At 36.5% G+C, this 72,089-nt stretch overlaps 1 long non-coding RNA gene and 1 pseudogene across 1 annotated transcript; both read left to right on the forward strand.

Moving 5' to 3' along the window:
- Window positions 1-18,945: 18,945 nt before the first annotated feature.
- Window positions 18,946-22,958, forward strand: LOC129492607 (MICOS complex subunit MIC26-like; annotated as a pseudogene).
- A 15,642-nt stretch (window positions 22,959-38,600) lies between these two features.
- Window positions 38,601-40,095, forward strand: LOC129493445 (uncharacterized). Its single transcript, XR_008661131.1, has 2 exons — window positions 38,601-38,701; window positions 39,860-40,095. It is a non-coding gene; the product is annotated as an uncharacterized lncRNA (long non-coding RNA).
- The last annotated feature ends 31,994 nt before the right edge of the window (window positions 40,096-72,089 follow it).

The raw sequence follows: 72,089 nt of genomic DNA on the forward strand, positions 1-72,089 counted from the left end.
GTTGGTGCACTGATGGAATTTGGCATACTCTCATTTACTGGGAGCCACTAAGAACAAAGGCAGTGGTTTGGACAAGCACCAAAGCTTGGAAGGCAAACAGAATATCTGTCTGGGCTGATTGGCGAGGTTCATCTTCTGTACAAGGCAGTCTGTGAGGAGGGGCAAAGATAGATATTTTATCTAATGTGTAGAAACCAAAGGAAGAATTAAGGAAACTAAAGAAATGGGAAAATATACTCCAAACCAAAGAACAAGATAAATCTCCAGAAACCAATCCTAATAAAATGGAGATATGTAATCTATCCAAGAAGAATCAAAATAACTGTCATAAAGGTGCTCACTAAAGTTGTAAGAGCAATGAATAAACAAACTGAGAATTTCAACAAAGAGATAGAAAAAAAGTATTTAAAGTACCAAGCAGAAAACAGAGCTGAAGACTATGATAACTTAATTAAAAATGCAGTAGAGGAGTTTAGCAGCATACTCAGTCAAGCAGAAGAGAGGATGAGTGAACTAAAAATCACCCAGTCAGAGAAGCAAAAAGGAAATAAAAATGAAGAATAAAGAGTAGAGAAAAATAAAGAATAAAGACAACTTAAGGGACTTACGGGACACTGTAAAGTAGACTAATATACACATTATGAGAGTTCTATAAAGAGAAGAGAAAGTAAAAGAAGCAGAAAGTTTAATCAAAGAGTTAATGGTAGAAAACTTTCCAAATCTGGAGATGGAAATAAACAGATCCAGGAAACCCAAAAGACAACAAATAAGATGAATCCAAAGAGACCCACACTGAGACACCTTATTATCAAACTGTCAAAAAAAAACACAAAAAGAATTTTGAAAGCAGCAACAGAAAAGTGACTAGTTTTATACAAGGGAGTATCGTTAGACTAGCATAGAATATTTCAGTAGAGAACTTGAAGATTAGATGGGAATCAGATGAAGTATTCAAAGTGTTGAAAGCACTTTAAGCAAGTAGTATTTATCCCTGCGATGCAGAGTTAGTTTAATATACACTAATCAATCAATATGATACATTATGTTAATAAAATAAAAGATGAAAACCATATTACAATCACAATGATATGGGAAAAAATGTTTGACAAAATTCAACATCCATTCATGATAAAAATTTTCAACTAAATAGGTGCAGAAAGAACTTATCTTAACACGCACACACAAAAGGCCATTTAGTGAAAAGTCTATATCTGGCATCACAATCAATGAAGTAAAACTAAAAGCTTTCTTTCCAAGATTCAGTAGAAGGCAAGAATGCCCACTCTTGTGACTTTTATTCAATATACTACTGGAAGTCCCAGCCAGAAAAATTAGATAAAAAAACTAATAATAATAGGCACCCAAATAATAAAGGAAGAACAAAAAGTCTGTGTTTGTAGACATCATGATTATATACATAGAAAACTCTAAAGACTCTATTTTAAAAACTGTTGAAATAAACAAATTCAGTAAAGTTGCAGGATATAAAATCAACATACAAAAATGAGTAGCATTTTTTTACATCAACAGTGAACTATTTAAAAGGAAATCAAGAAAACAATTACATTTACAATAACATCAAAAGTAACAAAATATTTGAGGAATACATTTAGCCAAGGAAGTGAAAGACTTGCATAATGAAAACTAAAACATTGATGAAATAAACTGAAAAATTAATTAATTAAAAGACATGCAGTATTTATGCAATAGAATTAATCTTGTTAAATGTCCACACTCACCAAAGTGATCTACAGATCCAATGCAATCTCTGTCAAAGTTCTAATGGTATTTTTCACAGAAATAGAAAAAAAGAATCTGTCCTGGAAAAACCTTCAAACCATGTTTTTCCTCTGCTCTCCTACCAACTTAACAACTGTCAACACAGAAAACTTCTGTGGTCTCAAAATATATGAGAATTTCTCCCCACCAGCAAACAATCAATCAATTCTGTGGTGGATACCAGCTGGGTATTCTCCAATTCAATTATGACACTATCTGCCTAGAGATACAGTGTCAGACCCCACAGGTTGAGGGCTAAGTTCCCAGACTCCCCATAATTCCTGCACTGCCCCATCCTGACACCAATAATCAAGTCTGGGCCTCTGGAACTTCTGACAGACTGGCTTCAAGTTGAGGTTCCCATAACTCCGTTTTTGTGTTCAATTAATTTGCTGGAGTGGCTCCTAGAACTCAGGGAAACACTTACTTATGTTAACCAGTTTATTACAAAGGATACAGATGAAGAGATGGGTAGGGCAAGGTATGGTGGAAGGGGCACGAAGCTTCCATGCCCTCCCTAAGCACGCCAGTTTCCAGGATCATTCACGTGTTCAGCTGTCCACAACCCTCTCAACCATGTCCTTTGGGTCTTTTATGGAGATGTCATTGGTTGACCATGATTGAAGCATGGACAACCATATCAAAATGTGATTGGACAAAAAGGGTACAATCTAAACCCAGCAAGGCCTGTCTGTACAGATTCTTCTTGGTCTCTCTGTTTAGCATCTCTTTTTCCAAAGTATGGGAGGAACACTTTCTGGAATAAGGGTCTTATGCCTCAAAATCAGGTTAGAGTCTTACCTTAGGCAGGTGAAAGGAGGGAAGGATAAGGTCAGAGAGACAGAGACAGAGAGATAGTCAGAGAGAGAGAGAGAGAGAGAGAGAGAGAGATTCTATTTCCTGAGGCCTGCTCCTAAGGCTTAAAGCACCCAAACATTATAACAAAATATTGTAACAAAGGCAATGGGTGTTATGAGCCAGGAAACATGGACAAAAAAACTGTATATATATTATATATATATATATATATAATCCCCTAATATCACACAGTATAAAATTCACATGGTCCACAAAAGACCACAGGTAGCCAAAGTAATCTTGAACAAGATTAACAAAGCTGGAGGCATCATGCTTTTTTATTTCAAACTATATTATAAAGTTATAGTGATTGAAATAGTATGTATTGGCATACTAACGGACACAAAGACCAGCAGAACAGAGAGCCCAGAAATAAATCCATGCATATTTGATAAATAAGCCTTTCACAAGGGCACCAAGAACGCATAATAAGGAAAAGACAACCTTTTCAATAAATGATGTTCAGAAAACTGGATCTCAACATGCAGAAGAATGATATTGGATTTTTACATCACACTATACGTAAAAAGCAACTCTCAATAGATCAAAGACTTAAATGTAAGACCTGAAACCATAAAACTCTTTAGAAGCTAACATAAGAGAAAACATAGAAAAAGATCCTTAAGAGAAACATCCTTTCACATAAATCTTGGCAATGATTTTTTTTGGATATGACACCAAAAACAGGCAACGAAAGCAAATATAAATAATTGGGACTATATCAAACTACAAATGTATACACAGCAAAGGAAATAATCAACAAAATGTGAAGGCAAGCTACAAATTGGGAAAAAATATTTGCAAAACATATATTTAATAAGGAGTTAATATCTAAAACATATAAGGAATTCATACAACTCAAAAACACAAAAACACACAACCTTATTTAAAAATAAGCAAAGGAGCTGAATATATGTTTCTCAAAAGAAGACATACATATGACCAAAAGGTATAAGAAAAAGTGCTCAACATCACTAATCATCAGGACATGTAAACCAAAATGACGAGATAACACATCACTTTTGTTAGTATGGCTATTATGAAAATGTCAAAATGTAAGTGTTGGTGAGGATGTAGAGAAAAAGGAATTCTTTTACACTGTTGGTGGGAATGTAAATTGGTACAGCCATTACAGGGCTTTTTTAAAAAATTAAAAATAGAACAAGCATATGATTCAGCAATGCCACTACTGAGTATATATCCAAAGGATATGAAATCATCTTCTTAAGCACAATGTCTGCAATCCTATGTTTATTGCAGCATTATTCACAATAGCCAAGATAGGGAATCAACTTAGGTGTCCATTGACAGATGAATGAATAAGTTGAGATCTATATATATGTTCACAGACAATTCAGTCTTAAAAAATAAGGAAATCTCATTATTTGCTACAACATACAGAACATTATATTGAGTGCAATAAGCCAAATACACAAAGATAAATACTGTATGATCTCACTTATATGTAAGAGAAGTATACATTTTAGCATGAAACTAAAGGGAAGTATATATTATAAACAACAATACTACAGACATCATTTTAAACATGTCTTTGGTAACTTTAAGACAAAACATCCTTTGGATTAGTTACTAGAAGTGTCATTGACCAAAAGTAGATGCTTCTAACTTTGATGTGTAGTGCTATCTACTTCTCCACAAAAATGTAAACAGAAAAAAATTAATTCCAAGTGTATCATGCATTGGTAGATTCTCACCTTTAAATTATACTTCTTGTGAGAATGAGAAATCACGCCATTAACTATTAGAAACAGGCTAGTCTTGATTTAAGACCCAAAGTGATTACAGACAACCAGGAAATTAGCTGTGATTTGGGTTCCTTTTTAAATCATTTTAACCAAGAATAAAGGAAAAGTATGCAATTAAAAATCACCATTCACTGACATAAATCTTATATTTAACCTTTAATATATTCCAGGCCCTCTGTACAAAATGATGTGCTTAACTTCAAGGAGATTATCCAACATGTTGGTGGACTGAATAGGTTGGTTGCAACTATGGCTACAATTATTCCCCTATCTGTATACAGGACCCTTTGCAATGTGACTCTATGGCTCCTCCCACCAAGAAGTAGACTTTATTTCCCACCTTGAATCCGTGCTGTCCATGTGACTTGTTTTGACAAGTAGAATGCAACATAGGTAACATTGTGCCCGTTCAGAGTCAGTGCATCAGCTCACTCTTGGAAACTTGTCTAGTCACTATAAATTGGCCTACCCTGCTGGATGACAAGAGGCATATGGCCCAGTTTTCCCCATCACTGCAGCCAAGGGCCAGCCAAGTCTCTAAAGCAGAGCCACAGATGCATGAGTAAACCCAGCCAAGACCAAAAGACCATCTAGCTGAGCCCAGCTCAAATTGCCAAACTACAAAAACAAAAGCTAATATATGGTTGCCGTTTTAAGCAATTAACTTTGGGAGTGGATTTTTTATACAAATAAAGTTAACTGATACATTGAGTATCTTTCTCATAAAATTTATTTAAGAGTAAAGAGAAGAGCTCCCAGAATTGGGAGAATAGGGACATATTTTTTCTATAAGATACAGCTTTTGGTCTGATCCTTGGAGGAACTAAAATTCAACCAATAATATTTACAAAGCAGTATTCCAAGCAAGTAGAACCATCCCATAGTTATCAACTCTGGGGGGGTATTAGAGGAATGTTTTATGGATACTGTTTAAAAGATGGAGAATATTACATCATAGGGTGAAAGTATTTGTAACATAGGATTATTGTAAAAATAAACATATCAAAATATGTTAAGCACCAGAACAGCGCCTAGTATGTAGTAAGTGTTAGCTATGTCTTATGCCTAGTGAAGAGTTTGATTTTTTGTTTACCTATCAGACTGTTTTGTGCTATATGTGCCCATGCACACATGGATATGTGTAGGAGGTAGCCAAAGCACAGAAGGTAGGGAAATAAATTTCTGGGAAAGGTGGAAGCATGAGCATAGAAGTGGCATATTTGGGCCATGCCTCTAAATAGTGGCTGTAGTTTTACAAAGAATTTTCAAACCACTTTTTGCTCACTGTCTACAGCAAACTGAATAATTCAGCACATATGTATTTGTGACTTTTACATTTCAGGCATTGTGTTAATTAACACTTGAATAATGTAGGATCAACTATAGGTAATATTAAATTTATGGATCCTGAAAGTCTTGCATCTTACCAAGAGTTCCTCTTTAAATTTCCTAAGAGGAAACTTAAGTAAAATATTCAGCCCAATTCTAGTTAAGTGTTCACTTTTGTGTATTAACATTGTCCCAATTTAAAATTATTCTATTTTTATCATTTTTAATACACCGAATTAGTGTGTTTATTTCAGATTCCTAATTTTTTTAAAATAGGGAGAGACATTAACATCTAGTGAAATAAATTCTTTGCCAAATTAGTCACTCCTAGGTTTTTTGCTTTGGAAGGTGAGTCACAAGGCTACATTTGAAAACAACTTTTTATAACACAAATTTATAGATAATAGACAGGAGAATAATGCAGATTTGTTTGCATTTATAAAGTTTGCCTCCACGCATTTCTTACGTCAGAGTTACTCCTTACTGCATCAATACATTGATGTTTTAAAATCTTCTTTTTGATTTTTGTTATAGATTTAAGAAAGGGTTTGTCATCCATGGCACTACTGACATCTTAGATTGGATGAGGGGAAGAGGCTTTGTATAGGATGTTTAGCATCATCTCTGAAATCTGGTATAGGAATTTTGCTTCATTCATTTATTTGTTTATTTAGAATATTGTTGAAATAGCATGGAATAATCCAAGAGTCTAAGTGACCTCTAATAATCACAGCTGGCAATGAGTAAATTCATGAAATTACAAAGTATAGCAATGACTTTCAAACTGTAAAACATAGAACCAAACTGTCTTTAGAATGATCAGTTTGTAACAAAACAGCAGGAAGTTTATTTCCCTTCTAAAGAAATAGATACATTTCATTAATTATCATGTTAAGAGAAAAAAAGTCCTATTTGTTTAGCAAACAATAGACAGAACTACATGTTTTTATCAAGGATTTTCTTCCTTTCCTTGCAAAATACTCATTCAACTCTGCTGAGTTTTTAATGTGCAGCATTTCATGTGCAATAAGACCATTATGTTAATATAACAGATGTCTTTCAAACTGTCAAACATTAATTACAATTAACTAGAGTGTTTTTAAAATAAGATTAAATTGTGACTTATTTTGAATTATGGTTCAACAAGCTAATGTTCTTTTCTCAAAGACTACATATTGACTGATCATGGTAAATAGTGATTGCAAGATAGTTTTTTTAAAGGCTATACTCAGAAAATAATGTGATATTTTGTGTGCTATCTTTGAAACACTTCACAGTCCTTTGAACAGAGTGGAATGGATGTTTACCGTGTTTAGAGTAAAAACAAGTCTGTATTAAGCAGAGGCTGAAAAAATGCCAATTTAAAAATTCTTATCAAGAAGCAAGGGTTCTAAAACCACTTAGCAATCTTTGATACGTTTGTAATCATTTATTTTTGGTAATATTTAGTGTCTGCAGAAAAGGAGACAGCAATCTTTAAGTTTTAGATTCTTCTAGCAAAGCCTCAAAATAGTAAGTAGATATTGATCTGGGTAGATCAATGTTTGTCTTGTAAATATTAAAATCCCTAAAATGCACTTGCATAATGCATGTCAATTTGACTTGTAAACTTTTGACTAATATTACTAATTTGTACTATAATTTAAACTGATATTGAACATAAACATATTAAATCTATATAATAAAACAGGTATTCCCTAACTTAGATATTATTTGATCCCTGCTGACCACATATAATCCATTACTATAAAATGGTAGGAGTTAAAATTATGCGGTACCCTTAAAACATCACTGACTCTAAAACCAAATTTAGTCTCAAATTCCTGTCATATCACTTACTATGGACGTGAACATAAGCAACTCATTTGACATCTACTTTCTAACTTTCTCACCTATAAAACAAGACAACTAGCCGGGCACAGTGGCTCATGCCTGTAATCCCAGCATTTTGGGAGACCGAGGTGGGTGGATCACGAGCTCAGGAGATCGAGATTGAGACCATCCTGGCTAACATGGTGAAACTCTGTCTCTAGTAAAAATACAAAAAAATTAGCCGGGCATGGTGGCAGGCGCCTGTAGTCCCAGTTACTGGGGAGGCTGAGGCAGGAGAATGGCGTTAACCTGGGAGGCGGAGCTTGCAGTGAGCAGAGATTGCACCACTGCACTCCAACCTGGGCAACAGCAGAGCGAGGCTCCATCTCAAAACAAACAAACAAACAAAAAAAAACAAGACAACTAAAGTAAATTCTACCTGACACTTTGTTGTTTCATTTTGTTGTGTATTTTTCTCAGCCCCATTCTGGTACTTGTTAAATGTTGGATGAATACCAGCTCCATTAAATTTCCATACGGGGAGTTCCAAAATTTGACATATGACATGTTTCAAAAATTCTTAATGTATTTCTGGTATTTGTAGTTGAGAGATCCAATCATTCTAATGAAAATAACATTTTCATTAGAAAACACCGTACATAAGAAATTCTGTGATAAACAGAGTAACAAGTTCCCAATGATGTCCATGTCCTAATCCCACAAATCTGTGAATATATTACCTTACATGACAAAATAAACTTTGCAGATGTGTTCATAGTTAAGGGCCTTTTATTTGGGACTTATTTTTCAAGCTATACAAATAATAAAATGAAAGTTATACCTCTGACATTAACTTCCAAAATGGATGAATCAGCCGTGTACCATTTCTCTATTAAAATAATTTCAGACTTCCTTTCTGCTAAAATCGTTTTGATGGAACATATCAGATTATTGTTTGTTCCTCTAAAAGTAGGGAACTAAAGCAACCAATCTCAACCTCTCTCAAAGTCATCAATTATACCTAAAAAGATTTTTTTCAAAATCCAATTCCAACACTTCTAATAAGTCTCGTAATAACTCCGGTTTCCTCTTAATACTTGTAGCATTAAGTATCGTATTGTATTGAATATTCTATAAAGCACTTACTGTTCATCCTGTAGTATTATACATTATCTGGTAGACTTTAAACTCCTCAACTGTTACATAAAATTTGTTGAAAAAACATATACATAGGTATAATTAGTATTTATTTATATATTTTAGAAAACATTTATTTAATCCCACTACATGCAGGCACTGTTCTTTTCAAAAAAGAGTAGAAATGCTTAACAATCAGAAGATCCTTGTAAAGAAAAATCTGTTTGTTTAAAAACATTATTATAATTTGATTAAAAATTTTAGCAAAGTTACACACCGTACTTAATGTATGAGTAAGACCTTCAGCAGGAAAGAAGATCCAGCCCAAGAAACCACATGTAGAGGGAACACACACATGTATGTGAACAGAGTTAAGGGATACAAAGCACCCAAAGACTAGCAACAGTAGTAATGCATTATCATCCCTAAGACACAAAGAGCAAGAAGATATTTATGTGACCAAAAAACATATTAAAAAAAGCTCAACATCACTGATCATTAGAGAAATACAAATCAAAACCACAATGAGATACCATCTCACACCAGGCTGAATGGCAATTATTAAAAAGTCAAGAAATAACAGATGCTGGTGAGGTTGGGGAGAAATAGGAATGCTTTTACATTGTTGGCTGGAATGTAAATTAGTCTGACCCCTGTGGAAGACAGTGTGGCAATTCCTCAAAGACCTAGAACCAAAAATACCATTTGACCCAGCAATCCCATTACTGGGTATATGCCCAAAGAAATATAAATCATTCTATTACAAAGATACATGTATGCATATGTTCCTTGCAGGACTATTCACAATAGCAAAGACATGAAATCGACCCACATGCCCCTCCACGATAGATTGGATAAAGAAAATGTGGTACATATACACCATGGAATACTATGCAGCCATAAAAAGGAACGAGATCATGTCCTTCTCAGGGACATGGATGGAGCTGGAAGCCATTATCTTTAGCAAACTAACACCAGAACAGAAAACCAAACACTGCATGTTCTCACTTATAAGTGGGAGCTCAACAATGAGGACACATAGACACAGGGAGGGCAACAACACACACACACTGAGGCCTGTCAGTCAGGGGATGGGGGAAGGGAGAGGATTCAGCATAAGTAGTTAATGCATGTGGGGTTTAACACCTAGGTGATGGGTTGATAGGTGCAGCAAACCACCATAGCACACATTTACCTATGTAATGAACCTGCACATCCTGTACATGTATCCCAGAATGTAAAATAAAATAAAATTTTAAAAAATAATAAAAACAGAAAAGACACTACAAAATGAGCAAGAAGAAATAGAGAATTGCTGGAGCACAATGTGAACTGGAGCCATGGAGGAAAGGCTGTGTAACAGGAAAGGGATCATCGAAGGACACAGCCATGCCAGGAACAAAGCTTAAAATAGGTAGAGCACAGGAAGGAATGGCCTCCTCTCCCAGTGACTCCTGCATCCCACAACTTGTGATTTTTTTCTGGGTACCATAGACTTAGCCCAAACAAATGACATAAAGCAAGAGTAGGGAAATGGGGGAAGCACTTGGAATCAGACTTCTGAGCATTGGGGCAGGAAAGAAAAGTCTGGACAATGAATCTGAGTACATAGAGGTAGGGTTGAGCAAAGGCAGAATAAGAAGCATATGTACTCAGTGTAGAAAAACAGGTATGCCAGTTATATTTGAATAGAAAGGAAGGGAGATCTACAGGGAGAAGGTTAACTGGAAAGACAGCAAAGGCATTCCAAGTAGAGACAATTGCACAAACATGTGAGTAGACCTTGGAATAACAAGAAAGTCGGTGTGCCTCCAAAGAGCAGGTATTGACTGGAGGAGTCTGGGAAAGTACCCGTAATCCATTTCATGTTACCTTTAGTGCCTGAGCCACAAATGTGAGCAGATATTCACTGACTAGTGTTGGGTGAATGAATGACCAAATGAATTAACTGAAGTTTCTTTATGCTGATTTTTATGCAAATCAAGAATGGCAGATGCAGTATTTCTATCATCATAACGTAGTTCTGATAGATGCTCTCTTGTGCAATATGTCCTGATAATTCAACTTCAGTGGATTCCAGTTGTTTTTCCCATAAGCTTTTTGTTGTTGTTTGTAATGAATAATGCACTTGGGCTTGAGATGTTGAGTAAAATTTCATACCAAGATATGTATATGCTTTTTTGTAATATTTTAAATTTCAAAGGAAATTGAAAATTAGTAGTAATTACTACTTTTTATTTAATTAAATTGAAATTCAGAAATATAGTACCACATAAGATAAAAATAGAACATAAAATATAATGTTAATGATTGTTAGAAATAAAAATTGAAAAAATGAGCATACAATCTCACAATATTTTTTTCACTTCAATATCTCTAAAGTCTGTTGGTACTAATGAATCATCTAATGTCTTTAAAGTTCATGAAAAAAATAAGACCTATAGGCTACATGAACTAAACCACCTTAGGAGAAACTGCTATTTATCAATACCCAATATAAACCTTATGTTTATCAGCTCAGGCAGATATCACTGTATTACATTATCATCACAACTTTTCTTGAATTTTTCTAATGCTCTTATCTCTAATGACAAAGGCATTGCATAGGCTATTTATTTAGATGTCATAATAATCCAGTGAAGTAGGAACGTTTATCCCCACTTTACAGATTAGAAAACTGCTTCAAAAAGTTTTAGTTTGTATAAAAACATATTAAACCATAGTGTCAGAGGTGTTAGAACCAGACTGACTCCCATTTTGAGTGGGTGCAGGGTAAAATGTGACTGAGACCTACTGGGCTGCATTCCCAGGATATTAGCATTCTTAGTCACAGGATAAGATACAGGTCACAAAGACCCCTCTGATAAAACAGGATGCAGTAAAGAAGGCTGCAGAAACCCCCCAAAACCAAGATGGCAACGAAAGTGACCTCCAGTCATCCTCACTACACACTAATTATTGCATATTATACCTAATTATAATGCATTGGTATGCCAAAAGACTCCCACCAGTGCCATGACAGTTTACAAATGCCATGGCTATGTCCAGAAGTTACCCTTATATGGTCTAAAAGGAAGGTGAATCCTTAGTTCTGGGAAATCCTCATTCCCTTTCCCAGAAAACTCATGAAATAACCCCTTGTTTAGCATATGATGAAATAACCATAAAAATAGCCAACCAATAGCCTTCAAGGCTGCTCTGCTTATGGAGTTGCCATTCTTTTGTTTTCTTACTTTCTTTTTTTTAATTATCATACTTTAAGTTCTAGGGTACATGTGCACAACGTGCAGGTTAGTTACATAGGTATACATGTGCCATGTTGGTTTGCTGCACCCATCAGCTCATCATTTACATTAGGTATTTGTCCTAACCCTATGCCTCCCCCAGCTCCCCACCCTCCAACAGGCCCCAGTGTGTGATGTTTCCCTCCCTATGTTCATGTGTTCTCATTGTTCAACTCCCACTTATGAGTGAGAACATGCAGCGTTCAGTTTTCTCTTCTCGTGTTGCTTTGCTGAGAATGATGCAAAGTACATGAACTCATCTTTTTATGGCTCCATAGTATTCCATGGTGTATATGTGCCACATTTTCTTGACCCAGTGTATAATTGATGGGCATTTGGGTTGGTTCCAAGATTTTGCTATTGTGAACAGTGCTGCAATAAATGTAAGTGTGCATGTGTTTTTATAGTACAATGATTTATAATCCTTTGGGTATAAAACCAGTAATGGGATTGCCGGGTCAAATGGTATTTCTAGTTCTAGATCCTTGAGGAATCACCACACTGTCTTTCACAATGGTTGAACTTGTTTACAGTCCCAACAACAGTGTAAAAGCGTTCCTATTTCTCCACATCCTCTCCAGCATCTGTTGTCTCCTGATTTTTTAATGATCGCTATTCTAACTGGCGTGAGATGTTATCTCATTGTGGTTTTGATTTGCATTTCTCTGATGACCAGTGATGATGAGCATTTTTTTCATATGTCTGTTGGATGCATAAATGTCTTCTTTTGAGAAGTGTCTGTTCATATCCTTTGCCCACTTTTTGATGGGGTTGTTTTTTTCTTGTAATTTTGTTTAAGTTCTTTGTAGATTCTGGATATTAGCCCTTTGTAGGATGGAAACTTTGCAAAAATTTTCTCCCATTCTGTAGGTTGCCTGTTCACTCTGATGATAGTTTCTTTTGCTGTGCAGAAGCTCTTTAGTTTAATTAGGTCCCATTTGTCTATTTTGGCTTTTATTGCCATTGCTTTTCGTGTTTTAGTCATTAAATCTTTGCCCATGCCTATGCCTGAATGGTATTGCCTAGGTTTTCTTGTAGGATTTTAATGGTTTTAGGTCTAACATTTAAGTCTTTAATCCATCTTGAATTAATTTTTGTATAAGGTGTAAGGTAGGGATCCAGTTTCAGCTTTCTACATATGGCTAGCCAGTTTTCCCAACACCATTTATTATTAAATAAGGAATCCTTTCCCCAGTGCTTGTTTTTGTCAGGTTTGTCAAAGATCAGATGGTTGTAGATGTGTGGTGTTATTTCTGAGGCCTGTGTTCTGTTCCATTGGTCAATATATCTGTTTTGGTACCAATACCATGCTGTTTTGGTTACTGTAGTCTTGTAGTATAGTTTGAAGTCAGGTAGCGTGATGCCTCCAGCTTTGTTCTTTTTGCTTAGGATTGTCTTGGCTATGTGAGCTCTTTTTTGGTTCCATATGAACTTTAAAGTATTTTTTTCCAATTCTGTGAAGAAAGTCAGTGGTAGCTTGATGGGAATAGCATTGAATCTATAAATTACCTTGAGCAGTATGGCCATTTTTACGATATTGATTCTTCCTATCCATGAGCATGGAATGTTCTTCCATTTGTTTGTGTCCTCTTTTATTTCCTTGAGCAGTGGTTTGTAGTTCTCCTTGAAGAGGTCCTTCACATCCCTTGTAGGATGGAGTCCTAGGTATTTTATTCTTTTTGTAGTAATTGTGAATGGGAGTTCACTCATGATTTGGCTCTCTTGTTATTGGTGTATAGGAACACTTGTGATTTTTGCACATTGATTTTTTTATCCTGAGACTTTGCTGAAGTTGCTTATCATTTAAGGAGATTTCGGGCTGAGACGATGGGGTTTTCTAAATATACAATCATGTCATCTGCAAACAGAGACAACTTGGCTTCCTCTTTTCCTAATAGAATACCTTTTGTTTCTTTCTCCTGCCTGATTGCCCTGGCCAGGACTTCCAATACTATGTTGAATAGGAGTGATGAGAGAGGGCATCCTTGTTTTGTGCCAGTTTTGAAAGGGAATGCTTCCAGTTTTTGCCCATTCAGTATGATATTGGCTGTGGGTTTGTCATAAATAGCTTTTATTATTTTGAGATAGGTTCCATCAATACCTACTTTATTAAAGAGTTTTTAACATGAAAGCCTATTGAATTTTGTCAAAGGCCTTTTCTGCATCTATTGAGATAATCATGTGGTTTTTGTCGTTAGTTCTGCTTATGTGATGGATTATGTTTATTGATTTGCATATGTTGAACCAAACTTGCATCCCAGGGATGAAGCTGACTTGATTGTGGTGAAGAAGCTTTTTGGTGTGCTGCTGGATTCGGTTTGCCAGTATTTTGTTGATGATTTTCGCATTCATCAGGGATATTGTTCATTAGGGATACTGGCCTAAACTTCCCCTTTTTTGTTGTGTCTCTGCCAGGCTTTGGTATCAGAATGATGCTGGCCTCATAAAATGAGTTAGGGAGGATTCCCTCTTTTTCTATTGATTGGAATAGTTTCAGAAGGGATGGTACCAGTTCCTCTTGGTACCTCTGGTAGAATTCGTCTGTGAATCCATCTGGTCCGGGACTTTTTTTGGTTGGTAGGCTATTAATTATTGCCTCAATTTCAGAACCTGTTATTGGTCTATTCAGAGATTTGACTTCTTTCTGGTTTAGTCTTGGGAGGGTGTATGTGTCGAGGAATATATCCATTTCTTCTAGATTTTCTAGTTTATTTGCGTAGAGGTGTTTACAGTATTCTCTGATGGTAGTTTGTATTTCTGTGGGATCAGTGGTGATATCCCCTTTATCATTTTTTATTGCATCTATTTGATTCTTCTCTCCTTTCTTTTTTATTAGTCTTGCTAGTGGTCTATTTTGTTGATCTTTTCAAGAAAAAAACAGCTCCTGGATTCACTGATTTTTTGGAGACTTTTTTGTGTCTCTATCTCCTTCAGTTCTGCTCTGATCTTAGTTATTTCTTGCCTTCTGCTAGCTTTTGAATTTGTTTGCTCTTGCTTCTCTAGTTCTTTTCATTGTGATATTAGGGTGTCGATTTTAGATCTTTCCTGCTTTCTCTTGTGGGCATTTAGTGCTATAAATTTCCCTCTACACACTGCTTTAAATGTGTCCCAGAGATTCTGGTACATTGTGTCTTTGTTCTCATTGGTTTCAAAGAACATCTTTATTTCTGTCTTCATTTCATTATTTACCCAGGAGTCATTTAGGAGAAGATTGTTCAGTTTCTATGTATTTGTGCAGTTTTGAGTCATTTTCTTATTCCTGAGTTCTAATTTGATTGCAGTGTGGTCTGAGAGACATTCTGTTGTGATTTATGTTCTTTTATATTTGCTGAGGAGTGTTTTACTTCCAATTATGTGGTCAATTTTAGAATAAGTGCAATGTGGTGCTGAGAAGAATGTATATTCTGTTGATTTGGGGTAGAGAGTTTTGTAGATGTCTATTAGGTCCACTTGGTCCAGAATTGAGTTTAAGTCCTGGATATCCTTGTTAATTTTCTGTCTCTTTGATTTGTCTAATATTGACAGTGGGGTGTTAAAGTCTCCCATTATTATTGTGTGGGAGTCTAAGTCTCTTTGTAGGTCTCTAAGAACTTGCTTTACAAATCTAGGTGCTCCTGTATGCATATATTTTTAGGATGCTTAACTCTTCTTTTTGAATTGATCCCTTTACCATTATGTAATGGCCTTCTTTGCTTCTTTTGATCTTTGTTGGTTTAAAGTCTGTTTTATCAGAGACCAGGATTGCAACCCCCGCCTTTTTTATTTTTTTATTTTTTTGCTTTTCATTTGCTTGGTAGATCTTCCCCCACCCCTTTATTTTGAGCCTATGTGTGTCTTTGCACATGAGATGGGTCTCCTGAATACAGCACACTGATGGTCTTCACTCTATCCAATTTGCCAGTCTGTGCCTTTTAGTTGGGGCATTTAACTCATTTACATTTAAGGTTAATATTTTTATGTGTGAATTTGATCCTGTCATTGTGATGCTAGCTGGTTATTTCACCTGTTAATTGATGCAGTTTCTTCATAGCAATGATAGTCTTTACAATTTGGCATGTTTTTGCAGTGGCTGGTACCAGTTGTTACTTTCCATGTTTAGTGCCTCCTTCAGGAGTTCTTGTAAGGCAGGCCTGGTGGTGACAAAATCTCTCAGCATTTGTTTGTCTGTAACAGATTTTATTTCTCCTTCACTTATGAAGCTTAGTTTGGCTGGATATGAAATTCTGGGTTGAAAATTCTTCTCTTTTAGTAACTTGCTTTCACTTTACTCTATGGACTCACCCCAAAATTCTTTCTTCCATGAAATTCAAGAATGCTCTCCTGAGGTCTGGAGCAGGACCCTTTTCCAGTAACAATAGTTCTGCTATTCAGACAGATATCTGACTTCACAGTCGACACCCTGAATCATTATGCTTTCCTGAATACATGGCATACTTTTTAAAAATAGAAATTCTACACCTATTTTTGTATACACATAATCCAACTAATCTTGAGAATCTGGTTGAAGTGGCCTGTTCCCTGAAATCACTGCCCATTGCCTCAGTCAGAAGTGATTGTTCCCTTCATTTTGAGGCAGGAGGTAGGTGGGACTCGATTGGGGACTAGATTGGAGACTGGCAGAAACTGGAAAGAGGAACTGAAAGTATGTTTTCATAAGGCATGTCCACCAGCGCCATGACAGTTTCCCATTGCCATGGCAACACCTGGAAGTTACTGCCTACTTTCTAGCTTTTTCTGAATAACCAACCCCTTAATTAATATGTCCATAAAAGGGGGTATAAATATGACTGTTTATGGAGTAGCCTTGCTCTGCAGGAGCTCACAGAGCTGTAACACTGCTGCCCACCTCAATAAAGCTGTTTTTTTCTACACCAGCTTGCTCTTGAATTTCTTCCTGAGTGAAGCCAAGAACCTCCCCTGCTTCACTTTGAGTTTCTAAGAGTTGCAATTTGAGCATAACAAATATTTGTTTTAAACATACCACGATGGAGGCATTGCTTTTCAAAGCTTCTTTAAATTTAAAAAATATATATAATTAAAAACAATATAAGTATACAGCTTGTTGAATTTTCAAAAAGAAAACATACCACTGTAACTAGCATCCAGAACAAGAAACAGAACGTTACCTAAATCTCAGAAATCTCTTGTTGCTCCTTTTTTTAAAAATCATATTCCTTCTTCTATTCCCAAAGGTAACTATTATTCTGATTTCCAAGAACGTAGACTAGTTTGGGGCGGATATTATTTTAAGTACTTTACATGTAACTTATTCAACACTGTTGAGCCCTACACACAGAGATCATCTAAATAATTCACTCAGGTAACACAGCCGATGAATTGTAGAGCTGGGATTCAAATTCTAGCTGTTTACTACAGAGGACACTCACTTAATCTGTACTTCTGTATGGTCCATGTGGCAAATTATACCTTATACCTCGTTTCCTCATTAGTTGTGGCTATACCTATTTATTCCAGACAGACAGTAAGTTCCTAAAAGATAGGGTTTATATCTAATTCATTACATCTGTTTAACATTCAGTATAGTGTGTGGCCTATCCACTTAATAAATATTTGCTGATTGATTAAATGAAGGAATAAATAAAACAAATACACGTTTATTTAAAATGCTGTGCAACGACACTCTAGAACCCTGGGCAATATTAAAGTGATTTCCCCTCACAGTTGAAAGCACTGCTTTTTATTTCTCATTGCCACCAAAGAACACATTTCCACAGCGTTTCCCAAGTCATTCAGCGTTTTCCAGTAATCGCGTATTTTCCATTAAATATAGTCATGTAAGCAGTAAAAATCTGTGCAGAACATGTAATGTTGTCTGATGGGATTTGGAAGAGAAGAATTTTTCCTTAGTATGAATTGTCACTACTCAGGCAGCATCTTTCAGCCTCAGATTACAACATACTTAACTGTTTTATTCACTTTTTTCCTCTGCTGACATTTCTTATTGTTATAAGCAAGATGACTTTGATAAATCCCTCTCTACCACTTTCTCAGAAGTAGCAATTCTGTTAGGTGTTAAAATACATTTCTCCCCAGTACTTACAAACTAATATTTTCATTAGTATAAAATATTAAGCAAGAGAGGCAACATTAGTAAATGTCAAGGCTAATCCTTCAGAGTTACTACTGGTTAAGATTTTAGAGGTTGATGAGCTGAGCTTACCTCTTCCCCCAGAGAGGTGAAGTGAGTTGACCAATACTACCAGCTTGCTAAAAGAACTGCATACCTGGGAGCTCTGTCATGTTCATTCCACTACACCACTAGAAAGGACTATCTTCACCTTTCTAGTTGAAGGCCAGTTGATGAATCACCTCTCTTGATCTTGCCCTGAGTTCCTTGTTCATTTCTTCTTAACTTAACCAGGGAAAGAGGGGTCCCTCTCCTCCAAATATTGCCCTCCTTTTCTTTGCTCTGCCTCTTACAAAAAGGGTATAAATGGACCACAAAAAGGGTATAAATAGCCCACACATTCTGGGCCATGCAGTACTAAAACAGAAGTCAGAAATTTATTGCAATTAAGATGAATGTTTAATTATCTTACCCTAGGAGAGTCATGGAGCCTATGCTTCTATCAAATGAAACGTCCAATTTTTGTCTCAGATTCCACTTCAAAGTTATTCATTACACAAACCAAACAATGCAGTTTTGACCATTAGTGATAGCAAACATTGAAGATTTTTTGCAAATAGTAATAAAGACATGGATTTGAATTTTGGCAAACTCCATGTGATAGCCTGAAAAGTGCCCCACCCCCAAAGATGTTTTAATCCTAGTCTCAGAACCTGAATATGTTACAACACATGATAAAAGGTACTTTGCATATGTGATTGATTTAAGGATCTTGGGATGGAGAGATTAACCTAGATTATGCTCATGGGCCCACTGTAATCAGAGAGAGGGAGGGGAGGATTAGAGTCAGAAAAAAGTGATGTGTTGGGCAAAGAAAGACAAAGATTGGAAGATGCTATGTTGCTGGAAGAAAGTTGGGGCCATAAATCAACAAATGCAGGAAGCTTCTGGAAGGTAGAGAAGGCAAGGGAATGAATTCTCTCTTGAGACCACAGAAATAGCAGAGCCCTGGTAACCCATTTTACATTTCTGACCTCTAGAGCTGCAAGGGTGTAAATTTGGGTTGTTTAAAGCCACTACATTTGTGATGATTTTTTACAGCAGCAATACAAAATAATGTATACACTTCACATTAAAAATTATGGGACAAAAGACTCGAATGTACAGACTGTGGATCAAAAGAGATGAACAGAAACCTGGAATAATAGAGAAAAACAATTTAATAGCTAAAATAGGTTAAGAATGTACATCAACTATTTAGAAGGAAAAGAATTGGAAAAATACTGGAATTCACTTCTTTATCCACTATAGTATTTGAACATAATAATGTTCAATTGTATGGAATAGTAAAATTCTATGTTGTTTCTTCTGTACAGATTGGTTTGGTTCATTTCAAACTAAATAAACATTTTCATCTTCATATAAAATCTTGTATTGAAGAACTCCTGCCAGATTTGCTATAGATTAATGCATGTCCTCAACTTATTTTTGTAAAATTGTAAGCGGAAAATTTACATTATGCTAACAGGCAGATGTGTGTGTATTTGTATGTGTATGTGTGTTGAATCATCATCTGGTTCTATATTTTAAAAGTTACTATTAACAAGAGTAAATAAAGCCCCTTGAACAAAATTTAAATTTCAATGTCATATATTCTCCTAAGTGAAATTATTTTAGTCAGCTAAATTTTAAAGTTTCCAGAATGTCACACTGAGGCCGGTTACAGAGATAACTTTGTACAGCATTGGAAAAGGCAAAACCAGAAAAAGAGAGGAAGCACATGGTAAGCTAAATAATGACCCCCAAAATGTAGCCACATCCTACCGTGTGGAACCTGTGAATGTCACCCTATGTGGCAGAAAAGGATGTTGTGGATTTGATTACATTAAGGATCTTAGAATAGGGGGATTATCTTGGCTAATCCAAGTGGGCCTTCAGTGTAATCCACGTGTCTTTATGAGAAGGAGATTTGACACAGAAGGAGAAGGAAATGTAGCTGCAGAGGCAGAGATTAGACGTATGTGACCACAAGCCAAGAAAGGGTGGCCGCCACCAGAAGCTGGTAGAGGCAAGAAACAGATTATCACTTAGAGCTTCCAGAGGGAGTAACCCTACTGACACCCTGATTTCAGCTTAGTGATACTGATTTCAGATATTAGGTCTCTAGAACTTTGAGAGAATAATTGTTTTAAGCCACCACATTTGTGATAATTTGTTATAGGAGTCATGGGAAACATACAGATTTTGGTACCTAAAAACTACATATCTAAAACCTGTAACAAATATCTAAAATGCTATATTTAACTAAATACCTAAAAACTATAACAAATGTCTTTAAAAATCTTGTAACAAATACCTAAAAATGTGAACATGGCTGTGGAATTGGGTAATAGGTAGAGACTCAAATAATTTTGAGGTGCTAGATAGGAAAAGCCTATACTGCTTTAAACAGACTATTGGTAGAAAAATGGGTATTATAGGCCCTGTTGATGAGGGCTCAGGAGTAAGTTAAGAGAACAGAAGAGAAAGTCTCTATCATCTTAGAGTATATGTATGTTATCATCAACAGAATGTTGGTAGAAATATGCACATTAAAGGGTTGCTGCTGAGGGCTCAGAAAAAAATAAGGAACTTGATTTGGGGAGCTGGAGGAGAGGGACCCTTGTAATATAGTGACAGAAAGCCTAGCTGAATTGTGTCCTACAATTATGTGGAAGCATAACTTGTAAGCAAATAGCTTGGTTGTTTTTCTGAACATTTTAGGCAACATGTTGAAAGTACGGTCAGATTTCTTTTTGCTGCTTATAATAAAATGCAAGAGGAGGGAGATAAATTGAGGAAGACTGTTAAACAAAAACCAGGATTTCATGATTTGGGAAATTCTCTGCCTATTCATTTTGCAAAAGAAGCTAAAACTAGAAGATTCATTCTTAGGAAAGTGTGTTCTGAAGACAAAGTCAAGGATGTGGTTAAACAACTATTACCCAGTGTCTCAAAAAGACCAAAAGGTGTGCGTATGTTCTCACCCAGAGAGTTATTTGAGGAGATTAAGCATGTGACTCATGGATCCATTGAGCATCTCAGCAGAATCCAGGAATAAAGATGAGAATACATAGGAAGGATCTTAAAAACCAAGCAAACAATACTTACTGGGTTCCTCTTAAGTTTTATTCTCCAAGCCAGTAGTTTTAATATACATTATTTTTATAAATTAAAAAAACTTGGCTGGGCACGGTGGCTCATGCCTGTAACCCCAGCACTTTGGGAGGCCAAGGCAGGCGGCTCACCTAAGGTCAGGAGTTCGAGACCAGCCTGACCAACATGGAGAAACCCCATCTCTACTAAGAATACAAAATTAGCCGGGCGTGGTGGCACATGCCTGTAATCCCCGCTACTCAGGAGGCTGAGGCAGGAGAATCACTTGAACCCAGGAGGCGGAGGTTTCTGTCAGCCAAGATGGTACCATTGCACTCCAGCCTGGGCAAAAAGAGCAACACTCCATCTCAAAAAAAAAAAAAAAAAAAAAAAAAACTGATACCACCTTTATGAGTGAAGTATAATTTTTCCCATTTTACATGTACAATATATTAGTTACAATTTCACATGTACGATATATTAGTTTGGTTTGTTTTTGGTTGCAAGCAACAGAGACCACTGCAATTAACTTAAAAATGGGTGTTAGTGGAAGGTTCGTAGGCAGCTCCATAGAACTGAAGGAGAACGTAAACAATCAAATATTGGAAAGAGAATACAAACATTGCAAAATTCGGACATTGGAATTTTGGAGGTGTAGTAACCAGGACAAATGGATACTGCTTTGGGAATGACTACCAGAACAAATCAGTTCTAAACGTTTTCCATATTTGTGTCACTTCGCTCAGGACTTCATTTCCCTGTAGGGAGAGACTGGTGGACTTAGCTTGTGGCAACAATTAACACTGTGTGCCAGAGGAGAGCAGGATACCTGAACTGAAAGTCCCATCAAGAGCATAGGCAGGGGTGATTGAACCAAGCCTTCGCTGCACAGAGTTTGTCCTACTGCAGTCACCCGCACTACGGCTCGCTTGCGGTTGGAGAAATCAAGGCCCTACCGGGCCTCCGTAGCCACATCTCTGTTGTGGGCGTGGCCAGGCTGGGGTGACCCTGCCGGAGCCACCGTTGCCAGCGACACGTTCAAGGTAATTCAGAGGGGTCCGTGGGGCCAGCCAGCCTGAGCTTGTTCACCTTCAAAGTCTGTGCAGCACCGAAAAAGGACTCACCTCCCAAAACTTCCGTGAAGGTTGACGAGCTTTCGCAAGGGCGAATCGCAGTGTGTGGAGGAGTCAAGGAACCAGCTAGAAGAATGCTTCACACAGCTCCGACACTTATTGCGAGCCATACACAAGCTGGTGTCAGGACACGTACTCCCAAAGTAAGCCCAACATGCAAAGTTTGGTTCAGTGGGGTTAGACAGCTATGACTATCTCCAAAATGCACCTCCTGGATTTTTTCCAAGACTTGGTGTTACTGGTTTTGCTGGACTTATTGGACTCCTTTTGGCCAGAGGTTCAAAAATAAAGAAGCTAGTGTATCCGCCTGGTTTCATGGGATTAGCTGTCTCCCTCTATTATCCACAACAAACCATCGTGTTTGCCCACGTCAATGGGGAGAGATTATATGACTGGGGTTTAAGATTTGTGGAAGGACAACTTTCAAAAGTCAGGAAATGTGAAGAATTCACCTGGAACTAAGTAGAAAACTCCATGCTCTGCCCGTCTTAACTTACTTAAGTTACATATATTAAGTTATCTATAACTTAGGTATAGGTAAACATTGGAAACTCCATAGAGTAAATCAGTATTTCTACAGAAAAATGTGAGAGAAGTCAGTATTGAATGTATTAAATTGGCTTTCTTCTTCAGGAAACACTAGACCAGAGCTCTGTTATCTTGGGTGGTACCATCCTACAAGCAAACTAATCTGAAATCCTTTCACCTAGAGATAATGTACAAACCTTAGAACTCCTCGTTTTCATGTTGCTATTTATTTACATAATTAAAACCCAAATTAAAAAAAATAGCACAGGCAATTCAAGATTTCTGTAATTCCCAAAGAATAAAGTGAGGTGCTGAAGGAAGGTGGAATGGCTGCTGAACAGACTAAAAACACACATAGGGTAAATGAATATTCTCTACAATGATGCCCAGGGTTGTCCAGTGACTTGTCCAAAACCCCTGTCAAGAGAGTGGCTTAACCCTTACTCAGACCACTCGATTTAAATTGAAGAGTTCATGTGTGTCTAATACACCTGCTAACCTTTTCCTATGGGATTTCAGTCCTCCCGTACACATAATGAGGGAATTGGGCATATATGACCTTTCAGCGTTCTTCTAACTTTTAGCATTTTCCTCTAATGAACCAGCCTGTTGCTTTGAGGCGCTGGATGGCTGTTTCTATCATTGACAACAGATATACTCACTTCATTCTTATTTACATAGACAGAAGCTGTGTAGTGACAAGGTCTCTTCAAGGCTGGAATACTTCCTTAATAATATGAACAAAATAGCATCTGGTATCAATCTTGTCCCACTGACTTGACTGTAGTGATTTAAAGCTTTCATTCTTTGAATTCAAAATCTAATTTTTAATGCACTTTCTGTCAGCTGTCTTCATGGATTCTAAATGAGTTTCTGTCATCCTGACAGAGCCCCAGATAAATTGAAACTTAACTAGGGAAAAAAATAAGTGTTAAAAAATGATTTGTTCTGAATAGAATAAATGTGATATATATTTTGGTTATTTTCTCCCTAAATTGTCATTGGCTTCTATTAGTGAGCTGATGAACATGTGTGATGATCAACTACTTCTGTAATTTACTGCTTGACAATAGTTTGTAGGCAAATTGCCAGGCTGACTTTGACTGAACCCATTATGCATTATTTCTTTTCAAGTAAACTGACCTGAAGAAAAGACTCAAATAATTATTTTTTCAGCATAACCTAAAGTTATTGAGTATTCCAGCTATTATTTCCCCCAGGTGTTCACTTTAATTGGATATGTAATCATTTTACATGAAAAAAAGCCATTATGATGGCCAAAGGTGGGTGAGAAGGCAATATTGTGGTTCTCTTTTACTGGTATAGAACCAGGAGACAAGAACGTTAAGCCAAGGAGAGAGCAGGATGAGGAAAAATAAAGAGGGGAGACAGAGAAGGAGAGAGATGAAGCATGTGGCATTTTATGAGGTTCAATCAGCATACAAAAGTCTTAACTACCCAAAGCATTCTATACTAATACTCTAAAGTGCCTGGTTCAAAATACATATAACCATCCACATTTGTAAAGCAATGTACTACTTAAATGTAATGTTACGTCCCTCTTCAGAGTCTCAAAATACACTTTAAGCACAAAGAGCTTTATTTATAAATTAGAACCTCAGGCTTCCTGAAGACAAGTGATTTAATCCATGTCACACAGCTGGTTGATGGCAGACACTAAATTAGGACTAGGTCTCTGCCTTCTCGACCCAATGTAATTTCCATATCACCTCATTGCCTTTACACCAGAGATCCTTAATTAACTTCCACCAGATGTTAATTACATTCTTCTTTCCATGAAACTTTCCTGAGAAAGTTTTTGTTGTTGCTTTTGAGAATGTTCTGCCCCAAGTAACACTATAGTTTCTGAAAACAGTCTCGAATTCAACTGATGTTGAATTGAGGCCACCCTACCTTGCTGGTTAAGAAGATGGGGCCCTGGTACAATCTTAACTGAAGAAAATTCCTCAGTCTCTCAAGAAGTGGCATGTGGGCACCCTCGGCTTGGGTAATCTGACTTCTAATACTTCATTTGTTATTTGGTTTTGAGCAACACACTTAAAGTATTTAGACTTCATGTCATTAACTCTATTCTCTTAAGAACTAAATGAGCTAATTCATGGGAAAACACATGTAAGATGTTAATGTTAATAAGATGACATTTCTCCAAAGGGAGGGCCAATGTGTACTTCTAATACTCGTTGTGATGACTGCGCATTGTGCAGGAATGGAAAGTGTCTGCTGCAGAATATCTGTAGCAGATGCTGTTAACACCTCACCCGTGTCTCCTCAGGTCCCACCAATCCCATACTAGCTGTGGCTTCCAAAAACAAGCACTTGAGGGCTTTCTCTGGGATTCTGGGCTGGTGATAGACACACAAGGATTGCAGGGTTTGATATTCCCAAGAAATAGCTGTCAATGACAGGGAAGAGTTGAAGGACCAATACCCAGCTTCTTCTCACTTCAGGTGGAACAGTTCTAAGGAATCCTTTTTAAATTACAGTGCTTATTGTACTACAATGTTAATAATCTTAAAGAAATAAGCTCCAAACTGACTGAATAAATCAAATGGGATATTTTCATGCTTACTCTCTCTTCTCAAGCCTTCTATGTCCCTAAGGTCATAGAAGCAGAGGGAATGTATCCTAATAGCCACACTTGTATTTTAAGATCTAATGACTGTCTAGCATTGTTGCCTTCATGCAGACTATGTAGACATGCTGGATAACTAACCATGGCATTTTATAACCCTATGAGAAGACTTAATGCCAAGGATAGATGCATATTAGAAAATTTTTTCTATAAGTTATAATGCTAAACTTATTGGTGGAGGTATAAATCTTGAAAAATTAAAGAGAATTGCCTGAAGGTCTTCTATATTTTTTAAATGGTTGATAGGCTGAAAGGAGAAGAAACTAGAGTAAAAAGACGGAAATTTATTTCAGTTTCAGAGACTATAAAATCTGTGTTTTGTTTATTTTGTCTTTGCTTCAAACTTGAACTAGTTCATTTCCTGACTCATGGGACATGTTAAATGTCTTATGACCAATAAAATATTATTAAAAATCTTCTGGTCTAGCAATCTATTTCAAATGTCTATTTTAAGTTACTGTAGAACACTAAGGTCACAGAAGCAGAAAGGATGTATCCTAGTAGCCACATCTATACACATCTATATTTTTAGGTCTAATTTCATCTGTGTATCTACATTGTTGTACATTTATTCATAAAATAACCCAACTACACATACATATGTGTAAGTATGTGTGCATATATAAAATATGCAGAGATGCACAAATTTTTTTAAAACCAAACTGCTTGTGTTTGAATCCCAGTTCTGCCACTTGTGATCTGTGTGACCATGAGCAAGTTACTTAATATCTCTGTGTGTCAGTTTCCCTTTTGTAAAATAGGGATGACAATAGAATATACCTCTTAGCGTTATTGTGAGAATTAAACATGTTAATATATATAAAGTCTGTGATATGGTTTGGCCCTGTGTCCCCACCCAAATCTCATCTTGAATTGTAATCCCCACGTATAGAGGGAGGGAGGTAACTGGATCGTGGGGGCAGTTTCCCCCATGCTGTTCTCGTGATAGTGAGTGAGTTCTCATGAGATCTGATGGTTTTATAAGTGTTTGACAGTTTCTCCTTCACATGCTTCTCTCTTCTGCCACCTTGTGAAGAAGGTGTCTGCTTTCCTTTTGCCTTCCACCATGATTGTAAGTTTCCTGAGGCCTCCCCAGCCATACAGAACTGTGGGTTAATTAAGCCTCTTTCCTACAAATTACCCAGTCTCAGGGAAGTTAATTTATAGCAGTGTGAAAATGGACAAATACACTCTGGCACAGATTAAGCACTATTAACATTTATATTATCTTAGCATATATTCTATCAACCCATATATATATTATATATAATATATATTATATATATCACCAATATAGATAGAATTTGTCCATACATATTTCTGAATCCTATACAGGTGCAGCGTAATTATCATATGCACATAGCATAATGAGTACACAATGTGACTTTGGTGATAGTGCTGACTAATCCTGTTAAAAGGCAATCTCCCTCCTGTGGGGAGTTAAACAGGGTCTCTCTGGGTGCTGCATGATAGATCCAACCCTGAATAATTAAAAACCTTCGTAGCATCACTTGAAATACATCTTCCAGAACCGTTATTCAATTCTCCCCTTACTGGTTAAATTTATTTGCTTCCAGTTTCAAATGAAGCAATCAATCCCTTTAAAAGAAATAAATAACAAAAATAATAACATAAATAATCATAAGCTGTCACATTAATTGGAGTCATTTTCCTTCTGGGTGTCTCTAGATGGTATATTCCTTCCCTGATCAGCCTGCTGCTTTGAGATTAATATTCAGTGCACCCTGCAGCTGCTCTTCCCACAGAGTTGTGACGTGAAGGATCTAATAGGGGACAATGAGAAAACTCAACTGTTCAGCATTATGGTCACTGAGGAGACTCCCTGCCATGTTACTTACAGAAAGGACTAGAGAATTATCATTGTACAGAATTGAAATTATTATCTATTGGGATAAAGATAGGAAAAGAAAAACATGATAGAAAAATAGAAATCTTAATTTAAATTGTCCCCATGGCTACTTCCCTGGGCTTATCTCTTCTCCCTTCCTCTAGCTACTAAACTCCAGACCATAAAACTAAGGTCACCTAATCAGGTTTTGTCACATCTTTCTTACCTTTGCCTAGCATTCCTATAAATTCCTTATCTGTTCAACACAAGGAATTCAAATACTGTCTTCTTATTGGAATATTTTTATTCTAGATATGTTTATGTAAAGATAACTGCAGGCTTGATTTGAATGGAGAAAGGCTAAAGGAAATTAATATTTATTTAGGGCCAACTATGTTTCACACATTTTATTTTATGTGCATTATTGTATTTCATCCTCATCTCAATTATTTGAGATATCGTTATCTCCGGGGTATAATTGAATGATCAGAGGCTTAGATGTGTTGAATAATTTGTACAATGATGCATACTGATGAACTACACAGCCAGGATTTGAACCCAGGCTTATCTTACTCCCAAGTCCAAGCTGTTCTATTTCTGCTGCACTGCAGAAATAGTAGCCATCGATAGAAGAAAAACAAATCTAATTTCTGTTTTCAGAAATACAAGAGCTTGTCCATGATCATTTCACAAAGTTTTTTTTTGTACCTTATAAGTAGCCATATGTAGAACGCAAGTGTAGAATTTCAAAACATTGCTCCAAAATTCTTTGATATTCCTCCCATTTTCCACAAAAGGCAGGGTCTATGTGCCCTGGCCTAGAATCTGGAAGAGTTGTCACTGCTTCTACTCATAGAGTGAAGCAGAACTGATGCTCAGTGGTTTCTGAGAAGGGCCATAAAGGACACTGGGACTTTCTCTACGTTTGCTGAACGCTTCCCCTTAGAGACCAGAACTACAATAAGAAGTCTGACTTCCCTGAAGCCACCATGCTGTGGAAAAGTCAAGTCACATGGAGATGTTTTGGCTGGCAGTCTTTGTCTTTGAGTCACACCAGCCAGAATCCACATATGACTGAATGAAACCCACAGCCCTTTAGCCTTCCCAGATGAAGACCCAAACATTGTGAAGCACAGATGGGCTCACCCTATGCTCTGCCTGGATTCCTGACCTCAGATTCTGTGAGCATAATAAATGAGTTGGTTTAAGCTACTGAATCTTGGCGTATTTGTTGTACAGCAAAAATAATGGAGACAAATAAACAAATTGAGATCCAACAGAATGCAAAGCAGAATTCTAAATATTGTGAAGACAACAAAGCTGAAATACGTGTGGTCCCTGAATATAAATCTAAAAAGAAAAAAAGGCATATATGCTGTTGTTTCTGATTCTGAAAGAAATCAAAATAAGAAGAAAGTCTCTTTCAAGTTAGGTCTAAAAATAACAAAATAAATAAGTAATGTTTATAGAGAATCCAGAGTAGACAATAATGTTCCAAGAAAGGAAATCATATGAACAAGCTACATAGCTTCTTTTGGAAACAACACTTGGAACAGAATAATCAGAAAATTTAATCTGTAGAAGACAGTGAGAAGTCAAGGCCAGGCCATCGGGAATTTCTGCTTGGAAATTTTGGGTTTATTCCATATGTAATGGGGAACCCTTGAAGATAGTGAGCTTTACAAGTGTATTTTCTCATAATATCCACAGGCTAGACTGGAAGTCAAGAAAAGATGGTAGAAAAAATAATGAACAGTTTCTTTCAGTATTCCAGATTATGGATGACAAACACCCAAATAAAGTCAGTAATCACAGGAATAGAAGAAACGGAAATGTACAATGTACTTTTTTAGGGCAAATAGAAGTGACTCAACCAAAGATAAAAAGAACAGCATGAAGCACCTGACAAGTCATGGTAGAGGAAATGCATGGTAATAAGAAATAATATTTTTAGATATTCAGTATATTTTAATACCAAAGAAGCATGTTTTTCTATTTTTATATGTGTAGAGAAATCCAGTCACTGCTGATACGAGGCAAAAAGTACGTTAGAGATTACTTTTATTTGACTTTCTTGAGTCAATATGGTGCGTGTGCACTGGGCTTTTATGTCACTTTGTATTTGTTTCTAGACATAACTCATGGAAATTAATTAATTTTTATTTCTCATCTACTCACATTCTTTCAATACAATTCAGTTATATTAATACTTAAAATCATTGTCTTCAAATGACTTGGTTAATTTTTTTTGCATTTTCCTATCTTAATTCCAATATATTTGAAATTATAAGCCTGAAAGAGGGGGAAAAAAAACCTAAAAACTAAAGCAATCTCTTCTTGCCCTGTTTTGTAGAGACCACATGTGTTTTCCTAACCATTGAAATGCATCGGCCGTATTCTATCATCCTTGGGTATTTTCTTTTAGACCTCATATAGTTTGTCGCATCTGCTTATTGTTTAGTAAAATACTTAGAGATTGATTTGCTTGCAGTAATAAGGCTTTAGAGATGAAAGATAAATTTTAAAAATATAAAAATAGGAAAATGGAATATGTAAGAATAAAGACAAGAGAAAATAATTCTTAATTAACTCAACAAATAGTAATTTAATACTATTTGCCAAATACTGTTGTAAGTTCTCAGAGTACAGTAGTCAATAAAACAGACAAAGTACCTACCTTCAGAAAATTTACAGACTCATGGTGGGAAGGTTTAGTGAGAAAATAAGTAAGTAGAACTCAAGTATGTTAGATGGTTACATGTACATTGGCAAACAGCAGATGAAAGAGGAGAAAGACTTTTGGAGGGCAGACACGTGGAAGGTGGGGACAATGTGACATTTGATCTGATACTCAAATAAGCAGAAGGAGGTTATAAAGAGCACATCACACAGACTTTTTGGGAGAAGACATTTCAGGAAGAACAACAAATGTAGAGTCCCTAAGGCACAAATGAGCATACATGACATATTTGGGAAAGAGTAAAGAGGCCTGGGTGGCAGGAGAGGAGTGATCTAGCAATGAAATGAAGGAGATTAAATTAGAGAAAGAATGGGCAGTGAGAGGCTGTCAGATCATAAATGGTCTTCTAAGTTAAAGTAGCTTCAAGTGAAATAAAAGTAGCTTGCACTAGGATTTGGGTCCTGTCTCTGCCACTGCCTAGCTCCATGACTTTAACAAATTACTCAACATCTGAACCTTAGTTTTCTCTTAGAGCTAAAATTGGATTTCGCTTGTATGTTTCCTGTGGGGGTCAAGTCAAATAATGTAAAGTGACCCTTAAAACAAGTGCTTAGTAGAGTGACTGAAAAACAGAAAAGTCCCCAGCTAACAGTATTACTATTATTTTAGAAGATAATATGTAATGAGAACCTTAAATGTACTAATTTGGGGAATGAGGTGGTAAAGGTAGTATCCTCAATTTTTAAACTAGAAAATAATAAAACAATTTTAAAAGGCTCCTCATATGCTTCTGTGTGATGTCACATGAACTGATCAAGAAAGGTGATGATGAATGGCAAGTATTAACAGAAATGCACTTTACCTTCATTTCCTACCTAGAGCAATCCTCATCATCATACATGCCCAAGGCCTCTTCATGATTCAGTGTGCCAGACAGAAAGTATGATCTCCAGCAATAAATAAAATCATTCTCATCCCTATCAATTCTGTTTAGTGCTTTGTTAGAGCTTGAGGATCAGCAAATATTTATCTTGGATATTTAAAAGAAGTGATCATTTAACTCATTTTGCATTATATATCATTTTTCCAACTTTTGAACTCAAGTTGAAGCCCAAATCTTTGAAGTTTATTTCTATTCAAAGTAGTATTACTCTTGAAACTTATTTGATATTTGGAAATTTTCATAATTTTTAGGGATAAGCATCAACCTTAACCTTGAGTTTTTTGTTTCCCTCTTTGCAGTGGAAGCTCCTAGTCATTTCTTTCTGGCCTGCATTCCATGCGTGGGTGGCAATGAGTGGGATGGGCTTGAAAAGGAGAAAGGAGGTGTCTGACCCAAATATTACCCCAAATTGAGGTAATGGACATAGGTGCCCAAGTACCTGGTGGGAGTCAAGTGTACCAACACCAGCTCTACTGCCAGCTCTGCAGGCAGAGATTCTTACTAACTACATCAGCCTCTTGAAATATTTTGGGAATTCCCATATTTCCAGGAGCTTATTTTACTTCAGATGCATTTTCCTGTATACTCTTCTTTAAATTTAGATATGTCTCTTTCTTCTCTGTTCAATACCTGTATGGTTGAGATTGGAATAATACCATATTTTTGTCAAAAACTTTTTGGGGCTCTGTACTGTCTACAAGAGTTTTTTCTCTTTGTGTGAGATAGCATCAGGTTTTACATCTCAACAGTTGCATTGATTAAATAGGTATAGGAAATGCTGGATTAAACCAAGGTAATTTGATTTCTTAGTGAAAGACTTCTCAGATCTGCTTAGATGCTAATGTACATTTTAACTTGTCAAGGGGAAGATATCAAGTCAGAATCTTCTAATCATGTGTATCCATGGGTCACATTTTCGAGGGAAAAATATAGCTGCTAGTGTCCTGGGAAACTTACTTTGGGGATTTCTAGGTTGGATTTCAAGAATTTTTCACTATTTAGTACAATTTACTATTCCATACCTTTTCTCACTCCTCCTAGCGCTTTTCATGCTTCCACCACACAGAACTAACCCCGTTTCTTGAATACAAGGTGCTTTTTAATGCTCTATGCCTCCAGTGCAGAGAAGACGCTAACAAGTAAACAAACCTTTTTAATGCAAAGATTATCTTTATGTCTTCTTGTATTAATCTGAGAGCCTAGCAAAGCCATTTGCACTTGATCACTAGAATCAATAAATAATTGAACCAATTTATACTGCTACAGATACAGTCAACCTAGAGATTATTCTTACTTCTCATATTTCTTTTTGCTTATTACGTAGGCATCTAATTTTCTTAACATCATAATCCAGATCTTTCATTTTGATGAAAAACCTACATACAGAATCATTTTTCATGTGAATATAAGAATTAGCGGCCGGGCGTGGTGGCTCACGCTTGTAATCCCAGCACTTTGGGAGGCTGAGGTGGGTGGATCACGAGGTCAGGAGATCGAGACCACGGAGAAACCTCGTCTCTACTAAAAATACAAAAAAAAATTAGTCGGGCGTGGTGGCGGGCGCCTGTAGTCCCAGCTGCTCGGAGAGGCTGAGGCAGGAGAATGGCGTGAACCCGGGAGGCGGAGCTTGCAGTGAGCCGAGACTGCGCCACTGCACTCCAGCCTGGGCGACAGAGCAAGACTCCGTCTCAAAAAAAAAAAAAAAAGAATTAGCACTCTTTTGTCTGAAAATGTACAATGTAAACTTTTCTGCAAGATTTGATTAATTTATTTGTAATTAGAGATTGTCAATGTAATTGTATTACATTTTCTTATTTTGATTTTCATTACTGTGAACCCATTGAAAGAAAGTCTATGTAATAAAGAGACAAATAGAGAAGGAAAGGAAGGAAGGGAAGGAGGGAGGGAGGGAAGGAAAGGAATTTATAAATATCAGGAAATAGATAAAGTAGGTAAAATATCTCCTGGTAATTTAGTGATGTATACACAAATGGAAAATTGGAAATAAAATTTGATCCCCAAAATTTTAGTCCTAGAAGTGTAGTTCAAGTAAATAACCACAAGTGTAGGTGGAATATATGTGTAACACACACGCAGACATATATATGTGTGTGTGTGTTTATATATGTATGAGAAATAATTACAGCTTTACCTGTAACAACAGTAAAAAGAAAAATGGAAACCACAGCATTTTCCAACAATAGGGGATTAATTAAAGAAATGAGATTAAATTATATGAATATTTTAGGTAGCCACAGAAATAATAGTATCAAACTATCCTTCAAGTTATGTTTAAAGGAGTCATCGGGATAACTGATGTAATCTTCATCTAATGATTTTGTTTTATAAATGTGTGTAGTCCACTTTTTTTTTTGGAGACAAGAGTCTCACTCTGTCACCCAGGCTGAAGTGCTGTGGCACGATCTCGGTTCACTGCACCCTCCGCCCTGGGGTTCAAGTGTTTCTCCTGCTTCAGCCTCCCGAGTAGCTGGGATTACAGGCACCTGCCACTGTGCCCAGCTAGTTTTGTATTTTTAGTATTCTAGTATTTTTGTATTTTTGTATTTTCACCATCTTGGCCAGGCTGGTCTTGAACTCCTGACCTCGTGATTCACCCGCCTCACCCTCACAAAGTGCTGGGATTATAGGCGTGAGCCACTGCGCCTGGCCATGTAGTCCATATTCTAAAACGACCCAACTCTGAAAGCCTTCCAGGCTTTCTGTGAATACGGAATTATTGTTTTGCATACTTTTAGTGTCAAGATATGCACAAGATAGTTGTTAGTTTTCTCTCATTCACATTCTTTCTTATCTCAGGATTCCATGACCTGAGGTGCTGAGATTCTTTGGGACTGATTTGAAAGTAGAAGAAGCCTCTTGTCAAATGATCTGTGTCTGCTGTGCCTCATGGTCCTATTTGCAGACCTGGAACAGATGTGCAGGAAGATTCAATTTACCTTAATTCATCCCAGTTTAATTAGCAGCTGAGTTACTCCTGGCTCCAGAATAGCAAGAAAGTGACAGTTTGTGTAGCACAGCGTCTGTCCTCTGGAAACACTTTTCCCCTCTGGAATGCTACTTGATCAATAGAGAAATCTTACCACGTTGACACCAGAAGTGACATACATCTACCATCAGTTAATTCTAAACAAAAGAGCCATTCTCAGCTTAAGTAAATCTAACATCTTACTTGATCATATGCTATACTATTGGAGGGAAAATGGCGGATGAATTAAAACATAATTCTCCACCCAACCTTGGGAGTTCAGTTCACATTTGCAAGTTCTCCATCATTGAGAACAATTTTCAGCAGCATAAGCTGTTATGAAAATAAAGTTCAGGTAGAGTGAACAAGTTTAGGAATAAATCTATTATATCATTATATTAACTAACTAGAGAAATCCAGAGAACTAACTAAAGACTAGTCAAATTCCTCAAGCCTTAAAAAATCACTATTTGTTTTTTACGTGTTAAGCCATTGAAGATGAGTTTCTTGGAGGTTCTCAGTGAAGTGTAAACTGTGTTCAATTGTATTGAGGATGATATGACTGCTAAGAGTCTCCCTTGTTTTTTCTTAGTTTGTTTTCTGTTTCATCTTCCTGATTATGTGATACATTTACAGGTTAACTCCTGTCTCCCATCTCCCTTCTCCCCAGTTTCCTTTCCTAGTCCTTTTCTATATACATGTCTTGGAATATTCTTTCTCATATACATTATAACTACAAGCACAAGTATACCTTGCTCATTTTCTAAATGGGCCCACAAATTGGTTGACTTATATGAAAACTCGTTTCCTTCAGATTGCCAAGAAGGTATACAGAAATACAACAACATATATCACATTTCTTATACAGGAAAATATCTGATAGGAATGCAGTAAAATGTCAGGGTACATGAAAGCATTGAATACTTTGAAATTAGATTAGCCAAGTATAGATAATGCTACTTAATGTTTGTGGACATTTTCACCCTGAATTTATGTTCTTACATTGTGTTTACTGAAAAGATATAAAGGCAGATCACTTCATAATATAGGTATAATCAGAATACACGGTGGTTTAAATGAATGAGTCATAACCAAAAAGTAACTGGACAACTAAAATCAGAAGTCACTAGGAGAGGAAGAAAACACTGCAAGATCATCTCACTAACTAGAATATCTAGCATACATCAAATTGCTGAGGAATTTGAAAAAAAAATGTGCTATATGATGTACCTCACCAATTGCTCCTACCCAGAACCTGGTCTTCTTTGGGTATCAGGCGGGTTCATTTTCACTCAGCTTTCCCCATTTCATGCTTTCCTGACATTGTTTCTCCTGTAAACATGGGCCCTTGTAGACACATGTGAAATCCTTCCATATTGCTGCCTCCAGCATCCATCCAGATGCTGAAGATGGCTTCATCCAGAAGATTGTGTCATGCTCTTGGTGGGCATCCCATGTACATGATGTTCTGTTTACTATGATGCTGCTGTGTCACTTGTTCTTTTGACATTGTTGAATTCTCTAAAGTCTCCTGTGCTCTCTCAGGCTATTTTTTTATGAGCCCCTACCCCTCCCCTACCACCCATCTCTCTAGCTCTAATGAGAAATAAATGTAATGCTTGTATAATGCATGTAAAGAGAAGTCAAAAAATGTGATACAAAAGAAATATGTAGAGAAAGGTCATACACAGCTAGTGAACAGCAAATGTTTGCCTCAATACCATTAAGTTCCTGTTTTTAATAGGCACCAATAATTACTTTATACTGCTTGTAACTTCCATAATACTGTGGTTTGCATAAGTGGTCCAAATCACATTTCTAGACTATTACATTTTATTTGTCTTATTTACATACCCAGTACTATGGTGACTGTGTTTGACAGGCAATGGCCTTTGAGTCAAATGGGTTTTCTTTTAATAATAAAGTTTTCATTATTCTTCATTCATCAGATATTTACTGGACGCCTCCTACGAGCCAGATAATGTGCCTGTGATAAATTCAGCACAAGTATACTCTTAAAGAATTTCAATGGAAAGAGACACTTACATTGATAATTGCTATAATTTTTCATTACTTTTATAAATGGACAAGTGGAGAATGCTATGGAATTACATACATATAAAGGGTACCCCTTAAGTCAATATCAGGGGATGATTTTTCAGAACAAAGAAAAGTCTAAGCTGAACCATACAGGGTGCTTTAAAGTTGGCTATTCAGTCATTCATTCTATTATATAATAAGGAGACAGGAGACTGCAGGGCCTATTTTCTGGTCACAACCTTCTGACCAAAACAGGATCTGGTTCAGACAGGATAAAGTGAAGAAATCAGCTGAAACCAGCAGATAGTGACAAAAGGGATCCCAGCTGCCCTCATTGCTCATAGGCATAAGACACTCCCACCAGTGCCATGACAGTTTACAAATGCCTTGGCAACCACCTGGAAATTACCAGCTCTTTACATTGCAATGACTCAGAGGTTACCACCCCTTTTTAAAGAAGTTCTAGAAACCCACCCCTCAATTTGCATTAACCTTCCCATTAATTTGCATAAAATTGAAAGTGGGTATAAGTATATATAAATACAGTCACCAACGTTGCCTACTCTGGGCACACTGCCTATGAGTTAGCCCAGCTCCCCAAGGAGCAGTACCATTCAATAAAAGATTTCTGTCCAACACCACTGGCTTACCCTTTAATTCTTTTTTGGGTTAAACCGATAACCCTCCCAGGCTGAGCTTCAATTTTGGGCCTCACCTGTCCTGCATCTATAATACATTGAGAACTTTGGCAAACACACAATATAGTATCTAAATGTACTAAGAGTAGAAAAAGAGAGTGCAAGAAGTGAGAATCGACTTGACTTTCAGGACCTCGTGGGTCATCTATATGGAGACACTTGTTTCTGAATTCAGAGCAAATATAGAAAAAATTAATAAAAGTGAAGATTACAAATAAGATCAAAAGTCTCTCTTTTGAGCAACTCAATTTAATTCACAATTAGAATGATTTCTTATCCTATCCTTTCTAATATCTTGAATCTGATGAATTATTGGACTAGTTCATTCATACCATATTTTTTGACAGTTGCTATGTTCATGCATACAAAATGTAGAGACCTTTAAAAATTATTTTCTGCCATTAAGAAGTTCAAGAAACTGAATTACATGTGTTTTTCTCAAACATTATTCCTTTAACAGTCACCAAGTATTGCCTCACACTCTCGCTTCTCTGAAATATTAATAGGAATTTTTGAAGGGAAGGGCCTCATGATCAAACATACTTAGGAAGTAGCTTATATTTGATCTGCTTCTTGGTGATTTGCACTGCGATTAGCATAATGGTGCTAAGAAAATCTGTATCAAAGAAACTTGCTTGAGTTTATTAGCCATGAAACTTATTGTTGTTATAATTTGTTTGTGTGCTTGCTACATATTAATATCCTCTTAATAACATTACTCTTTATTTTTCTCTCATGTTGATATCTACTAATACAAATTCTAATGATTGTATATTTTTACTTCTAGCCTTAGGCATAACTGGACTTTCAATCACACATATTTTCCCAGAGAGGTGCATGACAAACGTGCCCAGCACATCTTCAACTGTAAGTTTGAAGCCAACTTTCGCCGACAATCTTTGAGTTTTCCAATAGTTTACAAAATTTTATTTCTTTAGCAAATTTTCTAAAGCCCATACTATATTGGAAAATTATGTATATATTTATATATGTAAACATATATAGTTAATATTTTCTCTAAATCCACTTTAATAGTTTTTTGCAATTATCTAAGTAAAATATTTGTGACATAATGGGATTGAGGGCTGGGCGCGGTGGCTCACGCTTGTAATCCCAGCACTTTGGGAGGCCGAGGCGGGCGGATCATGAGGTCAGGAGATCCAGACCACAGTGAAACCCCGTCTCTACTAAAAATACAAAAAAATTAGCCGGGCGTGGTGGCGGGCACCTGTAGTCCCAGCTACTCGGAGAGGCTGAGGCAGGAGAATGGCGTGAACACAGGAGGTGGAGCTTGCAGTGAGCCGAGATTGTGCCACTGCACTCCAGCGTGGGCAACAAAGCGAGACTCCGTCTCAAAAAAAAAAAAAAAAAAAAAAAGCATAATGGGATTGAGGTGCTATTTGGATTTGATGATACATATTTTAAGGAAAGTTCATGCGCTACCTAAAATCATCTCACATGTTATAAGTGTATGGGCAGAACACTTTGAGAAACAATGAGTTAAATAATAAAATCTCTCTTTTCTGTGACCACATTTATAGATGCAAAATACCAAGATATCCTAGAACAACAGTTGGAATTCCCAGTTAAACAAAAATATAAATTTTAAGTCAGCTTCCTCCTAGGTAATTCATGTAAAATTATAGAGGTTATTAGTAATTAAGATATTTAAGAAGGTTCAAGAAAAACAAATCAATCATGTTTTTTTTTTTTTTTTTTTTGAGACAGAGTCTCGCTCTGTCGCCCAGGCTGGAGTGCAGTGGCGCAATCTCGGCTCACTGCAAGCTCCGCCTCCCGGGTTCACGCCATTCTCCTGCCTCAGCCTCTCTGAGTAGCTGGGACTACAGGCGCCCGCCACCACGCCCAGCTAATTTGTATTTTTAGTAGAGACGGGGTTTCACCGTGGTCTCGATCTCCTGATCTCGTGATCCGCCCGCCTCGGCCTCCCAAAGTGCCGGGATTACAAGCGTGAGCGACCGCGCCCAGCCAATCATGTCTTGAAGGTAATCTTAATTGAAAAATAAATACCCTAAAATAAAGACCAGAATGAGAGCACAAAAACAATCAAACAGAAGATAAAAAAAAATTTAAAGTACTCACACACTGTAGTTGCAGTTGACAAGTAAGAAAACTATATTTTCAGTGATATTTGAAAATAAGTAAACAAGACAGACATCTCCCTTTGATTTCCAGTTTCAGTCAGAGATGACCAATTCAGGGATTGATGTGGGGTCCTTGTTTCTAGGACTGTGCCATCTCCAGTTGAATTGGACATTTGCTTCCTCATGGCAACAAATTACAATAAAAACACTCAATATTTATAAGGTCTATAGCTTAATATTATGGCTTTATGTTATCCTTAGTTTGGGTATACCATTACAGAATATTTTTATTCTTTAAGACTCTCTGTCAAAATCAGTTCAGTATGGTTTCCTTGAAAATATTTGAAATCTTTTTTTTTTTTTTTTTTTTTTTTGAGATAGAGTTGGCCTGTTGCCCAGGCTGGAGTGCAGTGGCACAATCTCAGCTCACTGCAACCTCCTCCTCTTGGGTACAAGCGATTCTCCTGCCTTAGCCTCCCAAGAAGCTAGGATTACAGGCTCCCCATGCCCAGCTAATTTTTGTATTTTTAGTAGAGACAGAGTTTCATCATGTTGGCCAGGGTGGTCGCAAGCTCCTGACATCAGATGATCCACCCGCCTTGGCCTCCCAAAGTGCTAGGATTACAGGCGTGAGCCACCATGCCCGGCTGAAAACATTTGAAATCTTAAATGGGTCCATGAATGTACAGGGATGACACATTAGAATGAGAGAAATATATAGTCCTATTAATAAAACAGTCCAGCTGTACTACAGATTAAAGGGGTTTTGTAATCTTGAGCATCTAATTACACCACCTTACAACGAATATTAAAATGAAATACACATCAATATGCATACAATATTAAAAATCTGAGAAACATTTGGAGTACACAAATTGTTCATAAGCTGAAAAATTTCTGCCTATTACCTGTACCACCATGGCCACTGTGACTACAATAAATACAGATAACAAACTTCTTTAAAGCATACATCTGCAAGATATTTTACTAAGGTCTTTATATAATTTCATTACTCTTCAAAGTAATCCTAAAATTAAGTAATATTATCTTCATTTTCAGATGAGACTAAAATTTATAGAGATTGAAAGACTGAATGCACTATACCATAGTTATAACAGCATGGATCTACATAACACATGAGCAAAGACAAATTCGCATTCCTTTTTTGAAGCAACTTTAATGACAACATTTGTGAATAATTGTAAAATTCCAAGTGCAGTCCTTGGTACATGTTAGGTGCTCAATACATTTTAGTTCTCTAATCCTTTATCAAATAAACTTAGTAGTAAAACAAATGGTAGCTATTCTTTTGTGTATTTTTCATATCAGGTTCATTGAATCATTCATGATTATTTGAAGTAGATTATACTAATAACTAATAAAGGGAATTGAGGTGATTTGCTCAAGTCCTATAGCTGTTAAATGATAGGACTAGAATGAAAATCAGGCCTATGAATTACAGATATGATGTTCTATTTGTCTTCAACATAAAGGGGGATCTCTTTTGCACCCATTAGAAGCTGGGTGAATTTTATTAGTCTCTAAGAAATGTAGGTAGGTTACAGGACACACTGAGGACCATATAGAATGAGAACAGATAAAGAAATGACAGGTAAAATGAATGAGGAAAATGATGATACAATTTCAGGAATGTCAATCTCTTTGGAAAATGCACAGTTTCAGAAAGAGTGAATGGTGAATTTACTCTACAGCAGCAGCTTTGGAAATGAAAAATGGATTGTAAAAGTGTCTTACATTTCAACGAAGTGTTCAACATATATAAAATGGGATGCTTGCAGGAGCTTAACAGGATTAAACCAAGGATCATACCAAAATGACAGCTCCACTTAAAGGATGAATTGTAAAGTCACAAAAGTTACAGAGGGAGGTCAAGCCACAGCAGGAGTTTATTGCTAAAGGATTGATGAAGTGACATTTTCCAATAAAGGGAGAAAAAGATTATTTTGAAAAATAAAATCAGAATTATATTGTGGGCTTCTGGGAAAGAGTATAGATGCATTATCAGGGATCCTTTAAAAGGCACAAAATATTTTATTTAGTATATAATCAAACCGCTAAAAATATCCCTATTCATGTTCAAAATAAAACAATGTATTAGAAAAACATCACCTTCATATTAGCCTGTTAACGGGGTTAGTTCTTAATTAGTTGTATGTGCCAAAAGTGAACAATATCTGAAAAACTGTCTAATATGCACACAAGCTAAACAAAGGATTTTGTCTTGAGATCTGAAAACAGAAGATGGAGAGAACTGCAAAGGATGCAACTTGGTATTTCTTGATTCATTTTATTGCATTTGAGTATAAAGATTCAAACATCATCTTTGATTTTCATTACTACTCTTGAGACCTTGAGGGTATTTGCAAGATTTTTTTAATGACAAATTTTTTTTAGTGCATTTTGGTCCAAAGAGTTTAAAGTGCTAAGATGCATACTTAATTTCCATTATCAATGCTGTAGTAATGAAGGTGTGATGGGACATATGAACATGCCGTGGAGTATACAGGAGGTAACAAAGCCAGATAAGTTTATGGAAGAAAGTAAATGACTTAGTCAAAGTCAACATTACTCTTTAGGAGCACAACTACCACTAGGTGAGTCTTTGCCATTTGCAAAGTAAAATGTAACTCTAAATCTAAAAGATTCCTGTGCTGACTTGTCTTGCCTTTTTCAAATATTACTTTGCAAATATTTTTTGAATGCATAGACTTTCCTTGGATTTTAAACTACATGATACTAAAACTGTAAAAATTTTGCATATCCTCTACTTTTAAAATTCACATTGGTATATTTCTTGTTAAAATGTGATTGCTTGTGTGTCTGTACTTGGTGGGAGGAAGGGGAAGAGTGGGGAGAGTCTATGAAGAAGAGTGTACTTTATGCACATATCTCAGGAAAGACTGTCATGTTTATCATATTGGCACTCCAGGAAGAATTTCAGAATAAGAAGTAGAGGGCCAAAAGAAGCAAGTTTCTTAGACCCTCGTTGACTGGTTTTAAACCCCAGGTGTCAATACTGCCTGATATGCCTGGTTATTTTTAAATTTTATTTATTTATTTTCATTTACTTATTTTTTAGACAGAGTTTTTTCCCTGTCACCTAGGTTTGCTTGTGGTGGAACAATCACGGCTCACTGACACCTTGAACCTGGGGGGATTAAGTAATTCTCCTGCCTCATCCTCCTGAGTAGCTGGGACTGCAGGCACATACCACCATGCCTAGAGAGGTTTTCAAAAATTTTCTTTAATTTTGTGTGTGTGTGTGTGTGTGTGTGTTAGAGAGAGGGTCTCACTTTGTTACTCAGGCTGGACTTGAACTTCTGGCCTCAAGAAATTCTCCCTCCTCAGCCTTCCAAAACATGCCAGACTTTTAAGGCCAACTTGACACTTCTCAAGAATGATAGGCAGTAGGTTATCCTAAAGATACTAGTGAGCTGAGTGGAAGGCAGCGGTGATGAGATTTTCATAAGGATGAGCAATAGCAAGTGCAGAGAGAAATAGATGGAACTATGGTGGTGAATTTGACTACTTAATGAAATTAAAGCCAGAGATTTTTTTTAATTGACATGAGTAGGGACCAAACAAGCCCACTGCCAAGAAAAAGATTCATAGAACCAAACATAAAGAAAATTAAACAGGGCCGTGCACGGTGGCCCATGCCAGTAATCCCAGCACTTTGGGAGGCCGAGGCGGGAGGATCACCTGAGGTCAGGACCAGCCTGGACAACATGGTGAAACCTCGTCTCTACTAAAAATACAAAAATTAGCCTGGCATGGTGGTGGGCACCTGTAATCCCAGCTACTCGGGAGGCTGAGACAGGAGAATTGCTTGAACCCAGGAGGTGGAGGTTGCAGTGAGCTGAGATTGCACCACTTCACTCCGGCATGGGAAACAAAGAGAGAAACTCCATCTAAAAAAAAAAAAAAGCATAGATTTTAGTGGGTAAATAAAGATACTCTACTGGGCAGATATCTTAGTCCTGTAATTTTCCTCTCTTTACATGAGTTCACATCTTAAGTGTCCCAACTATTACCCTTATCAAATTAACACATACTTGAGTGAAAATACATGGCAATACATGAATTTATGTATAAAATTGAAATTACTTTCTGGGTTCTCTCTCCTCCCCGCAATTTCCATGATTTTCAAATAAAGCTTCCATCAAAAACCTTTAAGACACTTCCTAAATGGGACTTTCAAAGACAATTTTTTGGGTAACAACCGTAAAGAGTTACGTGGAAATGGTCATAAACATTTTAGGTTTTGATTAGTAGTATTTTCTATATTTTACTCTTGTAATGATCCCACCACCTACAGCCTAGAGTGTGGTGTTTACATGTATGCTGATTTGGCTAATGGTTGCTTCTGGTTACAATTAAGACCTATTGATACATGATCAGCAGAAGAAACTACAGCAAGACGATAAGCTCAACAACGGCTATGCAATCCATATATGGTCACACTGCTATAAAGAAATACCCAAGACTGGGTAATTTATGAAGGAAAGAGGTTTAATTAACTCACAGTTCTGCATGGCTGGGGAAGACTCAGGAAACTTAACAACCATGGCAGAAGGCAAAAGGGAAGCAGGCACCTTCTTCACAAAGTGGCAGGAGAGAGTGTGAGCAAAGAACCCCTTATAAAACCATCAGATCTTGTGGGAACTCACTATCATGAGAACAACATGGGGGAAACAGTCCCCATGATACAATCACCTCCCTCCCTCCACACATGGGGATTACCATTCAAGATGAGATTTTGGTGGGGACGAAGCCAAACCATATCACATGTTATTATATAAATACGCTCAAGTTGAAATCAGTCACCTGAAACCCAAACACTTAAACCATCTAAATCATTATCCAATAATGTTTCATTCCTTAAAAATATAACATAAGAAAAGACATGGAATCAACCTAAATGCCCATCAATGATAGACTAGATTTTAAAAAGTTGTACATATATACCATGGAATACTATGAAGCCATAAAAAGGAAATGAGATCATGTCCTTTGCAGGGACATGGATGGAGCTGGAAGCCATTATCCTCAGCAAACTAACACAGGAACAGAAAACCAAATACCACATGTTCTCACTTGTAAGTGGGAGCTGAACAATGAAAGCATATGGACACAGGGAGGGAAACAACACACACTGGGGCTGTCAGTGGGGAGCAAAGGGAGGAAGAGCCTCAGGATAAATAGCTAATGCATGCTGGGCTTAATACGTAGGTGATAGGTTGATAGGTGCAGCAAATCATCATGGCACACGTTTACCTATGTAACAAACCTGCACATCCTGCACATGTATCCTGAAATTCAAATAAAACAAAATATATATAACATATACATATTGTGAATGATATTCTGTTACTGATTTGGCTCCCAGCTTGGATGTTATTGATATATTAGAATGCTACTGATTTTGGTACATTAATGTTTGTATCCTGAATCTTTGTTGAAGTTGTGTATCAGAGCAAGGAGCTTTTGCACAGAAACTATGGGGTTTTCTAGAAATAGAATCAAATTATCTGCAAATAGGGATAGTTTGACTTTCTTTCTTCTTATTTGAATGCCTTTTATTTCTTTCTTTTCCCCGCTTGCTCTGGCCAGGACTGTCAGTACTATGTTGAATAGCAGGGATGACAGACAGCATCATTGTCTTGTGCCAGTTTTCAAGAGGAATGCTTCCAGCTTTTGCCCATTCAGTATGATGTTGGCTGTGGGTTTGTCACAGTGGCTTTTATTATTTTGAGGTATATTCCTACAATGCCTAGTTTGTTGAGGATTGTTAACATGAAGAGATGTTGGGTTTCATCAAAAGCCTTTTCTGCATCTATTGAGATAATCATATGATTTTTGTTTTTCATTCTGTTTATGTGATGAATAATAATTTTCATTTATTGATTTGTATATGTTGAACCAATCTTGCATCCCAGGGATAAAGCCTACTTGATCATAGTGGATTAGCTTTTTGATGTGCTGCTGGTTTTCATTTGCTAGCATTTTGTTGAGGATTTTTGCATCTATGTTCATCAAGGATATTAGCCTGAAGTTTTCTTTTTGCATGTGTGTCTCTGCCAGGTTTTGGTATCAGGATGATGCTGGCCTCATAGAATGCGTTAGAAAGGAGTCTTCCCTCCTCAGTTTTTTTGGAATAGTTTCAGTAGAGATGGTACCAGCTCTTCTTTATACACCAGGTAAAATTCAGCTCTGAATTCGTCTACTCCTGGGCTTTTTCTGGTTGGTAGGTTTCTTATTACTGATTCCATTTTGGAGCTTATTATTGATCTGTTCAAGGATTCAACTTCTTCCTGATTCGGTCTTGGGAGGTTGTGCGTATCCAGGAATTTAACCATTTCTGCAAGACTTTCTACCTTGTGTGCATAGAGGTGTTCATAGCTATTTCTAAGAGTTTCTTGTATTTCTTTGGGGTGATACTTTCCCCTTTACCGTTTCTGATTGTGTTTATTTGGATTATCTCTCTTTTTTCCTTATTTATCTAGCTAGTAGTCGATCATATTTCTTTTTTTCAAAAACCAATTTCTGGATTCATTGATTTTTGTATTTTTTTCACACCTCATTTTCCTTCAGTTCGGGTTTGATTTTGGTTATTTCTTGTCTTCTGATAACTTTGGAATTGATTTGCTTTTGTTCGTCAAGTTCTTCTAATTGTGATTGTAGGTTGTTAACTTCAGATCTTTTCAACTTTTTGATTTGGACATACAGTGCTATAAAATTCCCTCTTAACACTGCTTTAGCTGTGTCTTATAGATTCTGGTGTGTTGTATCTTTGTTCTCATTAGTTTCGAAGAGTTTCTTGATCTCTGCCTTAATTTCATTATTTACTCAAAAGTCATTCAGAAGCAGATTGTTTGATTTCCATGTAATTGTGTGGTATTGAGTGATTTTCTTAGTATTGATTTATATTTTCATTGCACTGTGGTCCAAGAGTGTGGTTGGTATGATCTTGGATTTTTCGAATTTGCTAAGGTTTGTTTTATGGCCAATTATGTGGTTAGTTTTAGAGTATGTGCCAAGTGCAGGTGAGAATAATGTATATTCTGTTGTTTTGGGGTGAAATGTTCTATAGATTGCTATTACATCAATTTAGCCATGTGTTGAGTTTGGGTCATAATCATCTTTGTTAGTTTTCTGCCTTGATGATCTGTCTAATACTGCCTGTGGGGTGTTGAAATCTCCCATTATTATTGTGTGGTTATCTAAGTCTCTTCATAGGTCTCTAGGAACTTGCTTTATGAATCTGAGTGCTTCTGTGTTGGCTGCATATATTATTTAGGATAGTTAGGCCTTCTTGTTGAATTCAACCCTTTCCATTATGTAATGCCCTTCTTTGTCTTTTTTTATTTTGTTGGTTTACAGTCTATTTTGTCTGAACTTAAATAGCAACACCTGCTTTTTTCCTGTTTTCCATTTGCGTGGTAGATTTTTATCCATTATCTTTACTTTGAGCCTGTGGTGTCATTGCATGTAAGATGGGTCTCTTGAAGACAGCACACCATTGGGCCCAACTTCTTTACCAACTTCTCACTCTATGCCTTTTACTTGAGGCATTTCACCTGTTTACTTTCAAGGTTAGTTTTGATATATGCAGATTTGGTTGTGTCATCATGTTGTTAGGTGGTTATGATGCAGACTTGTTTGTGTGATACATTTATAGTGTCACTGTTCTGTGTAGTTCAGTGTGTTTTTGTAGTGATAATGGTCTGATAATGTTCTTTTCTTTCCATGTTTAGCACTCCCATCAGGATCTATTTTAAGGCAGTTCTGGTGGTAACAAAATCTCTTAGCATTTGCTTGTTTGAAAGGATCTAATTTTTCCTTCACTTATGAAGCTTAGTTTGGCTGGATATGAGATTCTTGATTATAAATTCTTTTCTTTAAGAATGCTGAATATAGACCTCCAATCTCTTCTGCTTGTAGGGTTTCTGCTGAAAGTCACCCTGTTAGCCTGATGGGGTTCTCTTTGTAGGTGTCCGGCCCCTTCTCTTTAGTTGCCTTTTACGTTTTTTTCTTTCATTTCAACCTTGGAGAATCTGATAACTATGTGTTTGGGGGATGGTCTCCTTGTGTAGTATTTTGCAAGGGTTCTCTGCATTTCCTGATTTTGAATGTTTACCTCTTTAGTGAGGGTGGGAAATTTTTCATGGATGATATCCTGCAATATGTTTTCTAAGTTGCTTGCTTTTTCTCCCTGTCTTTCAGGGATGCCAGTGAGTCATAGATCTGCTCTCTTTACATAACCCCATATTTCTCAAAGGCCTTGTTTATTCTGCTTTTTGTTTTTTCTTTACTTTTTATTGTCTAACTGAGTTATTTTGGAGAGTTGGTCTTCGAGCTCTGGTGTTCTTTCTTCAGCTTGGTCAATTCTGCTGTTAATACTTGTGATTCTATTCAGAAATTCTTGAAGTGAATTTTTCAGCTCTGTCAGCTCAGTTTGCTTTTTTCTTAAAATGGCTGTTTCATCTTTCATCTCCCGTATCATTTTATTGTATTCCTTAGAATCCTTGGATTGGGTTTTGACTTTCTCCTGAATGTCAAGGATCTTCATTCCTATCCATATTCTGAATTTTATTTCTGTCATTTCAGTCATTTCAGCCTGGTTAAAAACCATTTCTTGGGACCTAGTGTGATCATGTGGAGGTAAGAAGACACTCAGGCTACTTGAGTTGCCAGAGTTCTTGTGCTGGTTCTTTGTCATCTGTGTGGGTTGATGTTCCTTCAGTCTTTGAAGTTGCTGTCCTTTGAATGGTTTTTTTTCTTTTATTTTCTTTAATGTTCTTAGGGATTTGATTGTGGTATAAGGTGGATTCAGTTGACTAGCTTCATTTCTTGTAGATTTTGGGGGGTCCAGGGCTCAGCTCAGCACCCCTGGTCTATGTGCTTTAATTCTGGGTGACTGGTATCGGGCACCCAGCTTTTGTCTGTAGCCCCTCATAGCTGGAAACCTGCTACTCTAGAGGGTCAAGGAGTTCCTGGACCACTGGCCGCCACTCTGAATGGTGGTTGCAGCCAAAGAGCTTTGTTGGACTGTGGCAGCAGAATCTGTGTTAATTCGCCCATGCCAGCAGCAGCAACAGCAAAGCAGGGTGCAAGTTCATCAGCTGGCAAGGGGCTCTAGCAGGCCCAGGGCTGCTGGCCTCCATGTAGATCTTGGTAGCAGCAGCATTGGCCACCCAGGGGGTAGTGGGGGAAGGCAGGAGGGGTCTGCTGGGGTCCATGTTTGCATTCACACCAGTAGCAGTGTCAGCACAGGGGCAAGGCACCAGTGGCCACAGGGCTGGAGGCCTCCATATGTGTATTCATGCCAGCTATGATGGTGGCATGAGGCAGAGGGCAGGGCCATCACTGTCCCTCTGCATGATCCCACTGGCAATGGCAGTGCAGCCGCAGGGGCTGGTGGGTGCACTCACGCCAGGAACAATGGCACAGTGGGGTGCACACACACATAACGGGCAGGGAAGGAGAGATGAGGTCTGCTGTCATACGTGCACTGGCAAAGTGAAGAGAGGGTATCCCTTGGGCAAGTGCATACTGGCAAAGTGGCATGAGGAGGCTGTGGTGGGGTGCGAGTGGAAGTGACCTTGTACAATTCAGCAGAAGTTGCTCTGCTGGAGCTGATGGTCAGGTGTGGTCCACCAGTGCAGAAGCTATAATGCAGGCTCCTGGGATACACCCTGCTTGGGAATCTGAGGCTGGACTGCAAGCACGCATGGCCAGGCTAAGGCCCTGGGAGAGGCCAGCAGACAGAAGAGCACTCAGGTCGGACTGGCCCCATCTCACAGGCAAGATCACCCTGCTCAGTTCAGGTCTGACAGTTCCTCAGTTCACACCTGACAGTTCCCCTAAGGCTAGAGTCTCCTAGAGAAAGGCTTGCTCTTCCAAAGCAAGCCTTCGGAAATGGGTAACTTTGGCTGTGCTCCCTGCAGACATACCCACACAAAACCTCCAGACTCTGCACAGGCTGGAATATTGCCCCTATTATCTCTCTAAGCAGTTCTCCCTGTCAGTTCAAGTATCCATGGGGCTATGAGGTCTCCTGCTGCCAGGATGCCAGAGGTCCATGGTGAGAGTGGGTCGCCCCTTACCTGCTCAACTCACTCTCTCCCCAGGAGTTGTTGGGGGCTAGGAATGAGTCCCAGTGCATGGTAGCCCCATGTAGGGTTCCCAGCTTCCTCCTGCTTCAATGCAGCCTGTGTCCTCCCTCCATCCACTCTCAATGGCTTCCTTCTGAAGATCTCAGAGTGTACCAGCCTTCCTGGTGTCCGGGTCCCTTGGTGGCAGATGTTCCTGCTAACTGCATCTAGTCAGCAATCTTGCCTCTCTTCTGTTTTGTTTTGTTTTTGCTATTGTTGGTTGTGCTTTAAGGGTCATATCCATAAAATCTTTGCCCAGACCAACATCAGGAAAATTTTCCCCTATGTTTTCTTCTAGTCATTTAACAGTTTCAGATTATTTTTAACGTCTTATGAGATAAGGGTCTAATTCATTCTTCTGCATGTGGATATCCAGTTTTCTCACCAGCATTTATTGATGACTATCCTTTCCCCATTGTGTGTTCTCAGCATCTTTGTCAAAAATCAATTAGCGACAAATGAGCAGATTTATTTCAACCCACATTTAAACCCAGAGAACATAACAGGGCTATTTCTTCAGTTGGTCTCACTTCCCAGATATTTTGTATAATTTTTTATGTATGATGCGCCCCCTTGAAAACAAGAGGACTGCTTCCCTTGGGATTCAGTAGGAGAGAAAGTAATGTTTCCATTCTAAAAAAAAAAAAAAAACAGAAAAAGAAAAATGCTCTACTTGACCCACTTGCAGATGCTTTGTTCTATGTTGCAGTTTATGAGTGATTTAAAGGCATTTTGAGGGTAGTTTTCACCCTGCTTGCTGACATTAAAACAATAATTCTATGTAAAAACATCACCCTTCTGGAGAATCATCCTAAGCCAGATATGTAATCTTGTGAAAGTCACTGAACTCCTTAGGCCTCAGTTTCCTTATCTACTAAAGGAGATAAGTAATCATTAAGATTCCTTTTATCTCTAACATTCTGTGACTCTAGAAAATACTGTTCAATGCATGGAATGTGCATAAAAACTTTTTTTTTTTACTGTGAAATTATATATTTACATATTCTGACTCTCAGAGCCACTACCATTGAAGGGTTTTTCTTATCCACCCATTTCCTTGGACCTCACCTAATGGAAATTCCATCATCAGGGATGTTAACTGTAAACTTGAGAATGTTTTCTTATCCAAATTTTAAAACTTGGTTATCATAATTATTTTTTTAGATTATAACATGGATTTCAAAGCTGAAGTATATAAAAAGAAAAATAAATAGAGAATGTGATTCACTTTCAAGATATTAGCAGAAAATGGAGATGAGATTATTTAAAACAAAAAAAAGTTACAGACTTTTGGAAAATGGAGGGGGGAAAATCAAAACTAAATTAGATGTTTTTAGGCCAAATGAGTCACTTTTATTCATAATGTTCAAATAGTCAATAAAATGTTTGTGTTATGTCTAAGAAACAGTAAGTATTTTATGGAGCAAAAATATCAACTATGAGAGAATGAGTAATAACAACTCATCTTCAAAAGTGTCAAAATACAGCCTTTGATCATTGATCTAAAAAGATATCTGATGTTTGTATTATATCCTCCTCTTCTTCCTTTTTTCCCTTAGATTCACTCTTGTTTTGATGATAAAACCCCTTAAGGTAATGATTTGTTATAGCCACAATCTTAAAGTACTCAATAACACACACACAAATAAGTTAAGAATATTCTAAAAACACATTTGTTACCTAACGAAGGTTTTTTTTTTTTTTTTTTAGAAAGGAGAAAATGCAAATTTTGAAGAAAAATTATAAATAAAAGTCTCTTTGAATATGTAGGCAGAAAGGACTAATGCCTGTGCACCCTTCCTGGTGCTATTATTTTTATTAAGGAGACATTTTGTCCCTTAGAATGACACTACCTAATGCACTGGGAATCACAACTAGAAGGCCCCTCAAAGATCCCATGCAGTCCTATAAATGGCTCAGTGACTTGGCAGAACGACTGGCAAAGTCTGCTCTCATCTAAACCATGATTTTGTTGCTAAATGACCCCCTCTTTCTCCTGTATAATTTAGTTTTCTCTCTCTTATCATTCTATTAGCAAATAAAGACATTGACACCTTCCACCTTTAAAAATAACCAAACTAAAACTTCTTTCGAAACTACTTTCTCTTCCAGCTTTCCAATCTTTTTGTTTTCCCTTTTATGACCAAACCCCAGTAAAGAATGTCTTACTCTCTTCATTTTCACTTCTGCCATTCCACCTTGTCTTCAGTTCCTTCCCATTCTCCTTCTTTCTGAGTTGCATATCTACTTACACCATTGAACCTGTCTCAGTGGTCACTGCACGTCAGGCCTCTCTCTACATTTTCCTTCTAATATTTTTAATCTCAGAATCTTCTCTCTCCTTTTTTTCTTTTAACCCTCCTCTTCATCACCCTTCCCTATCCTCCATACTGACTTCCCAGGAGGTGGCATCGAGTCCCATTCCATAGTTCACAAAGCTAATTTTTAAGCTTTTCCCCTGAATATCTTACTGCCTTTCAATATATTTATTTGAAAAAATATTTTTCTTTGATATCTTTCCAAACAAAAACATCACACATTGTCTGATAATCATAAAGTATATTAATGTGAGTATAACAGAACAGTTATTAGATATGAAATAATTTTAGAAAAACTCAGATTATATATGTATTATATTAAAATGTATATGCTCTTCTTGGCTCATGGAATATTTTCTCATTAATATGTTGAAAGAGCTTTTACTTTTCATAGTTTTATGCAACCTGTTATTTAACTTTGTAGCATGGGATAGTTCCTGTCAAGTCATGTCCATGAAATCGAATTATACTAACAGAGATATAAATTCTCTTCCTAACTAATTATAAAAGCAACAAAAATTCAAAACAAATCACATTTGCCATACACGATAATATATAACCACACAACATTTTGTAATAAATCATCTTGGAGGACTACTGGAAATAAAAGTCATCAAGACTGAAGCAAGAAAGAAGTATTTAAGAGTAGCAAGGAGTTAACTTATTTTGTCTCAATAAATTGAGTATTTCCTCTATTTTCCAGCAATAGAAAAAGAAGTAATCTGGCCTAGTAATAGGAACGATCTTTATTTTGGCAATTGTGTTTGTTGGGCTTGGTTTTTTATTTTATTTTTAATTAATAATAATAATTGCATAGATTTATGGACTACAATGTGATGTTTTCATACATGTATACATTGTAAGATGATTAAATCAAAATAATTAGCATATCCATCATCTCATCTACTTATTTTATTGTGGTGAGAGCATTTAAAATCTACTCTTATAGTAATTTTAAGGTATACAACACGTAATTATTAACTTTTGTCACCGTGCAGTCTTACTCTATGACTTTCCTTCTCCTATCTTGTTTCCTTCTTATAGAATGTTACCACTTTCTTATACTACGGAGATCACTTTTTTATAACAGTGACCAGATGTAAAATATTGAGGGCAAAATATGATTCCATCTAATATCTGCATCTATTCTACAGTAACTTTTATTGTATCTGGGAGAAATTAGGACTTCATAGCTGCACCAGTTAGCTTTTGCTGCATAGAAAAACATCTCAAAGTGTAGCGGTTTATTAAAAGTATATATTCAGCTCATTATTTTAGGGTTGGAATTTTAGGCTTAGTGAAGTGAGGTGGTTCTTCTGGTCTCTGCTGGGCTCGCTCAGGCATCTGCAGTCAGCAGCTTGGGTAGCTGTGCCAATTTGGGCTGGGCGTGCACACATGGTTGGGATGATTACTATCTGATCAATATGGCCATTCATCCATGCTGCAGCCTGGGGTTCTTCTCAGAGTTGCAATAGAGAGGCTAGAAATTTGCAAGACCTTTTGGAGCTTAAACTCTCAACTGGTACAATGCTGCTTCTACTGCATTCTGTTGACTGGAGCAAGTCACACAACCAGCACAAATTCAAGAAATTGGAAAATAGACTTGACCTTTTAAAGTAGGATCTGGTAAGTCACACTGTAAAGGCATTATTACAGGGAGGATGATAATTTATGGTTATTTCTGCAATATATCATACTAATGTTTTCATTTTTCCAATAGTCATTGATGGTTTAGTAGTCCATATATTTTTGGTCTAGTATTGCACATATTTTTCTCTCAATGTATGAGAATTTACTATTATAACCACTACTTAACATTTAATGTGGGGATCATTGAATAATGTACTAAATGAACTAGGTAAGAATCATAGTGTATTTATTAAATCCTGATTTTTAGATAAAAAACTGATGCCTGGACTCCCATGACTTGCCTAAAATCAAGGGATGAATCAGCCCTTGAAACCAGGTCTCCTGACAGCTACTCCAGTTCCCTTTTTAGCAATCCACACTACAGCCATACTTATATTAACAACTTAACTCTAATATTTATTTTTAGTTAGGAATATTTCAAAGTATTTTTATTATACTACAAACATCTCATTGTCTCCAAAGATGGAATTTATTTATAACTGACATATTTGATAGTGTTTTTAAAAATTAATTATTCCCAGAAACCATCACTTTAAGTATTTGCTTTGAAACCAGATTCTAACTTCTTCATTCAAATTTTTCAAATATATGTATTAAACATTCAAATACATGCTACTAAACATAGATACATCAGTGCTATTTGATTTAAATGGCCATAAGACACTGAAAAAAAAGTTAATATACCATATACTGAAATATTATGGAATAAAAGGCACCATGCAAAAATTACAAATTATATATATAAAGCTAAATATTCATTGCTTCCCTTATTCATTACATAATGAATGTTTCAATGATCTCTTTCTATGAATTATGTCAAAAATTAAAGTCAGAATGATGCTAATAAATAAAGAAAAACAAGAAATTTCCAAGCAAATTGACATGTCTGCATGGGTAACTATCCAAAGTGTACAGTATTTAAAATAATACACCTAATATAAAAAAGAGTTATATCAGTGAGGTTAATTACAAAAATGAAAACATGGATAACACCAGATCAATATAAAGTAAATTTCCTATTTGGAAATTTCTGGAAACTAGAAAACAGGAAAAACCCAAGGAATCTGTACACTACTTCTGAATTATCAGGAGGGATTGTTGTGGCCAATTATTTATTCTTATTTTATTTTTATTCATATTTTCATTTATCCTATCCCCTGCTAACCATCCAGGATTGCATTCAATAATGGCCTATGTATAAGGTGTTTGAATGCCAAGTAATAATAAAATGAGACAACAGGTGCAAATTCACATTAAAAACTAGAACACAGTATATAATTATAAAAGATGATGATTATATAGCTGTTTCACTAATGAAGAGGTTGCCAAGGCTCAGAACTTTGGGGGTAGAAGCCAGTCTATCTGCTTCCACATTGAATTCTAAGTGTTGAAGAACAAGAGATAGGTCTTGGCTTATAGGAGAAACTGAAGAAAGGCTTGCCAAATAAATGAGTAATACTTCTAACACTGTATTAGTGTCATTCCGTATTACAACATATTGCATGACTCTCCATTTAGAAACTGGATTAGTTCAATTAACTAAATATTTTTATGTTACAAGTTGAGCATCCTTAATCTAAAACTAGAAAATCTGAAATGCTCCAATATCTGAAAATTTTTGAGAGCCAACATGATGCCAAAGGTGGAAAACTCTACACCCGACCTCATGTGACATTGTTAATGCTGGAAAAGTGCCTGTAGATGATTTAGTGGAGACAGATGATGGGCTTATTGAGGGACTAGAGCAGCATGCATTCATAGCAGAACAAGGAATCATGACAGTTTATAAAATCAAAGAGAGGAATTCTAAAAAAAAAAAAAAAAAAAAAAAAGCATTGTTAACAAGACAGGTGACTGGTGGAAACACTTTAAAAAGCCATCTAGCAGAATGCTTCCTTATCCCTTTAGGAATAAAGAGAGCCCTCGTCCTGGTCCCTCAACTGCTTCTGGTGTTTCTTCTCACCTAAAAAAAAATAATAATAATACCATGCACAGTAACCTTTTTACCAAAACATAGCATCATAGGTAGAGACTGAAAACCTGCCGTTGTTTGCTATTGCTATTGTTTAACACACATACAGTTATTCTGAGGATGCTACTGTGCCGCTTAATACCCTGAACACGTTTTGTTGTTGTCGTTGTTGTTTTGTTTTTGCTTTTGTTTTCATTTTGAGACAAGATTGAACTCTGTCACCCAGGCTGGAGTGCAGTGGCGTGACCATGGCTCCCTGCAGCCTCGACCTTCTGGGTCAAGGGCTCTTCCTACCTCAGCCTCTCAAGTAGATGGGACTACAGGTGTGCGCCACGGCACTCAACTAATTTTTGTAATTTTTGTAGAGATGGGGTTTCACCATGTTGCCCAGGCTGCTCTCCAACTCCTGCGCTCAAGTGATCCACCCGACTTGCCATCCCAAAGTGTTGGGAAGCAAGCATGAGCTACCAGAAAAATGAACATGTCATTTTTTCACTATGTTAATGATATGTCATATATTTTTTACTGTTAAGTACTTATGTGTGAATAAGTGTAAGAAGATGGTTGCTTATCAGTAGTATATATAAATTCAAAATCAGAAATGATGGTGATGCCAAACAATCAGATTGTTTACACGGGTGGCTAAGATAGTGACACCTTCACTTGCTGATAATTTGATGTACACAAACTTTGTTTCAGGCACAAAATTATTTAAAATGTTGTATAAAATTACCTTCAGGCTACATGTATAAGGTATATATAAAACAAATGAATTCCATGTTTAGACTTGGGTCCCGTGCCCAACATCTTTTATTGTGTATATGCAAATATTCCAAAATCTGAAAACAAATTGAAATCTGAAACTCTTCTGGTCCCAAGCATTTCTGATAAAGGCTACTAAACTTGTATTACAATAAAAATAAACCTAAATGTAATTTCTTCTTTGTAGTTACAAATCACACTCAAAGCTGAAATCCTGATTATAAAATACACCAAAACAAAATTTCTTACTTTAAGTAGTATTGGAGGTAGAAATTAATTATTAGATCTATGATTAAGAACAAATGTATACAGTGCATTCTATTTTACTAATATTCAGTCATCACTCATAATTTTTTTTATAACAGTCTGAATAGTCATTTCATTCTAATACTTTTGACAGTGAGAACAAGTAAATCCTCACATTTTAATTATGCGAGTTGAAACTTAGGATCAGATATTTTAGTTATACTAACTTTCTCCTCCATAGCAAGGATGTTTCCATTTCCTGTACTGAACAATGAAGGATTTGGTTTGTTTGCCTCACTTAGAGTTATGAGGTCTTTTCCATTTTTCAAAAAAGTTTATTCTAAACTCTAGACAATCGATTCCAAACACACTTGAAAAAAGGACAAATGTACTGAGGATAATGGAAAAAAAAAATTTAATCCAAGCAAAAATCTCTAGAGAAATTACCAAAGAAATGTAGCATAACCAAACAGGTGAGAATGAGAAAATAAATATAACTTCAATTAAAAATAGACTATTTAATGGACTGTAAAGAGAGGTGGGAATTAACTGGCTGATAGATTTCAAACTGCTGAGTTAAATCTATAATACCTGTTTGCCTTGCGTAATTTGGAGTCTACCATTGCCTAGAGGTCACCTTTGCGGAAGCAGAGAAAAATCAATATATTTCACTGTAAGTTAAATAGTATCATTTACCTCTATTAAATAAGGTTTTCATAGTTAGGGAAAAAACACACAGAAAACAACACAGACCAGCAGTGGATTTTCTGGTTTGCAAGTAGACATTCCTTGTATAGTTCTTTATAGTTGTCAAGATCTTTCTGATAGTCTCTGATATTTTGTAGGAGTGAACCTAGCAGGGCTTCTGGTCAGGGTACTAATATTAGGCTGATATTTCCAGAGGCATAAATGGTCATTCAAAGTTTAGAACTAGAAAGCCCCAAAGGATTAAATAAAACCTCTGTCCTAGAAAATTCTGAGGATCAGAGTGAAGGGAAAATCTAATAGGACCATGAATGTAGCCCAAGGAATGATCCCAGTAGGAATAACAAAAATGATCAGAAGCCAGGGAGCTGCTGGACTAGAGTTAAAGGTGATGATTAATGATCAATTATTAATAATACATTAATTACTTATTTGGATTCAGCTGAGTTCTTATAACAAGACAGCCATTGTGCAAAACACTGGAGGCAGAATAATGAACAAAGCAGAGATGTCACCTCTCCAAAAGTTTTTACTACCAGTTTAGTGAAATTCACATCATTTCCTGTGGAATTTTGATTACCATATAACCTGCTATTGAAATACTGAATTAAATGCAAATCTTAGCAAATGTTTTCATTATAGAAATTCCAATTTTACAGTGATATTATTTGAGATTTGGAGTCTGACTGCTTCCTTTAAATCTAAAAATAAACCCATCCTCATCTTTCTACTCATTGAAAATTAATTTTAAGGGAGTTCATTCTGGCAAAATGTATCTTATAGTCAGTAGATCTTAATTTATCCTGGTCACAACCATGGTCATTATCAATAGATTGACTTTTTGAATGACGTTGTTATGTGGTGATAATCCACAGCAGAATATCTTCACAAGTTTTTTAAATTTAAACATGCATTTCATTTCAAATGTGATGGGGAAATGGACTAATTGATTCAATGTAAAGTAATGTGGTCTCTGTGTTAGTTTAGTCGTAGACTCTGGAACTAAACTTTATGCAGCCAATTCCTAACTTGTCTATTTAATAGGAGTGTAAACTTGGTTAATTTCTGAGACTTAGTTTGTGCAAATGAAAACTGGGAAAATTCATAGGGTTCTTGTAAAGATTAAATATAATAAGACAAATATGCAGTACAGTGTTCAGAATAGGAGTTATCTCTATATGAAATTCTTACCAGAAAAACATTATTGATATTTACTAGTTACTTCCATAGTAAAAATGATACAATAAACTGTTAATTTTGGGCATCACAAATATCTGAGACCTATACCTACATTATTAAATATTATGGAAACCAATAGCCTTACAAAAGCATTTTTTTATATTTAAGATGGCACAGTAAATAATAAATCAAAAGGAAACAGCAACATAAGTAAAAAATCATAATCAGTTACCCCTTTAATGAATTAAGATGAGCCTAAAAGGCATAAACACAAAGACTCTACTTAACCACTTGAAACAGTCCTCATTTAGCTAGATGAATTGGAGAAAAAGAAAAAAAAAAAAACATATCAAACACCTAGTTTGCCTCAGATCAAACAAATAAATCACCAAGTTCAGAACAAATCAAATTTCTAACCAATATGTCTAATATTCCTGTTTGTGTTTCTTTAAGTCACAGTCATCATAGTAAGCAGTACAAAACATACTTTCTCTTGAAAATGGTGGACGCAGGATCAGACTTTTACATGTGAATGTTTCAGGCTCTGTGAAAAAGCTGCTTCAATGATTTAGCAATCTCAGTCTCAGGAAAACATGGTCAAATACATAAAGTGCCTTCATGAAAGCTGCAAATTACCTTCATAATGTTTAGCATTATTATTATCAGGCTAAAAACCAAAACTAGTTTTCTCAAATTTGTTTTGAAAGATGTACTTATCTCAACTGCAAAATCAAAAATTGTCTAATTTCAAAATGTTAAGATAGTAAATATCCCTTTCAGTTTTCCTATTAAGATGTCTAAAGACATATGTCTGAAACAACAACATATAATTTATCTGTCTAACTAGATTTCAAATTATTTTTATAAGATAGAGACAGGAGATAGAGAAATTTATGTCATTTAAATGTGTACAAGTGTTTTGTTTGTAGATAATTAATGAAGTCTTTTTAATATTTTTATTGTCAAACTAAAAGGGAACTATGTGTATATTTTGCCGTGTGATCTATTAATTGTGCCTTCATATTGTGCATACTTAATTCCAAATACAAAAATAAATTGTTTGCAAAGGAGAAGCAAAATATGAAACTCAGTGCCATCAGATTATGACATTATAAAGATAATTAGCAATAAAAATATACCCACCCAAGGGAAAAAAAATATGGGTGATAATTCATTGCTCAAGATTAGCTGGAAATCTGGGGACTATTTTCTTCCCATGGGTGACATGCACAGATCTCTGCTAGCATTGTTCAGCAACATTGGCCCCCACAGGTAATCCTCCTCCACGTGACATTCCACTTTTTTTTTTACAGCAAAATTATTATGCATAGCTGCAAAGGAATAGCACATTCTTTGGGAAGTTTAAATTATTAATATCAAATCCTTAAATTGTCAGATGCCAATCGCATCACTTTATATGGGTAATGGGAAAGCCAGAGAAGATATCATAACTTTTTTTGGTTTTAATTGTCTAGAAGCACAAAGTGTCTCTCATGGAAAACACGTAAATCTCAGCTTACCCTCATTGAATATGGACACAAAACAAATAGAATCTCTGTTTATAATGTTGGGCTGAAAGGGATTGAAACCAACCCTTAAAAGAGTTCCAAGAGATTAAGAAACTAGTTTTCATCAGAGCCAATGAAAGAAACCAGCTTTTAAAAGATGAGATGACTGAAAAATTTAATTAATTAAAATGACATAAGCAAAGTAAAAAGCCAAATAACACAGTGGGAAAAACTATTTCCCACTTATTTCATGAAGTATTCATATCTCAGATATACAAAGAGCACCGCAAGAATACAGAAGAAAAATGCTAGCAGTGTTATAAAAACTTGGACAGTTCAAATAAAAAGAAGCGCAAATGCCTGTCAACCATATGAAAAGATGCTCAACGTTACTCATAGAAAGAGAAGTGCATATTAACACTTTGCTAAGATAGCTATTCTATCAGATCAGCAAAATTCCACAAGTTTGACAACACAGTCTGGAAAAGCTGTGGGAAAACAGACTTTTCCTACATCGCTGATGGTAATGCAAAATGCTAAAACTCTTGGGGAAGGAAATTTGGCAATACCTAGAAAAAATTACATATTCCTTTACTATTTGATGAAACAATTACAGTTCTAGGAATCTATCCCAAAGATACAGTGGCAACATATTAAAAAGACATATAAACAAGGCTATTAGTTGCAGCAAATATATAAATAGGATACTGGCACACAGTGTATTATGCACCTGTAGAAAGAAATGAGGAATATGGCTGTAAACAACAATGGAGTATTCTTTAGGGTACACTGTTAAGTAAAAAGCGAATCAAGATGGAGGGAATGTGTTAGTATGCTACCACACTAATTCATATGTTATCTTTCATCTCGAGAAAAGGCAATGGGACAATAAACTGTAAAATAAAAGGGCTGCTTTTAAGCAAACGGAGAGAGAAGGATGGAGAAAACAAAGATAAAATCCAGACGTTTACGTATCTACCTTGTTTAGTAGACTTGAATTTGGAACTATACACATTTTTTACATAACTATTTTCCAAAAATTAAAAAGCAACTCATAAGAAATAAAAGTGGCATGGAATAATGATATTATTATGTATTCAGTTGTCAGCATAACCACCTAGAGAGTTGTTCCAAATAACTATAAATAGGATACAAGTAGGATATAATCTTCTTGATATAAAGAACTGCAAGTAAATAGATAAATAAGAGAATCAAACAAACTGTTTTCAGTAATCGGATTTTTAGTGCTACTGTTGGTATTGCTATACATGATATAGCATAACGAAAATGAGTAACTGGTTGTTAATTGGAATTTTTGCCATGATTAAATAGCAATATAAGATGAATGATTTTATTTGAAAGTATTAGTATGAGCTCATTATGCATTTTACCTTAAAATTATAAAGTACAGTATCTTGGTGCGTTGAAAAGTCCCAGAAAGAAGAACCAACTTAAAATACCAGAATGCACTCACGGTGTCTAGACTGATCGCTAATTACCATTTCCTAAGAAGAAGTCAACACTTAAAGAAATCCTGACTACCAATCTTGGGCAGGACCTATAAAATATGAGCCTGGAACATCTTGTCATATTTGAAAGCAGGCAAGCTATCAAATGCAGACTGGGTCTAGTCTAGACCTAACTGCCAATTTTCAAGAAATACTAGGTTGAACCACTTAAAATCGCCATTTTGTAAATTAGGGCCAGTTGAATATTAGTAATTTCATATGATTAGAGCTAATACAAGGGAAGGAGGATCATTAAATAACACTAGAGAAATATCGGCAGTAAGTGTATGGCTTGTGGAAAAATCTACAAGACTAGCAGCTCAATTTCTGTAACAAAAATTTGTGAGAGCAACAGATTCAGGGAAGCCTATAAACTAAGAGAATAAAAGATGTAGAAGACATCAAATAAAGTCTAATAATATATAGACCTTATTAGGTAATGACTAAATCTTTAAAAATCAGGAAATATGAGTTTAAATTGGATACTGATTATATTAAGGAATTAATCTTATTTGTAAATGTGATGATATGACAATTTTTTTCTTAATCTTATCTCTAGAAATTCATATTATTTATAAGAATATATTTGCTTCAAAATATTATGGGTGGGGGATATTGGGGTAGATAAGATACACGTGAAGCAAGATAGCTGTAGGCTTATTAGGATTATTAGACTCCATTCTCTACTTTTGTATATATTCAAAATTATTCCTTATAAATTACTATTATTAAAAGTAAAAACAAAGGCAAGCTTAAGGATTTTTTTCTTCTTACGGAGAGGAAATCCTTATAAGCCTTCTTAGATTTTGTTGAGGAACTTTTGGGAATCAAGAAAGAAAATTACAATTTGTTGATTGCTTATTACAGTCCAGAAATTTGTGCTAGGAGATTTGCATGTGTTAGCTGAAATTATGTATGACAATTAGGTTTGAGTAAAAAACAAGGTGGCTGCTTTCAATTTAAAATATGTCTCAATGTGTATCTATTCCTGGTATACAAGACACAGGAGCTTCCATGCACGTGGGAAACACTGGGAAGCAAGAATGCAGCATTAACTTTCACAGGATCCAGAAGGTAGGCTGGGGTAGAAGGAGCACAAAATAAACCAAAACATTCCAGGTGGTGGGCATGAGGATTATGGGAAGGACTCGCTTTTCTACTCCTCATTTAGCTATTGAATAGCCAGATCATTCTGACTATGCATATGACTGACAAATTGCTAAGCAGATAATATTTATCCTCTTTCTTTCTCTCTGTCTATCTGCACACGCACTCCCTGCTTAAAAATTTGCAACACTATAATAAATAAATAACCTTAATCTATTCTCCAAATGATATTCACGGGTAACATTTTTTCTTTTGCAAGTCTTGTTGAGAAATAATGATATGATTAGGGAGTACTGTGGCTCTGTGAGAATTTTGCTAGTTACTTATTTTTGTCATCATAGATATCTGTATAATGGGAAAAATATTTTTTTTACTGTATTGTGATTGTGAGAATTAATGTCTATAATGCATGCAAGACTCCTGGTGTACTAAAGTAGCATGTCTCAGATAACCTAGCAAAGTGTTTATAATTAACAGAATTAATAGACTTCATATCAAAGCCTGGCTCTGTCATTTAGGAGCTGGGAGGTCTTAAGCAAGTTACTTTTACTCTCTGAGCCTCAGTTTCTCTGCCTAAAAATGGATCTCACAAACCTATTTGAAAGGCTAATACGGAATAAATAAAGTGCTTATTCCAATGTCTGGCAAATAATGGTCAATGCTGGCGAGTCGTCCTTTATAGGCTTTTGATAATAATTTACTAATATTATTGTTATTATAGTTTATACAGAATTTTATGTTCTGCTCTTTTTCAATTAATATCAGAGCAGTAACATTTACCATGCTATTAAGAATACTTCATAAATGTCCCCATTAGTGGAAGAAGTACTATGTTGACAGGTGCGTGTGGATGCTGGAAAACCATTTTCTCCTGGAGAGACATCTCCCATGCATTTTTATGAGCCAGATTTCCTGAGTAATAGGTGGTGACCAGTTAATCATTTTGTCAAACTATTTTTTAAGGCTTCAAGTTGTCCAGCCATAGCCAAATGCCTATATTAATTTTGTGCCACTTAATTTTACTAAATGCAGTCTACCCTTCCTGTGTGTGGATGGGTACATGGAAAAGCTTTTCTCTCCTTGAACATTATTGTCCATCAAGAAAGGAGTTTCATTTTTGGCTATTTTTTTTACAAGGGAAGATAAGCTCCTGAGTGACAGTTAAATTTGTTGACAGTATTAAATTGCTAATGCTAATGCATTTTACAATCTTTGGAACAGATTTAATATATTAGACTGCCACTCAAAGTTGTAATAAACAATACCACACTCTTAGGTGGAAATCATTCTGTCAGATCGGGAGGCTTTCAAAAATGCCTACCTATGTTCAGAGTTTACAAACACATTTTTATTTCTCTGTGGGCTGCCCCACAAACCAATGACATAAATACTTCAATTTGCATTTCTTGTCATAGGGTTTGGAACTCACGTGGAGCTGTAATAAACACCTGGCAGGATATCTCCAAGGCTGGGAAATCACTCCCCACTTAAGGAGGTAAGGATGCTATTTCACATAAGGGAAACACATGTAAAACTTATTATCTATCGCCTAACTTCATGTACTTGTCATGACTTCATGTGTATTTCCCAGCTTTGAATAGAGACCATAGGCACCCACAGGCAATAAAATGACAACAAAAGCAAGAAAACCTGTCTGCTGAATAACTGAAGAAGCCTAAGACTGAGATATGATTAAGAAAAAAAATGTATATATATATTTCTTTTTTCCTTTGAGTGTCTTCTTAGCTGTCAGGAGAAAGTGTTTGGGCCATCTTAGTTCAATCATAATAATAATAATATCCTAATAACATTGCATTTAAAAATTCAAAAAGTATTTTATGTATGCTCTCATTTGATTTTCACCATGAACCTGGAAGGTAGGGAGGAAAAGTAGAAAATCCATAGGGAAAAAAAATGATACATCCAAACTTACACAGCATACTATATAATACACTGTCCAATATTATATAAGACAGTCCGATATATGGGATCAAGACGAACTCAGATACTTTGCTTTACAGTTCTAATAGTTCATTATACTACAGTAACTTTCTGGGAATAAAAATGTAATTTCCTTATATTAATTTGGATGGAAACCTTTATAAAAAATAGGTAAGATGGAGATTTGTTTGGGGTAATGTAAATCTAAATTGACTTTAGTAAGCAAAATAACTACAGTTTGGGCATCCCTAATCTGAAAAATCTGAAATTCCAAATGATCTAAAATCCAAAACTTTTTGAGTGCTGTCATGACACCACAGTGGAAAATTTTATACCTGAACTCATATGAAGGTTCTGGATCAAATTGCAGGTGCAATTATTCAGCGTCCCCAAGGGATAAAAGGCCCTCCTAGCCCCGTTCAGCTGTGATATATCTTTTCCATGCACAGCATGATGGTGATGCCACACAATCACAAATTGGCCAAATGGATGGTTGAGATAGTGACACTTTTGCCTCCTGATGATTTAATGCAGGGGTTCCCAACCCTCGGGCCCAGGACCAGTGCCAGTTTGCGGGCTGTTAGGAGCCTGGCAGCACACCAGAAGGTGAGCAGCAGGGCGAGCAAGGATTATCGCCTGAGCTCCACCTCATATCAGATCAGTGGAGACATTAGATTCTCATAGGTGCCCGGACCCTATTGTGAAATGCGCACGCGAGGGATCTAGGTTGCATGCTCCTTCTGAGACTCTTAACTAATGCCTGATGATCTGAGGTGGAACAGTTTCATCCTGAAACCATCCCCACCCTTCATTGGCCATAGAAAAATTTGGCACCAGTCCCTGTGCCAAAAAGGTTGGGGACTGCTGGTTTAATGTACATAAACTTTGTTTCATGCACAAAATTATTTAAAATATTGTAAAAATTACCTTCAGGCTATGTCTATAAGGTGGATGTAAAACAAATGAGATTTGTGTTTAGACATGGATCCCATCCCCAAGATATCTCATTATGTTATGTGCAAATGTTCCAAAATTTTGAAAAAAAAAGGAAATCTGAAACACTTCTGGTCTCAAGCATTTCCAATAAGGGATATTCAACCTATAGTTCCCAAAAAATGACAACAATAGTGGGGTTGGAGACAGTAAAGAAAATAAGACAAAGGTTCTGTCACCAGAGAACTTACTTTCTGAGAGAAGAAACAGAAATAGCTATTGATATCTGGCATTATATTGTGTAAGTATTATGAAGAAAAAAACATGGAATCTGGGTTGATAAAGACTGATGAAAGGTGTCATGTTAAATAGGAGGAGAAAAACATTGAACAGAAATAAGAATAGTATGAAAGAGTCAATGAATATTGAGGAACAAAACATTCTAAGAAGTAGCTACAGAGGTGACTGATAAGATGGAATCTTATTGTACCACTTATTTATTGAATATTTTTCCAGAAAAAGAAGCAAGCAAATAGCAAAGAAGAATCAAAATAAAACACTGGAGATTATAGATTTATTTTGAAATGCTAGCGACTGTCCTGAATACAACGTATTTTCTACTTAACTTACTATTCCGTTTTATTTGATCTCTAACTCATGAAAATGCAAAAACTTCTGGAAAGGTGATCTTTGATGCTGGGGAGGGTCACCATGAAAGGCCAGCTGCCAGCCTTCCATAGCCCTCTCTGGGATTGCATTCATTACCATAGCACAGGACCCACTTCATTCCTGCAGTCTCAACAATGCTTTTGTCAACTCAAAGAAAAGAGTTCTGTGTACGTGCATGCCTTAATGGGAAGTGGAGTGGCTGTTCATAGTCTTCAAATTCATATGACCAATGAATAAAATCGAAAGGACAATTTATTTATGCACAATGAAAAATTTAATTGTCCGTTGAAATAGAATGTCCTTAAACTCAAAGAATATTACAGTTCCTTTCTACAAAGTTCTTGACACTTAGTATGAGCTTAATTAAATTCTAATAGAGCTGAATGTTTCCTTACGGGAGGATAGACTGTGTGATTAGGCACATGATAATCAGAAGGATGAATTGTGAACATGACTCAGAGCAAAGAGAGTTCTCCTTTGGAAAACTTGATAGATTGATGCTTCTATTTATACAATATCCTTGACAATTGCAATGTAGCATTCTCACCATTGCAAATGCTTGTAGAACAAGAGTTCATTCTCCCTCCACCCTCGCTGGAACTTAACCAGATAGAATTGGACAATACGAACTAGCTTTTGTACTAACTCTCCTCCAGAACTCCCATTGCTGACCAAATTGCCTTGGAGTATCCATATTCTTTCCTCAGATGTGTTAATACATTCTGTGCAGACTTGGGCCCACAAGTGACACAGCCTCTTAAAGGGGACCTAGCATATTTCTGCTTTAATGAATTCTGTGCTGTATAAGGCCCCCTCTTTCAGAGGACTCTGTTCTCTTTTCGTCAACCTAACAGAAAGTAGCGGAAACAAAAATAATACAGAGTTTATTTGAGCCAAGGTGGAGGATTATAGCCCAGGACACACTTCCAAGTTGCCTAATGCTCTGGAGAACAAGAGAGAGGCTCACTTTTTTTGTTTTTGTTTTGTTTTGTTTGTTTGTTTGTTTTTGAGATGGAGTCTCGCTCTATCATCCAGGCTGGCGTGCAGTGGTGCAATCTCGGCTCACTGCAACCTCTGCCTCCTGAGTTCAAGCGATTCTCCTGCCTTAGCCTCCCGAGTAGCTGGGACTACAGGCGCTTGCCACCAGGCCCGGCTAATTGAGGCTCACGTTTTTAAAGGATGAATCAGGAAAAGAGGGAAATTACAAAAGTTGTTTGTCAGGAATTCTCATTGGTTTACAGGAATACCATTGGTTGGTAATTACACATACATTGTTGGCCTATAGGGTGTATGTCATTTTATGGCTACTTGGCGTCAGTCTAGAGCCCATATTGCAAATTGTCCACCTTTGTCGAAGTATTTTTTTTTAAATCCCATTATAGGAAGAAAGGTTGGGAAAAAGTGAAAATTCTCAGAGTACCAAAGAGGTTTAAGATACTGTACTCGGCAAAAAAAAAAAAAAAAAATTAAAATACCAGGCACAGTTGGTAGCTCCCCTTTGCCAGGAGAGGCAACAGTTTTGTCCTGCCAAACCCCATGGTTGGATTCACCCCAAAAGCAGCAGCAGGGGAGTTCCCACGGGGAGTGCCCCAAACCTTCCTGGGAGAGGGCCAGTTGTGATTCCAAAGAAAGAAGCAATCAACGCCTGGAGGATCCAGCCAAAGCATTTATTAGGATAACTTACTTAGAGAGGTGCTGCAGCAATCCTCGCAATGGAAGAGAAAATGGGTGTTCTCCCTAGGTAGGTGTCCAGAGAGGGGATCAGGGTATGGAGTCTTTCTGAGGGTTTAAGGAACTTGTCTCAAGGCCAGGGCCAGTTTCTTTCTGTGTTTTGGGCAACAACCTAGATTATTTTATTAGTGCCTAGGAATATTCAAGATCTGGTTTGGGTTCAATCCTGCTGGGGAAAACCTGCAGCTGACTGACTGACAGTTGTCAAAGCACTTGGTGATTTTCAGTCAGGACACAGGAAAACAACAACAACAACAACAATGGGGGAACAGGGAGATCTTACAACTTCAAATTTCTTAATATTTATTGAGTGAAAACTTATTGAATAACCTTTATTCAACATGCATGCTCTTGGGGTGCAAAGATGATGAAAACATAATCTTCTGTGATCTAATGCTGGCATACCTGTTCCACCTTGTCTGCCACCATTCCCCTAAAACCTTCAGCCATACTGAGCAATTACTGTGCAGACTCATCCAGCTGTTCAAAGCCTCATCTTTTGTAAACATTTTCCTCTATGTGGAATGCCCTTCTTGCCGCTTCTGCCTGGCAGACACCTTCTCTTCTTTCAAACCTCAAGAACTTCTGACTTACCCAACTTTAATTACTTCTATTGTCTTAGCTCTGGTTATACTGTTATAATATCCATTACCCTATAGCATAATTATTTATGCATTTTTCTGACTCATCTTAGTTTCTAAATGACTGGAGGTCAAAGACAATATCGTCCTCTTTCTGACTCCTCAGCGTCTTATTCAGTGCCTAACATTCCATACGTGCTGAGCAAATGTTGGTGGAAAGAATTAACAAATATGTTATAACAAAATTAAATGCTGTAAAAGTTTATAAAAGAAAAGAGTCACGGTAGGATGGGACTAGTGTTGTGCTGGCAAATATTTAATAGCTGGCTCCCCAGGAAATCGAAAGACCACCATTTGTAACACTGGCTGGTTTTCATTATGTAAATCTCTCACTATGTCTCATTTCAACATCATGTCACTGAACACAGAGGTGGGAGGCAGTAACACATTATTATATAATAATTCCACCATTCTCATACAATATACATAAGTAAAACCCAGAGCATAGACTACAGCAATTTAGTAAAATAATCAGGAAATAATGATTTTTATTATGTATTAATTTGGTTTCTAATATAATTTAATTAACTGTAAATTCGTATATAATTATTTTTAAAACAATGGCCATGTTTAACAATTGGTTTGCAAAATTCCTGAAAATGTAAAAAACTGGCTCTCTTGAATGCTGGTATCAATTGGCTTCTGCCCACCATTAAATGGGACATTTTGAGGTGAGATAGGTAAAGTTGTAAGAAGATCTTACAGAAAAGGTAGCAGTTAATCTGTTCATTATGAAGCAATTATTTCAATAAGACAATTAAGTTGGATGGAGAATATATGATCCATGAGGACACCGATTTTTGTCTGTTTAATTCAATATTTTATCCCTGGTGCTAAGACTAGTGCTGGACGTGTACTTAGTGCTCATTAAATATTTGTTAAATGGATAACTTTTTAATAAAAACCACATTTTATAGGCCTTTTGAATGCAATGCTAAGTCAACTTTAAAAAGCCTCCATTGGTGAGGACTGGAGAAAAGGGCAGTTAATTGAATCTCATTCATACAATTTTTACCCCTTGCTTGTATTTAAAAATGAAGAAGAATAGTGAGTGTCTTGGTCAACCAGAGACCTCAGTCATCTGAAAGTGGTTGGTGAAGCAAACAGCATGGCAGTTGTTAAGCCAACAGGTCAGTTTGGGGTTCTTACTGGAATGGGATCTCACCAATGACTTTGCACATCCTTTGAAGCTAATGCAATCAAAGCTCCTTTTGCAGCTTCCAGCAGGACCCTGAAACTGCATGGGGGTAAGTTTGAAAGGGCAGAGGGTAGAGAAGACTGTCCCATGCTTCAATTACAGCAGTAGAAATAGTCTATAATTTTATCCTAGGGGCATTGACTTGTGCTGCACAGAGGCATCCTTTATAGAGCTTGAGCTTTGGGTTTTGTGGAAATGCTCCTGAATCTACTCTTTCCAGTAAATGCTCCCATGCCCTGGAAACACACAGAGAGCAAAAGGAAAATTACTGAACCTAAGGATTAGCTCTGTGGGTGAAGGGCAAGAAGAGGGTCAGAAAGCATCAGTTTAGAGCTGTATCCCTGTGTGTCCAGTACCCACCCTACCTGAGTGAGATCGGAAAGCCATTCAGTGACAGCCACCCTTTTGAATATTTCAGTCCCGGGCAGGAGAGGACATTGCAAGATAGTTAAGAAGTGGATTTTGCAAAAAGAATGTCTATGCTGTGAATTACTTAATAGTATCAGTGCCTGTTTCCTTACCTGGAAAATGGGAATGCTAATACTTGTCTTAGGAGGACAAAATGTTATAATGTATAAAGGGGTAGAACACAATGCCTGTAATATAGAAAGTATTTAGTAAGTGGTATTTATGGCTGTGTATTTTTATCATTACATTACTATTATTTGTTCTGCATTAACAACAGGAAAAAGTTTGAACTATACCATAAAGACTGTTTAATGAATAGCCCTGAAATATAAGGTGAAATTCCAGGCTTGAAGCACACAGGTGTGCCATGATGAACCACGTTTCTTTGATTGAATTTTAATCGCTGTTATCAATGAGTTTTATATTCTCTGACAAAGTTGAAATTTCCATATATTTCCATATATTGACCTATGCCAATTGCAGTAAGTGGGTTTATGGAGGGAGAAAGGAAAAACTCAGTTTTACAGCATGTTAAATTTGAGATGCTTAATAGGCTACATCAAATGAAGGCAGAAATTAAGAAGAAGAGTTATTTCTTAAAATATGGATTTGGAAGACTTCAGTGTACAAATAAAACGACTACAGCAGAGCCGGTCAATTCCTCCAAAACGGACATTATGGCAACCTCATTCTTCTTGGATATTGATTGGTCCAAGTATGGCAATGTATTGTTTTCCTGGCTAATGAGGCATTTAAGGAAGTCTTCTTGGGAGGGTTTTCCACTCCCGACCTAAATATAATTGACCGTTGAGCAATACAGGGGTCATGGGCCCTAACTCCTGCACAGTTAAAAATCTGTGCATAACTTTTAACTCCCCCAAAACTTAACTACTGATAGCCTACTGTTGACCAGAAGTGGTAACATAAACAGTCAACTAACATGTAGTTTGTATGTTATATGTATTATATACTGTCGTCTCACACTAAAGGAAGCTAGAGAAAAGAAAATGTTATTAAGAAAAGCATAAGGAAGAAAAAATATATTTAGTATTAATTAAGTAGAAGTGGATCCTTATAAAGTTTTTCATTCTTATTATCTTCATGTTGAGTATGCTGAGGAAGGAGAGGAAGAGGAGGGATTGGCCTTGCTGTACCAGGGGGACAGAGGCAGAAAAAAATGTACGTATAAGTGGACTTGTACAGTTCAAACCTATGTTCAAGGGTCAATTATATACAGACAAAACCTTATTAGGTAAACACCTTTGCCTTTTAATCTTTTTTCCTCTCTTTCTAGCATATAAGGGTGCCATGGCCATTCTACACTCATGAAGAATAAGGCCAGTGTTCTAAAGGAACACTCCCCAGGAAATCAAAAGACCACCATTTATAACATTGGCTTGTTTTCATTGTGTAAACATGGAGGCATGCAAAAACAAGAAAAGCTCATATCATTAAAAACATCTGTGAACAGGTGAACTAGTAACAGATTCCATCTACTTTGACATTTCTCATTACGAAAGTGAAATAATCCACCATTTGTTTAAGCTACTCTAGGTTGAATTTTGTGTTACTTGAGGCCACTGTGTTTTCTAACTAATATAGGTAAGGCAACATGATGGAGAGCTGTTTTTCCTCAGCATGTGTGGAGGGGAAAAAGGTAAAATTGATAGTAGAGTCAGTCTGCAGCCCATAAGCAAAATACCTGGGACATCTGAGCACAACACAAACTTCTCTTTCTTCCTGGCTCAGGGCAAGTTTATCATGCAAGAGATGGTAGGCTGTGCAGTGCATATAGGGAGCCAGAGTATAAAAGACACATAAATAAGCTGCCTGTGATAACGGAAGAATGTCATCGAAGATATTTGACATTCCCTGTACAGTTTGGGAAACTGATAAAATCATAATGGTAAACAAGACAAGGCGTATTGCCAATCCATTGCTGCTTCTTGCATGAAGTCTGACACATATGTCTTATTGCTCAGCACAAGCAGCAGAAGGAATGAACAAAAAGAAAAGAGCAATTTCCCCACTGTAAATTGGAAAGTCTGCCAACCAGCTAAGTGATCTCCTATCAATCAGTGTTAAATTCTCCTTAGCTGCAGAAAATTCAAGGGCTATTACTGAGAGATTTCACACAGTGACTAATGGTATATGACAAACACATTTAAAGTCTGCATAGACCAGCACCAGTTTAAAATGTAACGTGAATAATAAATAATTTAAAGAAATCTTAGCATGCAAAATAAGATATAATCTTTTCTGACATAAATTACACAGAGAAGATTATAGTTCTAGAAAGGCATTTGCAAACTGACCAAAACAAAGTCAAAAGTGTAATCCATTCAGAAGGTGACTATATTTGATGATTTTGCATATAAACAGATTTTGAAAATGTTAGGCAAATAAGCTATAAAACAGCAGTCATTAAGGTGTAACCAGAAAAAAAAAATCTCAGGTCTCTGATGAGTTATAAATGGCCAACAGTGAGAATTCTAGACAGATACAAATGCAGCAGGACAGGCTTTCTTTCTCCCAAGAAATACAATCCTTTTTGAGAATAATAAGAAAATATTATCCTTTTTAAAAACCAACCTGAGGTGCAAACCTGGAAGAAAAAAAATGTATAGATGAAAGA

This window comes from Symphalangus syndactylus, chromosome 11 (assembly GCF_028878055.3).
Source record: "Symphalangus syndactylus isolate Jambi chromosome 11, NHGRI_mSymSyn1-v2.1_pri, whole genome shotgun sequence".
NCBI lineage: Eukaryota > Metazoa > Chordata > Mammalia > Primates > Hylobatidae > Symphalangus > Symphalangus syndactylus.